Below are 72,089 nucleotides of genomic sequence, written 5' to 3'. Positions count from 1 at the left end.
CTCATACACCCCTTATCACATCCTAACTCATCTTATCACATACTAAATCATCCCATAAGTACTTTATCCCGTCACATACACTTCTTACCTCATCCCATACACATCTTACTCATCTTTTATGCATACCTCTATGCAAGAATTTCAATTGTGATAAAAGTAACACTTTTACAATAAAATAATCGTTTTTTTTCTGTAATATTTTTATAATAAAATAATAATTTATTTATTTATTTTCATTTCTATGCACGAAATTCAATATGATAAAAATAACATTTTTATAATAAAATAATCATTTTTTTCTATAATATTTTTAAAATAAAATAATAAAATATTCGTCTTTTATGCATAGCTCTATGCATGAATTTTAATTATGCTAAAAGTAATACTTTTTTAAAAAATATTTATCTTTTATGCATACCTCTATGCATGAAATCCAATTATGCTAAAAGTAATACTTTTATAATAAAATATTCATCTTTTATGTATACCTCTATTCATGAAATTCAATTATGTTAAAAGTAACACTTTTATAATAAAATATTTATCTTTTATGCATACCTCTATGCATGAAATTCAATTATGCTAAAAGTAATACTTTTATAATAAAATATTCATCTTTTATGCATACCTCTATTCATGAAATTCAATTATGTTAAAAGTAACACTTTTATAATAAAATATTTATCTTTTATGCATAATATAAAAATTCAATTTTTTCCATGATTACTATGAAATTCTTTCAATTAATCTAGGATGATAATTTCTAGAATATAGTAGGAAATCCTCTTTTCATGCTTTGAATGAAATTATTTTATGTGTATATTTTTATAAAATTTTGCCATAGCTCCGCTACTATAACTAATAGATCTCAATTATTTTTAAAAGATAGGTTATCTTTAAGGGAATGATTAGAATGATCTCTAATTGGATCATTAACCCTTAAAGGATTAAATCAAAAATAATTATAAACTAAAAGCATAAAAAAACTATTAATTTATTCTCAAGCAAAGATTAATCTTGGATTAAGGAAAAGCTTTATGAAAAGCTTCATTTGGATTGAGAATGGATCATGAGTATGACCATTTCTTAAGTGAGAGAGAGAGAGAGAGAGAGAGAGAGAGAGAAACCATTAGAATTAAACATAAATGGAAATTTATGTAATTCTTTACTATCATTAATTAATTAACTTCAATAGCATTTCAGAAACCATACCAATTAAGCTTCTCAAGCTTGAGAGGGGTTGAGAAGAGAGAATCATTGAGAAATTATAGAAAAGATCAAAATTCACTATACTTATCTTATAATTTGCTTGATTTTTTGTTCACGGTAGAGGTCCCCAACCAATCAATTGGTTTAGTATGTTGATGGAGCCACCAATGGGAATTGAAGAAAGAGAGAAGTGTCAAAAACTAGTGAATTATTAAAGAATTCACAGTTCTTGGCTTAGGTGGAGTAGAGTAACAATGTGTAAATACTATATATTTTTTAACAAGGGGAGGCTTCTATTTATAGGAAAATTTGAGCTCCTAACCAAACAAACTGATTCTAGAATTTTCCAAGTCAGTTTGGTCACTTTTTGACCATTTTTAGGTCAGTTAAGCTAACTTTTTGGAACTAGACTTGAATGAGAAGAGAGGAGAGATGAAATATCTCAATTTTTATGAGTTTAAAACTCATTCAAGCATGTGAAATATGCACCTCCTTTAAAGAACTCCCCTTCCTTACATATGTGTCAAAATGGAATCATTATACCCAAAATATCTCATTTTTTTTTAATATTGCTCATAGTTTTTTACTAATAAACCTTGTACATTTTCAACTCTTCATCTTATGTGAAATATGCACCTCCTTTAAAGAACTCCCCTTCCTTACATATGTGTCAAAATGGAATCATTATACCCAAAATATCTCATATTTTTAATATTGCTCATAGTTTTTTACTAATAAACCTTGTACATTTTCAACTCTTCATCTTATGTGAGCATTTACTCATTTTTGGATACCCAAAATATCTCATATTTTTAATATTGCTCATAGTTTTTTACTAATAAACCTTGTACATTTTCAACTCTTCATCTTATGTGAAATATGCACCTCCTTTAAAGAACTCCCCTTCCTTATATATGTGTCAAAATAGAATTATTATACCCAAAATATCTCATATTTTTAATATTGCTCATAGTTTTTTACTAATAAACCTTGTACATTTTCAACTCTTCATCTTATATGAGCATTTACTCATTTTTGGATACCCAAAATATCTCATATTTTTAATATTACTCATAGTTTTTTACTAATAAACCTTGTACATTTTCAACTCTTCATCTTATGTGAGCATTTACTCATTTTTTGGTATCTTCTTTTACAAATTATATTTATCTCCTCCCTACACATGGATTGATGCTATTGGCCCATAGGAACCTTAATTGGACCATAGTCTAAAGATTTCTGAAAATCTAGACCCTTAGACTAAGGTTCTTTATACCTATTTCCAATTAATTCCAATTGCACATTTGAAAATTCTTTTTGAATTTCTGTTTCAGGGGAATTCATCTTAATTATATGAGATATTTTTCTATCCAAAAATATTCAAAATCTGAATATTCTCTCTCTAGAATATTTTCTCTCTCTAGGTTAAAACAGTTAGAAACAGGGTCTTTATATTTCTAAGAGGAAATTAATTACAGGGAAATATGCTGGACATTTTGAGAGGCTGGGGAGGAATCTTACATGCAAGGTAATGACTCTACCTCCGTGCTCAAAACATAGCGTATTATGTAAGTAATTCCGAGCTAGACTAGGGCCCAAGCCATACAGCCATTCCCTGCCTAGATATACGTCTGCTCTGGCTAAGTGCATGACCTGAAAGTCAAGCGGAGCCTCGTAGTCCTGCATAGATAATGGGACCCCCAATACTACGGTATTCCATACCGTTTTGTCATATCCGTTGGCTAGGCCAACAGTATACTCATGATCACTCCGGGTCTCAGTCAACCCCAACTTTTTGACTAACGAGTAGTTCAAGAAGTTGTGGCTAGCTCCATCATCAATAAAAACTGTGACTCTACGGCCACCTATGGTGCCATACATGCGCACCATGTCATGCGGACCTACAGTAGGCTGCCACATCGCTGGTGTCACTGAACAAGCGTGATGCTCATCACAATGACACACTGTCACCTCTCTGAACTCTGCGGAACTGAGAGGGAGTCTCTGCACTGTATGCAACTGCCTAGAAGATTTACCATCTTTTTTGGGCTCGTTGCCACTCGTGCTGGCTTTAGGCTTTGGACACTCAGCCTTCGTGTGCCCTATCATTGCAATTAAAGCAGCGATTTTCCTTTCGCGCTTTAATATACTGCTCTTTCTTTTGGATTTCGCTGTCTCTTTTCTTCTTGGATGGTCACGGTTTTTTAGACCAATGACCACCCTATCCTTCCTGGTCCGTCCTATCCCCTTGTTTATCACTGCGGAACCCTTTTCTTTTGAGGCATGACCTCCTCTTTTCACTACCCTCGGCCCTGCTAGAACCACCACGCGCACTACGGCGCTTGATGTCATCAAATATCTGTGCATATTTAATTGTCTCTGCTAAGTCTTTAGGCTGTAAGGGCTCTACGTACTCAAGGTAATCATCTTTGAGGCCTCTCTTAAAGCCTCGCAATGTCTGGAATGCATCGATTCCCTTTAGCTTGAGTACTATCTCCCTATAGTCTAAGATGTACTGAGTTAGGGATTTGTTCTCCATCGAGCACTTGTCCCATAACTCCCAGCTTCTCTCTGCCTCATTAACAGGCAAAAATTCTTTTCGAAACATCGTTTCAAATTTCGTCCAAGTGGCAGGACGAGTTGTCAAACTGATCCACACCACTTGTACGCTTTGCTGGTTAATGAGAGGCTAGCCTCTACGGGTTGTATACGGCTAGGCTACTGTCGCAGCGCGTGCAAATCTGACCACTTCACTAGAAACATATTGACCGAGTCCTTGTTTCTCTCCTTCTCCTCGCCACCAAAACTAGGTGGCTTTAAGTCTTTTAATAACGACGAAGCTGTCGCTACGGACGCCCCGCAGCGCATCGGCCTGTACTCCTGCAACCACTGGCGAGGCTATGCTCACCCGTGCTGTAGGAGCTCGGCTACCACGAGGAGTCAGAGTACTAGCCGAGGCGGCTGTCAATGCATCTAACCATGTGGAGATGCTCTGTAGCATCGTGACTAAATCAGCCTGGACTTTACCCATATTGTTTAGTTTGGCATTAAGATATTTAAACAGTCCACTAGAGAGCTCCGTCTCTGTCAAGACATCAGCAGGGTCCAATAGGTCATAGTCGTCGTCGTCATAATCCAAGAGGTCCTCCTCGGTCCCCTCGGCGACGTCGGTGTTCATGTCCTCTGGCTCGTCGGCCAGAAAGGGATCATCTGCCAATGCGGCCACTGCAAGCTCGCTGGGTCCTAAGGAGGGGTCAATAGACGAGGAGGGCGTTGGCAGATCACGCGTGATCGACGAGCGCACTCCGGACCGAACAACGGTCGGGCGTGTACGGCCTGACAATTCGGTCGGGGTCAAACCCGCGACCGAGGACAAGAGACCTGAAAAACCTAGAGAAGTAGAAGGCGGTGGGGACACACTACGCCTAGCAGACATCTTTAATTCTTGCAAAAAATAATGCGAGAACTCGAAAATTACTAAAAAAAAACGCTAATAAAATGAGCAGTGGTGGAGCGAAAATAGTCACCCCCCTTTACGGTCGCCTGTCGATTTGTGTTGCACTGCGAGCCTCTACAAGGACGCTACTTCGAGATGCTCCGATCCGAGAGAAAAAAATCATGCCTGCAACTCATAACAAAAATAAAAATGATCGAGAGGCTGTGCCTTGCCAGGATTATCCCTTGCGGGGATTATCCCTCCTCCCCAGCCGAGAGAGAGGATTTGTTTGAATTTAATTCATTTTTAATTTCATTAAAAATGAATAATGAAATATATATTTAAAAAAATAAATTTTTTTTCTTCTTCTTCTCCTCTCGCTGGTGGCCGTCGCCGCCCCCGGCCGCCCGTCGCTGGCTGGCCGACCGCCCCTGGCCGCCGCCGCCGCCTGGCTGGCCACGCAGGCTGGGTAGGGGGGCCGCCGCCGCAGTCATGTCTCAGTACGCCGCCGCAGCCATGTCTCAGTACAACATAGGTCTGGCGCACATAATGGCTCTTCGCCCCCCTCAAACGACGACCTTCCTTCAACGCAAGTCGCCCCACCTCTTTTGCATTACCACTGACTGTCGTGGGGCTGGCTGGTCTTCGCCCCCCCACCCCCACATACAGTATTGCGTTTCAGCATCTTTCGTGGGGCTGGCTGGTCTTCGCCCCCCCACCCCCACACACAGTATTGCATTTCAGCATCTTTCGTGGGGCTGGTCTTCGCCCCCCCCCCTTACACACAGTATAGAGGCGGCTGTTCTCTCTACAAAACGAATTTGATTCGCAGACAATTTCAACGCAAAGAAAAAAAATAAAAATTGCTTGCTTACCTGCGTTTCGCTTGCTGTGTGTGACGGGGGGGAGAGAGAGAGAGAGAGAGAGAGAGAGAGAGAGAGAGAGAGAGAGAGAGAGAGTTCTTCCCTTCCAAATGTCTTGGCCGCCTCCCTCCACACATACCCTTGTGGAGATAAGGATGAGGAGATGAATGGTCGAAAACCATTGAGTGGGCTCCGGTCCCCCGGTCACGCGCGGACCCTGACGACCCCATCGAACCACGCTCTGATACCAGTGTTAGATATCCGTAACACCGCTACGGGCGTTACCACAAGAGGGGACGGCCTCTGGCTCACCACCCAGCCATAGAGGAAGAATGAGGATTGCCCCTCATCCCCCAGGCTATATAGTGTGTGGCCTGCCGTCCACACTAGCCTGGCCGCCCATGACTCCGCATGGGCGTCCTCTCCCACTGAACCCCGGACATGGCCATCCGCCGGTCTGCCATCGGTCATCACAGGCATTACAGCCTACGTGACAGTGTAAGAGCTCAAGCAACAATTTGGCAAGAGTTTGGCTAGAAGAGATTAATAACCTTGTGTTGTGAGAAGCTTTTTAGGTACCCGATGGCGAGATGTCAAACCTTGTGGAGTTTTTTTAGTGATGTTAGCAATGTTAGTTTGGTTAGTGTGGGTTGGTGTGTGGGGCAGCAGCGTGTGAGGTGGCAATGTGAGAGTGGGTTGCTACCAAGCATGGTGGTGGGGAGGGTGTGAGAGGCATAGATGTGGTGGTGGGAAGTGTGTGAGAGTGGGTTGTTGCCGAGCGTGGTGGTGGGGAGATTATGAGAGGCACATATGTGGTCAGAATGATGAGCAGCCTCTTTTTTAGGGGGATGGATTTGTGGGGGTGTGGTGGTGGAATAATGGTGGATGGTGAAGGAAATTCTTGGCATAGAGGAGTAGTGGGGATTGGCTCCTCATCTGTCATAAGGACAGTAGCTTGGCCAGAGGCCAGCTGTAAGGTCGTCGTCCGTGCATCCCAGTCGATGTTGCACCTATTATGTCCCATCCAACCCTTCCAAGGAGTATATCTTCACAAATAGTTCCTACAGGCATCACATAGAACTTCCCTTCCAAGGGATTATTTCCAATGTGGAATAAAAGCATGACTGTGACGTTACAGTGGTAACAATGGCAAGGGTGTCTTTTAGTGAGGGTCCCCAAAAATGCCAGGTTTCATCAGGCATCAAATTGTAACTAGCCCGTGTATTGACAAGAGCTAATTTTTGGACAAATCTCATTGGGGTGGTCATTCCTAACCACAACCGAGCTGACTTTACCTCTCATTCTTCTTCTTCAAGGTCATCACTTGGGCCATATTGACCATGATGTGTCTCCGCCCGAAGCTTGGCTTACCTTGGTTTAGCCTCTTGCTGTGTAAATTTTTTCATATCCTCATGGTCTTTCTTGCGCTGTTTTTTATCGTGGCTCTTAGTGGAGTCTTAGTGTAGCCTCAGTGAGAGGGCCATAGTAGCGTTTAAGTTTACTACCATTGAAATAACCAGCCATTTCTACACCATCAAGCATTTCAATACGCACAATGCCTTGTGGTGTTATCTCAATGACTAGGAAAGGTCCTAAGCCTCTGAGCTTGAGCTTGTTTTTATGTGTCTTGGTATTGAATAAGAGGACCATATCGCCCTCTTCTCAATTGCATGAATGCAATGGCAATTTCTAGCTCACTTACATGAAGTTTATGGCATAAAACAGATCGATTCATGTGATTTTGAGTATGTAGAATGATCCCCCCTTGATTAGATAAGTGTATGCAAAGTGGATTTTGAGATGAGTACATTACACGGATTTGAACAATACCACGACTTCTTCATATCCACTATGTGACAACAATAGACATAGGATGTCTCATCAATGTTGAAATTCCAAGCATTGGTTGAGTCAATGCTTAATGGCATACACTCTATCAAGTGTCCTTCACAGTTGAAGATACATTCCTTCATGAAGCTCTCAGAAGTACTAGCACAAAGCTAGCTAGTGGATAAGTCCACTTTTGTGATGATAATGTCCTCATGTAGACACTTTAAGCTCTTGGTTTCGAAATCTTAATGATGTTGCTTGAAAAACTCAAAACCCTAATTACCTCAAAAATGAGCTTGTGTAAATTGGTGTGCCTTTGAGTAGCAAAATCTCAATGTTTTCAAGGAGATCTACCAATGTGGTGAAAGGGCATGCAATAGCAATGGATAGAGTTCACTTTGATCACCATAAACCTTTATTAAAACACAGTAATCACTACTTAATCACATATTTACCAAAACTGCTATCTGTGGAGTGCCCAAGGCTGGAATCAATAGCTGGCACCATTTTCTACCGATTCTGAGACCATAGCCGTGTTCGTGGTGCTGGAAAACCCCCGAGGATAGCTTCTCAAGGTTTTATTCAGTCGAAATGGAGCGATTGAGTCGATTGAAGCATGAGATGCTTGATTAGGGGGAAACGATGATAATGACGCGCTGCGTGCGTTTCGGCACCTAGGAGCTACTATAGAGGGTCGCCTTGAGCTGGAGGAGGTGCCCTTCAAAGGGTTTTGGCAATGATTAAGAGAGAATGAGGAGCAATCAGTGCATCTTTAACTGGGGGTGCAGAGGAAGCAAGGTGAAGAGAGGTGATAATGGGATTATGATGGACTAAAGCAAGGCTGGGCATGGATCTAGAGCTCTCATACCAAGTTAGAAATGGGGTTGTTGGCTAATCAAGGTGGATAATCGTGGATTAGATACATGCTTAAGCATAATGGGGGGAGATTAGTGGATTAAAGCTAATCACATGAGCATAATGACAATATACTGATGGGAATAATAGATGCGCCATTACATTAGAGAATGCCTCTTATATAGGCTGAAGTACAATGGATTAGCTCTAGGCTAATCATGTAGGTGCTAAAAAAGTAGCCCCTATATTCTCTCCCTCGATTTGTGGATCTTGGTTGACCTTTCCCATTTGGCCTTTGGTGGAGATTCCCAGTAACTTGGCTCTTGGAGATTCACATGCACTCTTTTACATGGCTGAGTAACCTTTGAATATCACCTTTGGATTTATACCCCATATAACTCCTAAAGCTAATGGCACATGGCCATGGATGAAGTTGCTATTACTAACAATGTGGTCCTTGAAGCAGGGAATTGCTATACGCTGGCACTCATCACACTGCTTAACATATTATACTGTGTCAGGATTTAGAGTGGGCCACCATAACCCTGCCGTGAGAACCTTACAAGCAGTGATATATGCTGCAAAGTGCCCCTTAGCACAGGTAGAGTGAGTCTATTCGAGGAGGAAGCTCTTCCCGGACACAGCAGCATAGAATTTTATCTTTTCCCTGCTTATAAAGTTGGTGTGCAAATGAGTTGGTAGGGGGCTACCTGTTTTATTAGACGGAGGGCTATTAAGGAGGGGATCTACAAGTAATCCATTGGCTAAGAAGTGTGCCACCTCCTCACCCCATTCAGGAATCATGCATAGTTGGAATAGGGTGCCATCTGGTAATTCATCATCTACTCCCACTAGTGGTTCACCGTTAGGGATCCTTGACATGTCGTTTGCTAGAACATGCTTAGAGTCTTTTCTTACCATGACAGTGAAGTCAAACTCAAGCAATAGAAGCAGCCACACCTGGTGATTCTGCAGGTCAAACAACGGGCCTATCTGATGAATTCCATGGGAGCGCATACCCCTTGATGGCTTTGTTCTAATAACTTGTTCAGGTTCTTGGGTGTGGTGAGATTGGGTAGGTATGCTAAACTAAGCATACATAGAGATGTAATCTCCCGTCCATCTGTTGTGGCAAACCTTGTGCCAATGCGTCTAGGCAAAATGTCCAAGGTACCAAGGGTATGCATCCAGTTCTCAGAGTCTTCTAGCTCCGGGAGAGGCACACACTTCTCACTATCCTTCTCATCTTCTAGTGTCTTGTGGCACATCTGACACACAGATGGACTGCAGTAGAAGGCATTGTTTTGACAGAGTCCTCTACAAATGGTCTTCCACTCATAGGGTGTACCTTTCACCTGCATATATTGATCTTGAATGTTTGGTCCTTTCTCTGAATGTATATGTGGTCGATATCCCAGTCATGAATCATTTTTTAGCAGATGATCACAGAACGTCTTGTCTTCAGCGTCTTTCATGAGATGCACACAGTCATCTAATGTCAGGCTACTTCTGATTGAGAGTAAAGCTGATGGAAGAGCTCGATGTAAGGTAGACCTTAGAACACTTCTACTATTGCATTATCATCGGTAGTGGTATTACTACAACCCTTTTTGTGTGCAATATTATCTTAATTAATATCACTAGCAAGCTCTTCTAGCTACGGAAGCATTTTTGTGATATAGCATGGACCTTTCTCACCACTTGCAGCAGCTTTCCATTGGACGGTATGAGGTGAGATGAAGGGGAGTTGATATGGGCTGTTGTTGAGGTCGAAAGAAGTATTAGCAAAAGCAGAAGCATGTAACACATCAATGCATAAGCTGTAAGGTGATGCGATGGAGGCAATCAACTGATGGAACGATGGCGCGATAGAGCAAAACCATGTGCATAATCCACGCCACTCTTCTATGTGGAAGAGTGAAGATCTCTTTATATGGAGGAAGTGCGGGGGGCACTGACAGTGGGATCGAAGTTTTCTCTTTGTATGAAGGAGGTGAGGGGGTGTAGTGACAACAGTGGTGACAGAAGGCGCTGCACAGGCTGCGAGCTCTTCTCATGCCTCTCATTGCTTATTCTATCGGTGTTGTTCTCATTGAGTAATTCAGTGAGCAATGGCATCTGCTGAGAAAAAAGCCATCTTCCCGGAGCACAGCTGTGAGAAATCCGCACTGTTCACGAAACCCTAACTGTAGAGAGGATGCAACGTCTGTGTCTGTGAAGCCTTCCAATGCTATATTATACAAAGAGCCACATACCTGGCCAAGAAAGCTTGTAAGATGGCCACAGTTTGAGACATCGAGAGATCTTAGATGCAAAGGGATCAGCTGATCAACGTTGCGTTGAGCTTGGTCAGTTTGTTGTATTTGTGGACTGCAGTGCCTCACGTGTTTTTATTTACTAATTGGGCCTTTTGTTGCTTAATCAAATTTGACAAGATTCTTAGAAAGGATCGTTTGAGCTGAGACTTTTGGCGTTTCATGACTAGATCACGCTGTGCAGCATCACAATATACCCAAAAAAAAAAAAGGTGCATTGCGTTAGATTACACAGAGTGTCTTTTTGTCATTCCTTAGGCCTAACCTAGGTGGGAATTAATTAGTATATGATCCCGATTCAACATATATATAGTTGGTATTTCCACGTGTGCCCTACAGACATACTGCTACATGTATATGATTCACGTGATGTCGTACTACCACGTGTATACGGTTCACGTGATGTCGTAATACCACGTGTCACTGCAACAGTTAATACTATAACATATCTACGTACTGACATATATGCGTCGAAATACTAACTTATACATGTCGACATACTACCATGTGTCAAACTATCAACGAATAGTCGTACTGACATGTGTGGTCCTACTACCACGTTTCACTCGTATATAGTTGCCAAGAGTAGAATAAAAAAGGGTTACCCAACATTTTTCAAAGTTCCTTACCACATGAGACTGAACTCAATTACACAACAAAACCCATTTGTCCCAACCAAGTCCAACCTCACAATTCACCCTATAAGTTGTGTTTTTTACACTTAACCAATGCAAGACTAAGAATTTTACACCTAACCAAGAACAAAGTAAACCTTTTTACAATTTTAATTGCAAACTTTCAACAATTAGTTTACCATGGAAAGACAACGACGTGATATGAAGAATCCATCAATAATAGATTGCACATATCGCGCCACCGACTTTCCATGTGGTATATTTGCATAAAATCTTCACATGCCTTACCTTTTTAATATCTGTTTGTTTGTATAGGTGTATACATGATGGATTTAGATGAAGAGATTCTAGTAATAGAACAAACAAATGTAGAAAGACTTTTTGCCTTTTTACAAGCAACAGCCTGCAGAAAGTAAATTTGTTTCATATAGGTCTTCATTCAATGTGCCTTTTGACTTGGACTCACTTTTAATGCATTTTAAGGAGTACTATGAGGAAGAAATGAGATATTTTTTGCTATTACAAATAATGATGGAATCGATATTGAGGGTTCAAGGTTGATATGGAATTGATATTGAGAGAATTTTGATAAAATAATGAGTTGGGCAAAGACACCATTAGAGAAGGCCAGGTTACAAAATAAATATGATGCCATGCCTGGGAAGGTGAAAGTAACTGTTAAACATTGCAGGTTCCACAGTAGTAAATGTATGGTTCTTCAACACCATGTAGCATTGCTTTTCTATCTCCATATCCCTATTGCACCACGTTCCAAAGTGATGTATAATACATTCACTAATATGGAGCATATGGAGGATGTAACAAGCCGCAATGAAGATGATGTCGAACATGCCAATGAAGATGTTGTGATCGATGATCAAGAAATAAGAGATGATCATGATAATGAGGATGAGCATGCCATTTCTCATGATCATGAGAATGACCCTACCATTGAGGATGATGGTGATGTTGATGAGGATGATCAGGACATCGATACCATTATCAATGGACAGAATATCGATAGTGGAATAAATTTAATCATAGCCTTACAAATTGATCAAATGGATATTGATGTTGATCGTTTGGCAAGGATGGATCTTATTGTCACTTGTTTTCTTAAAGGATATTGAAAGTTAAGAAGAACTTAATGATGTGGAGGAGTTTTTGAAAAAAGAGGAGAAAGAAACCTTGAGCAGGGATTTCGATGTTGTTGATTTCAAGGCAAGATCAATTGTACAAGTGGAGAAATATATTACCATAGAGGTATCTGAGAAGGAGATGAGAATCCCATGCCTACCATCCTTTCCACTCAAGGAGAATTAGCAATTTATACTCATCATAGATATCCAAAGCTGATGAACTGAAGAGAATACTATTGCCTTGGGTTGATAGCATATGCTTGTGAAGCTGCTTTAGACTTCATTGATCCAAATGAGATTGATGAATTTTCAGTCCTTGATATATAATTTTCTAGGGATCAAGAGCAGGGTATTTTTTATGTAATGCAACTTATGCTAAGCAATTCTTGATTTAAATATACATGCCCGTGGAGACTGCCAACGCTAAAAGTTGCTTTGACATAGAGGCAAGCTACCAAAGGAAGATAGCCCCAAAGAGTAGAGTGTGCCACCCGCGGAAGACAATCTCAGAGATGAGGGAAAACAGCTACATGAGGAACAAAAATAGGATAAAAAGGGAAAATAGGAGAAGAAGAGGAAAAGCAAAAAACTTTTTAAAGAAGCATGAGAATTTATACTAGCAAAACTTGTACTACTTGTATTCATAATTTTTTACTTGACTACATAGTGTGAGATATCATTTGGCACTCCAAGCCTAATTTTAAAATTTTATAAGATGTGCAGCACCGTGACTATTGCTCCATCTTTACTCCCCATCCTACAAAAAGATACACTTTATTTAGCATGATGACTGTTTATAATAAATTGATGTTGATAATAGTGACAATATTTTTGTTAGGTTTAAACTAACCTGGTCTTTAAGAATTGCACTGTATCATTGCATTTGCCTCCAATAGAATGTGTTGAAAGAGCTCTCATAATGTGTTTGTTTTTATTTTCCCACCATCGTGTCGAATTGTACAAAATTAGTTATAGGTAGGCTTTGAGATTCGGTCTCATCATGTAGAGCTTTATGTTGACTACTTCTCCATGTACAGTAGTCTTTGTCGAGCACCAAGTTGATATGGTACCTTTGATGTTGGAAGATACATTAGTAATGCCTATTGGGAAGAGAACCACAGAGGATAAAGAAGGAAGAAATGAAGGTCAACGCTTTGAGTCGCCATAGCAAGAAAGCACTATTAAATTAAAAATGATATAGATTCAAAGAGAAAGCACGAGATGTCGGTTTGGTTCAAAAGAAGGATGGATCTTTTCGTATGTGTGTGGATTATAGAGCTTTGAATAAGCTCACCATCAAGAATCAGTATTTGATTCCACGCATAGACGATATCCTAGACAAGTTAAATGGATCGACATGCTTTATCCGAATTGATCTCAAGAGTGAGTATCCATCAAGTGCGTTCAGTGCCTGAGGATGTACATAAAATTGCTTTCACGAGACAGAAGTACTTTATGAATTCAAATTTTCAAATAAGTTTATTTTAAAAAAACATTCAAAAAGTGTACTAAAGTAGGTAAGACGGCTACCAAGAATAGATAGGTGATAGCTAGCTTATTAAAGACACCACCCCTAAATATAGGTGAAAAAGAGGCATTTAATGTAGCTTTTTGTCTCTACTATTTTAGTTAAATCACTTTGATTAAAAAACTTAATCAAATCCTTACGCGGCCCTTTTTTTTCATTTTTGGCCCTAATGAAAGAAATAATCAATTAATATACATTCTTCTTCCTAAGTGCTTGTGATTACTACTCTACATTTGAGGCACCCATCTGATTGTTTGATTTAGCCTATACATTCTTCTTTCTTTTAGGATCCAACTTACTTCTCACCTCATGTGGTGCATGTACATAAGCAATGCACTGAAATACTTTCAAGTGTGCCAAATCTGGTATTTCTAAACGGGAGCGTTAGAGACCAATTCTCATGTGAGAGAAACTCTTTAATGTGAACTGATCCAGGCTAATTATTGGAAACGATAATCCAATCAACTATAGTACATCAAACCATTCTTCCTCAAACCTACCTAGCCCTCGGTCCCATCAAACAACTAGTTACCAATAGATTGCTTCCCTTTTTCATAGTTGTACCTTAGGATATGAATAGTATTCTGTGTTAAGATTCTTCCTCAAACCTACCTAGCCCTCGGTCCCATCAAACAACTAGTTACCAATAGATTGCTTCCCTTTTTCATAGTTGTACCTTAGGATATGAATAGTATTCTGTGTTAAGATTCCAAACATCATCAAAGTAGAGATGTCTCTTTGATTCACATTCTAAGCACCTATTTATACCTCTATACTAAGCATTTATGATGGATTATTATCTTTGTAGTTTGTAGCTGGATATGCACTTTGATGATAGAGGACTTACAATATCAAGACATGATGTTCTTTCTTTTTGTTCTGTTCAAATGTTGATTTGTTAACTAATGAATAATACTTCATAATGTTTTCGGTTAGTAACACTTTTGGGGCGATCCAGTGCTTAATCATATCTTCGGTTTTGTTTTGATTTCTCTGATTGTGTGGTTGCCTGCATGGATTTGGCATGGTGGGTAAATCCCCTTCCCCAATCCAGTGGGCATGACATTATTTTAAGTCCTCTTGTTATGTCATTACATTTCGGATGGCATCGGTATTTTTGTTTTACGTGTTAATGCTCATGCTATCTGTGGTTTATCTGTGTCCATTGTTCCTCGTGTCGCCATCCTAATAGCATGTTTTTGGCGTCTATTTGATAGCATGGCAATGGCTGCGCTATTAAGCTCCGAAACCTTGGCAGTGCCTCTCCTACAATCAATGGAACGACGTTCAGCAGGAGCACCATCACCTTGCTGCACTAGTGCCGTGATCTGGATCTGGAAGATTTTCATAATTTTCATAATCCATAACATTTTAGTATAGGAGTAGTATTCTCTGTTAGGATTCCAAATGTCAGAGGTATCTCTTTGATTCCCATTCTAATTCTGATGCAATCAGGTGATGGAATTACAATATCAAGACATGATGTTCTTTCTTTCTGTTATGTTTATTTGTTTATTTGGAACTTATGAATACTTCATAACAGTAAATTTGCCAACACAGTTCCATCATGCCCCTTGCCGCAATCGGTACATGTCTCTTTTATAACACCATCAAGGATAGGCAACCTGCAACCCATCATTCCTCCCCAAACCGGTCCGCAAAAGCACACAGTGCAAGCAAGATACCACCTCCTAAAAGAGCCCATTTCTGCACCCCCCAGAACCAAGTTCCAGTTCCTCTCCATTCAGACAAGGAAGAAGTAATGCGAGGAAAGGTAAACAACCAGTTTAGGGATAAATTCTAAACTCAACATTACAATAGATTAAGCACCAAATGGATCCTCAGGCATCGCAACCCCACTACTCAATATTTATAAAGCAAGCAATTGCTATAAACCAGTTCACAAAGCAATTAAAAAAATGTTACTAATGACTAATTTTTATAGCATACATAAACAGTTATAATTTCTACACATCAGTATTGTAGGTAGCATGACTTATTAATAGTAGCTTTAGACTATGATGATTTTGGTACATAAGTCATGCATATTGTGCTACCACATACATAGTAATAATGTAGCAAGCATGACTGCTTAATACAAGACTCAGAAATGTGGGCCTTAGACTGCTATGTTATAATGCAAGGTTTGGACTACTATATGGAGTGTAGTGTGTGATTTGTATACACAGCAGTCATATGCACAAATCACATTAGTCATATATATGGACTGCAGTGTGTCATTTGTATATAGCAGTGATATAACATTGCATTTATAGCCATATAGCAGACATGATTGTAGGTGTCATTTGTATATAACAACCATATACACAAATCACACTAGCAATTATATAGCAACGTTGTGGAATTTGCATTAGTGCATTCATATAACGAGCATGACTAAACCATTTAGAAGTCTTTAAAAATAATTTAGACTACTATAATATGAAAGCAATGTATGCATTTAACTTGGTAAAGAGTGTCGTAGTTTGGATTGAGTTTTGACTACCTAATAGTTGATCCACATGACCATTGTGCTTATTTGACTTGACCATTAGGCTTTAATGTATATAGCAATCATAAAGCATACTAAGATAGCTATATTCAACTAATAGATGGTAATATTAAGATATTCAGCTAAAAGATAGTAATAATTCAAGGAAATTTGTACATATCTTTGATCCTTGAACCATCTTCAGGTTACTGGGTTGCAATGGTTTGAGAATGTTAAGAGGTGGCTTTTTGGAGGCATTTGGATTGTTTAAATCTAGGTGAAGGCTAGAATTTATTGCTCTTTTTTCTTTATTTATGGTTGTCCAAAAAAAAAACCAAATTATATAATCCATCACCCAGTTTGTTATCATCCAAGTGATTTAGCTCGCTTCCCTCTACCCTACCTACCCAAGCGAGGTAGCGAATGATGTTAAAGAAGTCTAATATTAGTATGCTTTGGTTATTATAGATTCAAGACCTAGACATAAACAAGTGTAAGAAGTACCATTATGTTGTCAATGAAATCAAGAGCCTTAAAGTCAATTGTGGGGGTTTTGTAATGATATAATATAATTTCATGTAAACTAGTTTGTGCGCCACTTATTATGTGCATGTTTATGTTTGTAAATGTTAGTGTGTGGCATGTTTATGTTTGTAAATGTAAATGTGTTTTTCCAAGTTTTTTCCATGTGTGGCATGCTTATTCATGGGTGCATTTGTCATCATACACGTGTTATGTGACATTAGCATATTGTCGTATTTCTAACCAACAGATGTGGCTAATGATTTGTCCAAAAAGTTTGCATCACGGTAAATAACAATATTAAGATGACCTTGAGGACCCACTGCCATTGACAACTTATCCAAAGTGACCAAGGTTTTCTTAGAGAGAGAATAATAGCCTCTATCTGTTCACAACATTTAGATATGCACAATGGTGATGTGATTACAAAGAGTGGACAATTGCCTAATAAACATTTGAAGACCTGTCTACCCTAATAAACTCTTTACAAATGCCTTGTAAGTGGAACTGGTTTTACAATTCTTCCCCTCCAAAACTCAATTTGGGGAATATGGGTTGTAGGGGTATGGGAATTTATTCATGTGTTTTCACTCATTTCTTCTCTTGGATTTTGTGTGTGCGCTCTAGGACCTCTAGAACTATGGGGAGGGGCAAAAGTGGCCTTGTTTGGTACAAGATAACCACAATTACTATTGATGTCTTATGCATGTAAGTAATTAACATGTGTAGTTAGGTCAATCTAGAACTGATAAATTAGGGACTATATATGAGAATGAGGGAGGGCTTGATTGGATGCTGCTAGTAGGCTGAGGACCATCTTGAGGCCTTCTGATGGGGGTAAACATTTAACATTGGAAAAGAAGCCTCAAAAGGGGTCATGAAGGACGTCCACAATATGCCCCCCAGAAGAGCAATAGTAATGGAAAATACACCAACAATCAGCAAAGCTCAACTTGTAGCTGCAGTTGACCTTGTCTCTGAGGATTATGTTAGAATGCACCCAACTGATCTCCTTCTCCTGCCAGCCCTGAAAATCCATGAGGCCATCAACAAAATCTGGGTTGTGCTTTGGTTAATAGTTTCTCAACCGTACACAAAGTAGTTTTGCAAGTTATACATTTTGAAGGTTGCAAAATCTCTACCCGCTTCCTTCATAAGAATTCAGCCACTAAATTTGACATTCTTACTTTTAAATACACTAATGCAGGAAATTTTGTAAGCACTGGAAGTCAGGCAGGAAAATTTAATAAGGACAAGAATAAGTAAACTTCAAAAACTTCGTTTTGAATGAAGTTTTCTCAGCAGTCCAACAAGGCATCACAAAAGCTTGCTGAGGATGGGATTAAAAAAGGGTGGCCATGGTATAGTTGGCATTGTTACAAATAACGCAGTATAGAAATCACAAGGTTTCTTTTCTTGTCTATTTCCTTCCACTTGTTGAGGTCACGACTAAGAAAGAGATGTCCTGCAAATGATGTCGCTTGTTAAATGCTGCATACAAGGGAGATGAAAGCTTCTTTTCTAACGCATTTCCTTACTTCCATTAGGTGCTTAGCAGGTAAGGGTACGAGGACGAGTGCAGAATTGAGGACCGCAAACCATGATGAAGTAAAAGTTTGTCCGTGTTACCTAGTGTTCGAAGGAGAGGATGAAAGATGAAGCTGGAGCAGCAGTCTCACTAACTCCCACTCATCCCCCTTCTTGTCACACAGACACACCACACGATAGCCCGACTTGAGCTCACTCACAGGCAAGCAAATCTGCCCTGCAAACTCATCCCGACCTGTCTTTTGGGCCTCATGCACTTCAATCCTCAACACCGCCAGCTCAGGCACTCGCAGTGCAAACTCAAACTCCTCATTCCAAACTGGCTCCCAATTGTCATCCATTGTGGCTGTCTTCTTCATCACGGAATCAGCTTTCACCCCTGCGATTCCAACCTGCACAATCACTCCCCCATTTCATAAAATTAACGACATTTTCTCACCTTCTATTATACAATTGTGTCCAACTTGGGACGCCACACATATACACACACATGTACATACATGTGCACATGCAGGTATAGTAAAATTGTGTAAAGTCTTTACCCTTGTGTAAAAGTCTGGTGGAGAAAATCTGTCAAATTTTCTTTCGCCCAATTGTTCACGCCATCCATAGCCCATACACACCTTAACCTGCAAGAAGGCTTTGGTTTCTAAGAGCTAAAACTCATTTAATTATCGAAAAGGAAGTTTTCAAAAGCACCAGATGTTTCTGCACTTCTATCCAAACAACACTCAATTCATACGTAATCCTACCAGAGACAACTCAATAGTTTTACTTGACAATGCACAATCAGCTCCCCTTGGGAGCTTTTCCTGCATGCAGCTATTTTATGGGTACCAGTGGCAATTTTAAGTCTGTGACACACCCCCCAGGGTCCTTTTTCTCTTTTTGCTTGTTTTTTTCTGACTGGGGGGGGGGGTACGTCTTTGTTGTGATGTTTGTGTGGATGAATCTTTGAAATTTGAATTATCAAATTGCTGTCTACAACGATTCAGACTTCAAATGCCTATTATATAATAATCGCTTTGACTCTTCTCTTTGTATGCACCTTCCAGCTATCACCTAGGCTAGCTCTTCTCTTTATTCACCTCACAGCCATTACCTATCTAGCATGATGAGTATCCTTTCTTGCCTCTTTAGTATTTATTCTTAAAGGCCTTTAAATCACATGCATAAACAAAGACCCCTGCAGACCTACTGGTTTCACAGAGAAAGAAGTATAGCCAAGACTTGCAATGGCAAAACCACACACAAGTAATCTACTCTAACTTGTATAAGTGATTCAATAAAGTAAAGCAGAATTCAGATGGGTCTGTGAGCAAGTACAAGGCAAGATTGGTAGCCAAAGGATATGCACAGACCTATGGCATTGACTATGAGGAGACTTTCAACCCGGTTGCTAGGATGGCAACCATGAGAGCAGTCATTGCTATGGTTAAAGAATGATCTTTACATCAAATGGATGTAAAGAATGCATTTTTACATGGTGATTTACAAGAGGTGGTTTACATGGCATAGCCACTAAGATATAAGGACCATGCGCACCCAGATTTTGTTTGCAGGTTGCGTAAAGCCTTGTATGGCTTAAAGCAGGCATCTAGAGCATGGTCAAACAAGATAACAAGATAGGAGAGTATATTATCACTATTGGGTTTCAAATATCTATAGCAGATTATTCACTTTATGTGAAAGATTGACAGGGGCATTGTGCTAGTAGTCATCTATGTTAATGACTTGATTGTCATAGGGGACACTGATATTTACATTCATGAGGTAAAGATGCTCCTTGAGAAAAAGTTTGAAATAAAAGATTTGGGTGAGCTGCGATACTTCCTAGGTATAGAGGTGATCAAATCACATGATGGGATTTGGCTTTTGCAGACGCAATATGCTTTTGACATGTTGTCCAAGTATGAGATAACATATTGTAAGCCAATCTCAGTGCCATTGGAGCATATCTACAGATACAGGTGATCTTTTGGAGGACCCTAGTAAGTAGGGGTGCGTTGTAGGAAGTTTGATTTACATGACTATCACCAGGCCAGATTTGAGCTATGTTGTTGGATTGGTGAGTTAGTTTATGCAGACCCCAAGGAAGCCAAACTTAGATGTAGCTAGGAGGATACTCAAGTACATAAAGTCCACAGTACACTATGGACTTTTCTATGAGGCTGGAGTATAAGTACAGGTATATGGGTATCCGGATACAAATTGGGTTGGTAGTTGTTAGACAGGAGATCTGGCAGTTTTATGTTTCTTCTGGGAAGAGTTGGAGCAAAAAGAAGTTACCAACGATTACTTTGACGAGTACAGAGACCGAGTACAGGGACGCTGCTATAGGAGCATGTGAGGTAGCTTGGTTATAGAAGCTATTTGCAAATATGGGTGAGCGCATGGATAGGTAACTTCAATGCTCAGAATGTAGCAATCGTTCATGACGAAGATAACGCAAAACATAGAAAAAGATGTGCAAAATAGAGAGAGAGAGAGAGAGAGAGAGAGAGAGAGAGAGAGGAGGGAGGGAGAAGAGGACACAATATTGGGTCCCGAATACCTTCTGTAGGGCCCCCACCACGAATGGTGTTTTTACTTTATTAGAATGATGTAAATCTGAAAATAAAGACTTGTTCTTGACCTGCACTCTTCACCTTGGCTGGAACACTTCCCCTTGGCTGTCCTGCCCCTTGGAACACACCTGCCCTTTGTGAATTATGAGATAAAGGGACTTAATTCTGGTCTGGGTATTTATACCCCTAAACGCTGCTTGTCGGTTGACTGAACAGGGGTCGGCCAGTTCAGAAACCCCACGACCAACTCGTATGCAATAAAATGCCTTTTTATTCTATCGTTTTCACACCATGCTGTGGCTGGCTACCTTGCGCAGGATTCTGGCTGCTAGGCAGCCCTGCGCAGACTGCATGGGCAGCCTCTAGGCTTGGCCTGTTGGAATACATATCATCTCCAGAGGGTCTACATGTACCTTTTCATGCTTGTAGTGGTCATTTTTATGAGGCCTTGCATTGGCATATTTAGTAGATATTATTTAGGTTTTTTCTACCATTTTTTAGGCTTTTTATAGCATATTTATGCTACATGACAGCTATCGGCCTGCTACAGCTAGCCAACTAGCTCATTTGAGGGATATATAAGAGAGCACACCCTTCCCCTCATTTTTCTCATTCTTGCATATTTGCTGGAGGTCATTGGCTGTTGCAACAGTCTCTTATGCTTGTATCTACGGGCTTCCCTCGTGCTCATTTTCAACAATAATCAATTGTTCCCAGCCTTCTACAGTTTGTGCTTTGGGCCTACAACCTATGTTTGCTCTTTCTTTCATGGTATCAAAGCCAAACGCTGATCTATAGGCGGGTTTTTTCTGATTGGTCATCAACTTTGCTGCGTTTTCTGCATCCAGACTCTAGGACTGCTGTGTTTTTGCTGTTGGAGGCTGAAGCTCTCTACTAGGTGCTAAGGACAAGGTTCCTGAGAGATTTGCTTTCTCTATTTCCCCTTTCCCACCCTCCCTCCCTTTCTTCTTTCTCTCCTCTTGCTGTGCATAGCTTAAGAGGAGGCTATTTGCTGTTTTTTTTACAGCCCTCTTTATTTGAGAAGGTTTCTTGTCATAGGACATGGCTTCAAGAGATTTCTCTATTGCTGCTCCTCCTCCAGTTGATACTCCAGCACCTTCATTGCCTAGATCCCCTGCTCCCGCTCCCCAAGTGGTTCCTCTTCCCAATCTTTCTTCTCTGAGTTTCTCTCATCGAGGTCTTGCTCATACCCCTACCCATATACCATCCTACAATCCTCCCCGAGCCAATGACTCGATGAAGCTTACAGCAACCAACTATCATACTTGATCTTTCTAAACTCAGTTATTGCTTGAAGGAGCCGGTGTGTGGATGTCCATCTCCACCCCTCACTCGGTGGACCTTGCTTTGAGAAGCATATTGGATGCTCGGGCCTGTCTTACCATCATCCATTGCATGACTCCGTCTATATAGGCACAGTTTATCTCTACTCGGAGTAATGCTCATCAGATGTGGACGAAGATCCAAAGGAGGTATGAGAGAGTTTCAACAGTGAAGATTGCCAAACTCGAGCCAGATTTGGAGAAGCTTACAATCAATGAGTCCGATAACATGGCTAAGAAGATTGGAGAGTTCACCCATATCAAGCTGTAGCTTGAGGAGTATGGGAGCACAATCAACAATCCTATCCATAAACTTCTTGGTAAATTGCATGCTTCCTTTGGTTCTTTTAGGGATAATAATTACTTCCGTGATGATCTTCCCCCTATTGAGGAAGTCGTGAGTTATCTCCACGACGAGTGCATGCTTCGTGGAAAAGTCAAGTCAGAGTCTACTTTTGTTGCCTCTGACAAGGGCAAAGGAAATGGTGGAAAAGGAAACTCCAACAACAACAACAACAAAAACAAAGGCAAAGGCAAGGGTAAACAAGATTCAAAGGAATCCAAGGACAAAAGCAATGAATGTGATTACTGTGGCGAGACATGTCATACTGGGGCTTGCTACTTTGCTCATCGCAATAGCTCTCGAACAGCCAAAGCCAAGTATGAAGCCCAAGATGCTTCCAAAGCATCTAACAAGGACAACACCAAAGACAAGGGCAAGGACAAAGTTTCAGAGGAGGGATCTGCCAAAGTCGCATACATGGCGGTCACAGATTCATCCACTTCTTCTTCAGAAGATACACATGGGTGTCCTATCCCTGAATCTCAAGACTAGGAGGCTGCTCAACATAAACTTCCTCCTCTAAATCTCCATTTAGAAAAGCGGATTTGACATCCATTTGGAACATGGGCCATCTGAAGTTTGCAGCGAGAGCCAAAACAATCCTGATGGTAGTATACCTGGCTGTAGAAGCAAATGTTTCATCAAAGTCTTCACTTGCCTTCTGAGCATATATCCTTGAGCAACAAGACAAGCTTTGTACTTGTCCAAAGTACCATCTGCATGAAACTTGACTTTGAAAATCCATTTCACACCAATCACATGATGATGTAAAAGCCGTGGCACCAAAGACCAAGTGTGATTCCTCTCAATAGAGGACATCTTTGCTTCCATGGCTTGCCGCCACTGCAGCTGTGAAAGAGCCTCCTCTAGACTCTTAGGGTCATTGATCTCTTGGAGAGAACTCATGAGAGCATAATTCACTTTGTGATGTGGAAGCCCGAGATGAACGGCGAAGTCTAGGGATGGTGGTAGAGATCTGGTTATGGAGCTGTGCATCAGTGAGACCAGAATCTCTAAAGAGTTGCTGAACTCACCGAGGTAGGTCAGCCTTCCTCTCAAAGCATGAAGAAGAAGATCTCGTTGCAGTAGAGGACTCATCCGATGCTGTTGGGAGAGGTGATGAAGTAAGCACTAGTGGGGGTAATCCCAGAGTCAAAGCAGGACTGGGAGTTGCAAAAGCTGGTGCAACAGGAATTGGTCGGCTGTAAAGTAGAGCAACTTGCACCGGAGTTGGAGGAGGAGGAGGAGGAGGGGGAGTTGGACGTGGAAGAGGTAGAAGATCACTAACATCGGCCGGGAACGAATTATCCAAAAAGTCGGAAGTTGCATCAGGTGGAGAGGAGTCGATGCTAAACAAGCTCTCATCAAACCGAGCATCACGAGAAATGATGATGTCATCAACCTCCAGATCCGAGGAGCGGTACCCTTTGGATCTCAGTGAAGATCATCCTCTTTGATTTCAATGCGAGTGTGGTCCTCTTCTGATCTGGGACATGCACATAAGTAACACAACCGAAAACACGTAGATGAGAAACAGAAGGCTTGTGTCCTGTAAAAGCCTCCTCCGGAGTCATCCCTCAATTGCTTTTGTGAGAGAGCGGTTAATGAGATAAATTGAGGTAGCCACAGTTTCACCCTAGAAAGCAGGAGGGAGACCTGCATGATGCAACAAAGAATGAGCCATCTCTTTTACGGTCGGGTTCTTTCGTTCCACAACTCCAGTTTGCCGAGGAGTGTAAGTCTGTTGGTGAATGCCCTTCGATGCAAGGAAGTCATCAAACGGTACAAACTCGCCACCATTATTAGTCCGGAGGAATGAAACCGTACCGTAGACTGATTTTCCACCATCGCGATCCAAGTCCTAAAACTGATTTTCCACCATCGCGATCCAAGTCCTAAAACTGGCAAAAGTATCCGACTTGCAAGCCAAAAAACATACCCAGACTTTGTGAGTGAAATCATCCACAAGAAGAAGAAAATATGGAGTCCCTCCAAGAGACTCAACCTCCATAGGTCTAGCAAGATTTGCATGTATAAGCTCTAGTCTTTGGGTTGCTCGACGAGTGGCATTTTCTCTGGAAATGCATCTCGATGATGCTTGCCCATCATGCAAGATGAGCAACTGTGTGAAAGAGAGGTAGTCAACTGCAACTTGCTGAGAATGGAACTTCTATAAGGCAACAATGGGTACATGACCGATGCGAGAGTGCCACAGAGATATATCTGCCTCAGAAACCAAAGCCATTAAGGGGGATAAAAGTTGATGAATGTGAGTCAGTATTCGTCCCATGGATCCCAATGCCAAGTTATCCAAGGAGGATGATACACCCTTGGTGGATTCCACAGAATACCGGCAAATTGTTGGCTCATAGTTTTACCTAGAAAATACCCGTCCAAATATCTCCTATGCTATGAGTGTTCTCTCAGCTAGTTCTCATCAGCCGCTCGAAGGTCTCATTGGCAAGCAGCTTTGAGAGTTCTTTGTTATCTTCGAGGTACTTCAGATTATGGCATCACCTATTCTAGTGGTGTTGATTTGGTTGGTTTCACAGATTCTAATTGGGCAGGTGCTCGGAGGCCTACATCTAGATATTGCTTCATGCTTGGTACAGGATTGGTTTCTTGGAAGTCTCAGAAGCAGAGGACTATTTCTGCTTCTTCCACCAAGGCTAAGTATAAATCCTACCTTCTCTCCTCCACTAAGGCACTTTGGATTCATTAGATTCTGGAGCATTTGTGCTGTGACGACACTTCCCCGGTTACCATCTACTCGGATTCTCAAAGTGCTATTGCTCTAGCTCAAAATCCTATGAAGCGGAGACGATCCAAACATAAAGGTGCATTATCATTTTGTACGCGACTGAATCGAGTTGGGACTTCTTCGGCTAGCCTACTGTTCTACCAAGCACAATGTGGCTGATCTCTTCACCAAACCACTTCCAAGAGCTACTTTGGAGACGTTACTTCAGCGTGCTAGTATTGGACCGGCCCTCTAGCGCTGAAGAGGAGATGTTGGAATACATATCATCTCCAGAGGGTCTACATGTACCTTTTCATGCTTGTACTGGTCATTTTTATGAGGCCCTGCATTGGCATATTAAGCAGATATTATTTAGGTTTTTTCTACCATTTTTTAGGCTTTTTATAGAATATTTATGCTACATGATAACTGTTGGCCTGCTACAATTGGCCGACCAACTCATACAGACTGGCACTGCTTCATGTGCAAGACAATGCACACTACGCGTAGAGTGGAACCCTGGCTAACTCGTCCTGGATTGGGCTCACATAGGACCAGTTTCCACTCCAAGTCCTAGGTCTTGCACCTTGTTCAGATATGTCCACATGGCATCCAAGTGTGGGATGCACGTGACATCCTCTTTTGCTTAACTTGACAGAAGTTGCATAGCCTCCAAATAGTCCATCAATAAAGCTTGAAGAGGTGCAAACGGATCTGTTCTGGAACCATCACTTCAGCTTCATCCACTATTTCTAGTTCCTTTTCGTCTTTCACTTCTGAAGGGATCGAACCTGCATATGGTTTCAGCCAACTAACATGGAACACACAGTGCGTAGCCCAACTCGGAGGTAGCTTCAACTTCATTGACACGTCGTTGATCTTTCTCTGGATAGGAAACAGACCGAAGCGCCTGAACGATAACTTGGGACATCACTTACCCACCTGTTTCAGTCTTTTCTTCATAATCCAAAGATAAACTCAATCTCCTTCCGGGAACTTCATATCCCTTCACTCTTTGTTGACCTGTCGAGTGTAGGCCTCCTACGCTTTAGCCAATCTATCTTTAACTGATTCCAAAATCTCCTGGTAAGACTCCGTAATTCTATTGGCTTCAGGTACTAAAAACGAGGTTCTAGTCAATAGCGACTAGAATGGTCTTCCAAACGCTGCTTCATATGGAGTCTTGCCAATAGCTAAGAAAAATGAATCATTCAAAATAGCTTGAACTAAAGGCAAATACGATTCCCACTTACCTTGCTGATTGTGGACATAAAACTTCAGAACATCAAAGGCCAACTGGTTGAGATTTTTGTCTCGCCATCACTCTATGGGTGAAATGCCCTAGAAAAATTCAGTTTCGTACCCAAATTATCAAACAATGCCCTCTGGTAAACTTGGCATCTCAGTCTCATACTATGGTCCTAGGCATCTTGCCAATCGGGTACCAATGCCAAATAAACAAATGGGCAACATCTTCAGCCGTCACATTGGCCCTTCATGGAACAAGCATTACAAATTGCTAAATCTATCAATAATAGTTAAGCACTGCATATTACGCTTACCCGAACTAGGAGGTAGATTTGTGACAAAGTCCAACGATATATCTTGGAAAGGTCCCATGAGGCAAGCGCTAGACAAGGCGCTTCTAACAAAGCCACCTTGAGGTTCTTGAATGCCTCCAACACTCGTGGAGTCATTCACATCTGCTGCCCTTTGGTCTCGACACCCTTTAGCAAATCGATGAGATCCGCCAAGAGGACAAAGAATCTGTCTATGTAGCTAGAGTATGCCTAGCATATACCCACAAAGGATCTAATGTCGTATGCAGTTTGTGGTATCTCTCAATTGACAATCTCGGCCACCTTAGCCGGATCAAGTCGGATGCTCTCAGCACTGATTATGTATCCAAGGTAATGAACCTCAAACAAATAAAATTCCGACACCCTTCTGCTTATCTTCGAGCTCCTAATTAACGATTGCACCAACCAAAGAACTAGGATCCGAAGAACTAGGTACAGCCGGGCTCACCACGGAGGCCGTGGACGCTGGGGTGGTCGTCTATGGATGAAGGGAGAGAGTTAGGGTTTCATGTGGGAGAGATACACAGAGAAGAAGAAGGGAGAGAGAGAGAGAGAGAGACATGTGGGGATAAGTCAACTCACAGTATGAGTGTGTGACTCCCCTATCACACATGTATATTTGCTCTAGTACACATAGTGCACTTAGTACATTAAAAGTACTAAGTGTACTATGTACTATAAAACTTATGGGCTAGTACACACTATAAGGGTGGGCATAATGCCTTTACCCCAACAACCTCCCACTTAAAGGCAAAGTGCCCTTAAATGAAGGAAAAGAAAAATCAGCATATACATGATAATATACAAGGCCATATCAAGGCTGAAACTGGCCTCATCCAATGACCATCAAGTGTCTGCAGTGAGCAAAACGCTCTGGAGGCAAACTCTTTGTCAACAGATCAGCCGGGTTGTCATCCGTATGAATCTTGACAAGCTGAATCAGCTTGTTCTCTATCACCTCTCTGATGAAGTGATACTTCACATCCACATGCTTCGTCTTTGCATGAAAGACAGGATTCTTTGCCAACTGGATGGCACTCTGACTGTCACAATGCAACAATGGAATATCCCCTATATAACCCAAATCAACCACTAACCGAGATAGCCATAATGCCTCCTTGCAAGCCTCTGTGGCGGCAATATACTCGGCCTCTGTAGTAGATAAGACAGTGCACTTCTGCATCCTGGATATCCATGACACAGCACCTCCTGTGAATGTAAACACATAACCGGTAGTAGACTTCCGGTTATCTGGATGACCGGCATAATCCGAATCCGTGTAACCATGCACTAATGCATCCTGTTTGCCAAAGCAAATGCACATATCCTGTGTACCCTTCAGGTATCTCATGATACCTTTCATTGCTTCCCAATGCTTCTTGCCAGGTTTGGCCATGTATCTAGTAACCACTCCCACTGCAAATGCAATGTCCGGCCTAGTAGCTACTAGCAACCATGGCATACATGAGACTGCCACAAGCTGAAGCATACGGAATCTTGGCCATATCAACCCTATCACTATCCGACTGTGGGCTGTCCATAGCACTGAGTTTCACATATGGAGGAGGCAAAGGAGTACTAGTCTTCTTCCCCCCATCCATATTGAACCTCTGCAAAACTTTGCCAATGTATTCCTTCTGAGACAAATACAACACATGCTGATTTCTGTCCCGAAGTATCCGCATACCCAAAATGTGATTTGCATCACCCAAATCCTTCATATCAAAGGTTTGATGCAGCCTCTGCTTCAAGGCATCCATCTCTTTACGAGATTTCCCGGCAATCAACATATCATCAACATACAAGATGAGGAACAATAGACTGCCATCCAAAGCTTTCTTGGTGTATAAGCAGTGATCTATGTCACTCCTCCTGAAATCCTGGGATTTCATGAATGTATCAAATTTATGATACCATTCCCTTGGTGCCTGTTTGAGCCCATAAAGACTCTTTTTCAGCTTGCATACAAGCTTCTCCTTTCCATTCACTGCATAACCCTCTGGCTGTTGCATATATATCTCCTCATGGAGATCACCGTGAAGAAAAGCAGTCTTCACATCCATCTGAATCAAATCCAGATCATCATGAGCAACCAAAGCTAATACAGCTCTAAGTGTGGTCATTTTGACCACTGGAGAGAAGATCTCATCAAAGTCCACACCATAATCCTGCTTGAAGCCCTTAGCCACTAACCTGGCTTTGTATCTTGGCTTTGCATCAGGTGCAACTTTGAGCCTGTAAACCCACTTGCATGGCAAAACCTTCTTGCCTGTAGGCAAATGCACCAACTTCCATGTTCCATTTTTGTGCAGAGAATCCATCTCTGACTTCATAGCACGCTCCCAAAGAGCCTTGTCTACCCTCTGTAAAGCCTCCTTATAACATGAGGGCTCCCCACAGTCAGTGAGCATCAAGTAGTCAACCCCTGGAACAAACCTGTCAAGGGGTCTGGAGGATCTTGTGGACCTCCGTACCCAATGACCATCATTTGCAAGTTGCTGTCCAGCCTGCATATCACCTATTGGTGACTCCTGTTCCATGCCATAAGGTTGAAAGATCATGCCCGGTATCTCCTCTAACTATGGGATATCCATAGGGATATCTTCTGCCATTTCTGGCTGTCCATTTGGACCATTTTCAGCACCATTTAAGGGCTGGTTTTGTTGCTGTAATGGCTGATTTACAGCCCTTGGTTGTTGTCCATGATGTCCATCATCATCAAAGATGACTCTGCCAGGCTCCTGTTGCCTTGCAGGCTCCTTATACATGCATGTTTCATCAAAAATGACATCGTTGCTGCGTATAATCTTTCTATTCACTGGATCCCAAAGTCTATACCCCATTTCACCTCTGTCACCATATCCTAGGAATATGCATTTGTGAGACTTAGGATCAAGTTTGGTGCGTATTCCCCTGCGTATGTGCACGTACGCAACACAACCAAACACTCTCAAGTGCTTGTAGGACGGAGGCTTCCCTGTCCATACTTCCTCTGGCACTTTCCCACCAAGCCTCGTGTTAGGTGACCTGTTTATAAGATGAACGGCTGTCATAACAGCTTCAGCCCAAAAACCATGAGGTAATGCAGCATGTGACAACATAGAACGGACCTTCTCCTGAACGGTCCTGTTCATCCTCTCTGCTGTCCCGTTTTGTGGAGGATCATAAGGAGTAGAGAGCTCCCTCTTGATGCCTTTAGCATCACAAAAGTCCTGAAACTGTTTGGACATATACTCTCCACCATTGTCGGAACGCAAAGCCTTTAGTGTTTTGCCAGTTTGATTCTCAGCATGAGCAACAAACTTCTCAAACACTGAGAATGTATCACTCTTCAAACGAAGAGGATAAACCCACACCTTGCGTGTGGCATCATCAATAAAAGACACAAAATATTTTGCCCCTCCCAAAGAAAGCTGAGGCATCTCACATACATCTGTATGCACAAGCTCTAACTGAGCATCTTTCTGTCCAAGAGCTTTCTTGTGGGGGCACTGGAGTTGCCTGCCATATATACAATGCTCACAAAACTGAAAACTTGAGAACTTTAGAGAAGGCGAGTAACTAAAACGAGACAATTGCTCCATTCCTTTGACACTCATGTGTCCCAACCGGCTATGCCACATAGAGATTTCCGGCAGCTCGGTTGCATTTACATTAGCATGGTGACAAACATTAGCATGCATCAAGTAAAGAGTGTCCACCTTAGAGCCTCTGGCAACAACCAGTGAGCCCTTACTAATCTTCCACTTTCCACCACCAAATGTGGTAACATAACCAGCATCATCAAGCTGTCCAGTAGAAAACAGGTTCTTCTTGATCTCAGGCACATGCCTGACATCATGGAGCATAAGCTGTGAGCCATCTGAAAACACAAGCCTCACATCACCTCTGCCAAGAATCTGGCATGCATGGTTGTCACCCAAATAAACTACTCCTTCATTGCCAGCAGTATACCTGACAAACAAGTCTCTGCAACCTGTGACATGAAATGAGGCACCTGAATCAATGATCCATGAGTGCATACCATGACCATCTCCTGCATGAAGTGAATAGGCATCAAGTGAAGACATGAATAGGACTTCATCCTCACTGTCACAGGTGCATGTGACACATTGACTTCTTCAATCTTGACTCCACTTTTGCCCTTTGGCTTTGCATCTTTGGCTTCATCTTTGTCTTTGTCTTTGCCTTTGCCCTTTTCCTTTTGATCATTCTTCCATTTGTAGCATTGCTTTTTCAATAATGGCACAATAATGGCATTCCAAGTCCTTTTTGGAGCGGGACTTGCTCCTTCCCCGTTCTTGGCTTTTACCCCTTTGCTGGGATCTCCCACATGCATTCATTGCATTGGACTTTCCAACAGAGTTGTTCTTCCTATTCATCTCCTCTTGAAGGAGAGCACCCTCCACATCTGCATATGACAGCATAGCATTTGAATTGCTAGTGGCTGTCTTGAATGTGTCCCAACTCTCTAGCAAAGTGCATAAGAGAAAGGTGGCTTTGAACTCATCGTCCATTGCCAACTTTTGATTGATGACCTGGCTGACAACACCATTAAACTCATTTAGATGGGCTGTCATAGACGCCCCTTCCTTCATTTGAAGACCTATGAGTTTCTTCAACCAATACACTTTGCTTGAGGCACTTTGCTGGGCGTACAAGTCCTGCAATCTTTGCCACATTCCCCAAGCTGTCTTCTCTTCACGTACGCTGAGAAGTAAAGTGTCTGTCACAGACAACATGATGGTGGATCTTGCCAGCTCATCCATATCTTCCCATTCTTCAGCAGTAAGAGAAGGGGGCATTACACCCCTTTCTTTGATGGGCTTGTGCTGCTTCTTCTGGAGCAACACATTATAGCACTGGGTTTGCCAAATGTCATAATTATGTGAGCCTTCAAGCTTTTTGATGTGAAGCAATGAAGAGCTCTCACCTGTGGTTGCCATAGCAATATGCAACCTTTGACACAGTCAATGCCTGACTCCCTGCTGCAAGATGTGCAAACACTGCACCAAAGCACACAAAGTGCTCACAGTTGTTCTCCCAAAGTTATCTCCCACTGCGGAAGCACGAATGCAACTCTACTCCCACTGAATGTGATAAAATCACCAAAATCTGGTTGCTGCAGATTTATGACAGCACCTTAGATGTGCTCTGTTCCCCTTCCAAAATACTGTACAACAGTACTAAGTGCTCACCAATGATGTACCAAATCTGTACCGGCAAGTACAGCAGCTGAAAATGAGCCTTTTCCTCACTCAAATCAATGTACAGCCATGCCAAAACTTGTACAAAGTTGTACCAAATCTGTACCAGCAAGTACAGTAGCAATAAATGCTCTCCTGGCTGTCCAAATGAGTGAAAATCAGACCTTGACAGTCTCACCACTGCATACAACAGTCCCGGACAGAAATTGAGCAAAAGCCCCTTGACTGCAAGTGGATTTCTGAGGGTTCAAGGCATAAAAGTCTTCCCTGCTGCTTTGCCAAGCTCAACAAGCACAAAATCTTGAAAAGCCCCTTGATTCAAGATCAATTTCTGATCATGAATGGTACATTAATGCACATGAAGGCATCCAGAGTTTTCACAATGCTTCCCCCTGGCCACATATACATCCAATACATAAAAGCCCCTTGATTTAATGACACATTGAGTGCTTGACAGGCATCAACACATTGCCCAAAGCATCAAATGCCAGTGCCAAATCGCAAATCAACCCAATTGGCACAAAAGGCCTTTGATTTACACTCCAATTTCCTGCAATTTTGGCCCGAATGTGAGATTGCTCACATCATGCAGCATGTATGAATGCCCAATGGCACAATTACATCAAAAGCCCCAAATGTTGACACCCAGTTTCCTGCAAAGTGACCCGGAATGTGACCAATGTCACCCAATTGTTGCCAATTGTGCTCAAATCTGAGCCATTAGGACCTGTACCTGCTCAATTGATGATAATGGACATGCAAATCCCAAAAAAAATTTGAAGCGAATACCTCAGACAATTTTTGATTTCTGTTGCAGGAAAGGGGGTGCGTCGTATTTGCTGACTCGTGTGCTGCTGCTGCTGCGCAGGTATTGAGAGGGCAGACGACAATGCAATGTAGCTGGGCAATTGGCGATGTCTACTGTGGTGGCGGGATGGCGAAGCGTCGAGCAGGGCAGATGGCGCACATGCACGCACATGAACTGGCGGACGAGCAGAATGGCATGACAAGCGTCGAAGGTGCCCGACGAATAGGTGGCAAAGAGCAACAGCCACAAACGTTGTGACAAGGGCAACGGCGCCGGACGGCGACGGAGGCTGGCGGAGGTTCGCTCTAGGCGCCTCACCTGCTGCTGCGAGCAGGAAAGGTAGTGGGCGACGGGACCTCCACAGGTGCAGAAGACGTCGGGTCCAAAGGCTTACGGCACGCTGGTGGGTCACCAGCCCCAACCCCTCCACTCCGCACTCCTCCGGCCTCACCACGTTGCTGCTGCGCACTCAGGTGTCGCAGTGCTGTGCCTTGTAAATGAAGCGTTGGAATCCGCGTTCGTCTGAAGGGTTCCCTTCTCCGCCATAACTGCACCTTGTCTAGACTCCTGCGAACAGGTGCAGTGCTGAAAAGCTAGGGTTCCCACAACCAGGGCTCTGCGCAAGACACGAGGGGGAGAGGGGGCGAGTAGCAAAAAACACACAGAAGAGCAAGCCGAGTTTCAAGACAGGGCGCCTTCACAGGTGGACACGGACACGAAAAATAGTAGGCTCTGATACCAATTGAAGGGAGAGAGTTAAGGTTTCATGTGGGAGACATACACAGAGAAGAAGAAGGGAGAGAGAGAGAGAGAGACATGTGGGGATAAGTCAACTCACAGTATGAGTGTGTGACTCCCCTATCACATGTATATTTGCTCTAGTACACATAGTGCACTTGGTACATTAAAAGTACTAAGTGTACTATGTACTATAAAACTTATGGGCTAGTACACACTATAAGGGTGGGCATAATGCCTTTACCCCAACAATGGAGTGGTAGTCTTCTTTGGTCAATCCTTAGAAGTGTACCCTTTCGTGTGACAAAAGAAACACCTACCCTCCTTGTACTGAGCTATCTCCTCAACACTCAGTTTCTCACCGGTCTTGCCTACCTGAGCTTTCTGGTCTGGAGTAATCTTGGGCGCGTTCGTCTAGTTCTTGGAGCCAGATGCTCCTGTGCTCTATTCCTTTGGACGACCCCGTCTAGTTCTGGCCTTTTCCCCTCGCGGCAGTTGCCTTGGGAGTGGAAGGCTAGGAAGTCTTGGGCTTTCTGCCATTGTACTTCATTTTAGCACTCTCCGCAAGCAAGAGTGCATGCTCGAAGGTGGTTGGCCTAAACATGCACAGTTCCCATTGGATTTGCGTGTCAAGGCCATAAAGGAACTCCAATTGCAAACATAAGTTTGAAATCTTATTGGCAAACTGTAGAACTAGTTACACGTTTTGACGCGCCTCCCTAAACTCATCTTCGAGAGTCAAGGTAATGGGGCGGTAGAAACTCCCACTTAAGATCGAGGACAAACTCGTCCCAGACATAAGCCACCATACCTAATCTGGTGTGGGCAGCATGAGCCCATTGGGTCCACCAAGGAATGGCCTCACCTTCCATATACCAACTGGCCAAGATCACTCTAACAGTATCATTCTTTCTAACTGCAACAAAATAAGCTTCAAATTGATGCAACCAGGAATAAAGGGTTGTGGAATCGAGTTTACCATTATACTCACTGAAGTTCATCCTCTCGGGAGAATGACTCCAAGAAGCCACTGGTGTCGCTCTTGTGTCTAAAGCCGCAAGGAATCTTTCGTGCTCCACGCGTCGCCTAGCGTCGTCTTGTGCAGCAACACGGGATGCTACCGCACGGTCTTCTATCAATCGAATCTCCATTGCTCGCATCTACAACTCGAGGGTCAACCTCGACTGTGGTCATGACCCATCAAAAGGGTCATTCGGTAGAGGATCTACTATCGGGATATGGGAAACAAAAGGAGAGGGAGGAGATAAGGAGATTGAATTTTGGTCTGGGTATTTACACCCCTAAAAGGGACTGGTTGGTTGACTGAAAAGGGGTCGGCCAGTTTAGAAAAGCCCACGACCAGGTCATATGCAATAAAATGCCTTTTTATTCCATTGTTTTCACACCATGCTATGATTGGCCACCTTGCACAAGATTTTGACTGCCAGGCGGACCTGCGCAGACTGCATGGGTAGCCTCCAGGCTTGGCCGCTTGGCTGGGCAAGGCCCCTAGGGACTGTCAGCTGCCTGGCCAAGTCACTTGAGCTGGCCGATAGCCTGCCCAGCCCCTCCAAAGGCTAGTGAGCAAGGCATGGGCCTTCCTGGTGTCAAAATGCACAGTGAAAATGAAAGACAACTGCTATAGAGAGCAAAACGTAGAATAGAGAGAGAGAGAGAGAGAGAGAGAGAGAGAGAGAGAGAAACTGTATAAAGTCTGCTAATACAATAGATCCGATACACAATACAAAAGGTGTGGGGGGAAGGGCCATCTATATATATGGACCTAGGCTTCTGGTCGGCCAGCCCAAAACAAGCCGACAGCAGCCCCAACTGCTCACGACCAAAAAAAACACCAGTCGGCCAGATAAAACACAGTCGGCCAGCACTGAATGAAGTCGGGTAGCAACACGTCCAGTCGGCCAGCAGCAGCAGATAGAGTCGACCAGCACATGACAACCCCCCACGACCCAAAAAAGTGGAAAAAATACATGGAAAAATATGGAGAAATGGAGAAACACCTAAATAGGCGGGCACACCCACAACAATGGCCCTGGTGTGTAATGTACACACAAGAGATGACTACTAACACCCCCTCTTAGCTCCTGGATGTGGAACCAACCCCAATGAACTGGAGTGTTACAGAGCATAGCCAAAGGTAGAGACTTCTTGAAGAGGTCCGCTGCATTGTCCTCCGTCGAACAATAAACAAGCAAGATATCACCAACCAAAATCTTCTCACGAACAAAGTGATATTGTATCTCTATGTGCTTGGTCCGGGCATGGAAGAGCAGGTTCCAAGAATAGCGATACAGCTCTGGTTATCGCACTGGATAACCGTGGACTCCTTCTGTGGAAACCCAATCTCGCCAAGCAACCTCCGCAGCCACACAACCTCGCAAGCAACACCACAAGCAACCTAGTGCTCTGCCTCTGTAGACAACAAGGCAATTGTTGGCTCTCTCTTGCTACTCCATGAAATAGCTCCTAAGCCGAGAGTAAAACCATAGCCTAATGTAGATCTTCTCGTATCTGGATCTCCTCCCCAATCTGAGTCACTCTAGCCTTGGAGTCAGACTCCATCCGTCGTCCCCCCTCTAGTATCATAGAAGAGTCCAAGATCCTTCGTACCCTGCAAATACCGCAAGATCCACAATCCTGTGTCCCAATGAGTCTTCAAAGGCGTCTGCATGAATGAGCTCAACAGTCCCACAGGAAAGCTCAAGTCCAATCTGGTGTTCAACAACCAAATCAATGATCCAACAAGCTTCCGATACAGAGAGGCATCAACCGGCTCACAAGGATCATTCACTTGTAAGCTTAGTGTTCGGGTCCATCGGTAAAGTGATAGGCTTGCAATTCTCCATCCCAAAGGCCTCAAGCAACTCATGAACATACCGCTGCTGAGAGACAAAGAACCCCCTCTGGGTCTGCCAAATCTCCAATCCCAAGAAGAAGTAGAGTAAGCCTAAGTTGGTCATCTCAAACTCCTTTGAGAAGGCAGCCTTTGTCACTGCTATGTGCTCCACATGACCGCCAGTAAGAATGAGATCATCCACATAAAGGATAATCAACGTGACCAAACCGCGTTCCCGAAAGAGATACAAGTTAGGATCTCCAACTGATCTCTGAAATCCAATCCGTACAAAGAAGGAATCAATATTCTGATTCCAAGCCCTGGGAGCCTGCTTAAGACCATACAAGACCTTCTACAACCTATAATGTTGACCACTTGACCTTGGTATGCCTTGTAGGCTAGTTAGACTAGTAGTTTTTAGTCTTTTGGCCATTTTATGGCAGTTAGGACAGTTAGTCCACCTAAGTCATTTATTGGGTTGGACACTTAGGACTCCTAGTACACCTAGTCCTAGGGTTGTACCTTATCTTTGTGTCTCGTGTCACATCACTTCATTCTGTGACACTCATTCCATCATTATCATTACATATCTTTCCTCTCCCGTGTGTTCCATCTTGACCTTCCACCCAACAGTGGTATCAAAGCAAGTTCCCACACCTCCACTTGCCCCGGATCTGCCCCCCCGCACCTCTCTCTTGCTGGTTGACCACTCCTAGAGGCTTTCCATCGCCATTTTCTGGAGTTTTCAGCCCCTGCAAGGATTTTTATCGCAGGAAATCACTTCAGATCAGGTCGCCCTTCTTCCCTCCTGCTGCCCCAGCCTTGGGAGACTCCATTCCAGCTGATTCAGCCTTTGTTTGGGCCAAAACCGCCTGTTTACTGTCAAAACCACCTGCTGCATCGGAAAACCGCTTCTTGTGCACAACACCAGTTTTGGCAAACAGGAAATTTTTTTGCATGTTCTTGGTCTATGGAACAGGGCGTCTCACTCTAGTGCAAAAACCACTTCAAAGTCTGCTGTTTTTCCAAAACCACTTCCGGTTTTGGAGTTTCAGCCACTTTCTTGACTGGTTTTTGTTCCAGAACTGGTCACCCAGCTTTTGCTTCCATATCTGGCCTGTTCCTGCTCGATCCCGGTTTTGGTCAAAACAGCTACTGTTTGATGTGGTTTTGCTGGTACTGCTATTGTGCTTGCTGGTACAGTCATAGATCTGCTGGTACAGATTTGGTACATGCTGTTTTTTTGGAGTCTTTGACCAAATTTGACTTTCCGGTGGGCTGGTCAACTGGTTGACTGAGAATTTCTGCACATTCAGTCTGAATTTCACTTGGTAAGCTATCTATTTGACTTTTCCCCTTGCTTTGGCACATTTGCCCCTTGAAAATTTGGGGCTTTTGCTTGCATTTGGCCCTCGTGCCTTGGAGATTCGTCATTTCAGGTACAATCAGATTCAGGGGGCAGATTTCAGTCCTCGGAGCAATGGTTTATGCAGTGATAGCCTTGAGGCATGGGCAGTGACATTTGGGCTTCTATTTTGTGGATTTGTGCATTTGCCTTGTTGCAATGGCTGGGAATGATCGTGATCTGTTTTCCATGCTTGGATCAGAGGATAAGCTTGATGGGACCAACCATAGTTGCCAGGCGTTTCAGAAACGGCAGGTATGAAACGGGTTTCATACGTTTTGAAACGTTTCATAAAAGGTAAGAAACGGGTACAAAAAAGGTTTCATACAAAATAGAAAAAACATGTATATTTTTTACTTGAAATATAGAAAAGAAAAAACTGTTGACATAACTTATAAGAGACCACATTGAATTCATTTCAATAAAAACAAAATGCATGTAAGATATGATGATATCACAAATCACGTGGGTGATCACTGATGACTAAACAGAAATCAAAAGGATCACCACGTGGGTGATGAGTCATGACTCAAAATCCAAGATCAAAATAAATAGCATGTCCACAGTTCAAACTAAAATGATACTGGCAGCAGCTGCTAGCTACTATCTGCATCCTCATCTGCATCCTCATGCTCATCCTCATCTGCATCTTCTGCCTTTGCAGCCTCACTCTCAAGGTCACTGCCGGTAGCCGAGTCCTCAAATGCCTCATCCTCTAGAGGTGCAGGTGCACCACTAGTACTAGCCTCTCGAGAAGATCGTGTAGTGCGAGCCGGAGCCATGATCTCCTCATAGAGCATAGAATAGATGTCTCTCTCCTCCTGAGGAATGTCGGGAATCTCCTTGCACTTCATGATATCAATCTTATCTGGATTCACTTGGCGAGGCTCAATGGGATGACCCTTTTGTTCTAGCAATCAGAGATTGCAATGACAAAAGACAAGCCTCTCCAATTGTGCTGAGGAGAGTCTATTTCTCTTTTTCGTGTGAAAAAGAGCCCATGTACTCCAGTTTCTCTCACAAGGCCCTGAACTGCAATCCTGGGAGAGAACTCTCAATGCAATCCGTCTCTACATTGTACACACACACACACACACACACACACACACACACACACACACACACACAAAAAAAAAAAAAATTGGATGATGAAAAAAACGCGTTTCATACAGGACGAAACGTTTCGAAACGTTTCGTACGTTTCGAACCTGTATGAAACGCGTTTCTATGCAACTGTGGGACCAACTACCCCATGTGGTCTTACATGATGTGACATGTACTTGTTGCAAAGAATCTGTGGAGTACTGTTGCAGGTATCGAGGTTAGACCTCCATCTGCTGCTCCTCCAGTACCTGCAGCTACTATTGGAGGCGGGAATGCAATTGATTTTGTTGGAAATTATTTCATCCCCAGATGGACTTTCCCATGCATATTCATGCTTGTATCTGGCTCCATATGAAGCCCTGCATTGGCACATCTTAGCAGAGATTATTCAGCATTTTTTCTACCATTTTTTGGTATTTTGTAGGCACTTTATAGCATTTTTGCTAGGCAATGCTGTCGGCCTACAGCTGGCCGACCAGCATACTAAGGTAGTATAAAAGGGCTGGCTCCCTTTTCCCTCAGATCATCTCACTTTTCAGCTTCTGCAGTGATAGGCAGCATCTACGGGACCTCCCTCATGCTGCTCCACATGATGTACTACCTTTTCTGGTGATATTCAGCAGTGATCTTCTTTTCTCCTTTATGCTTGCTGTCCATATACAGTGTTGTACAGTTCTTGCAGCATTTCTGAGTGGGTATCTCAACATAGTACCCATTCTTTCATGGTATCAGAGCGGGAAACATGTACATTGTACAGGGACCTGCGTTTTCTATTCCCATGCTGCTGTTGACCTGTTTACAGCATATAGAAGCTGTTTACTGCTGCGTTTCTTCATCAGTAACCTGCATTTTACTGTGGAGCTGCGAGACTACCTCAAGTACTGCGTTTTTCTTCCTACAGAGCTGCTTTACAACCTTTACCACTGGAGAGTCATTCTATTCTCTTCTCTTTCTCGTTCCCTCTCACCCACCCTCTCTTCTAGTCTTTCTAAAGGAAGCTTGGGCTCTTGGAGGTGATGGCTTCTGGAGATCACCATTCTCCCCTCTTGGGGATTCTCTTCTCTTCCCCTCTCATCCCTTTGGATGAGTATCTTCCTTCTCTTGTGCTGTTCCATGCTGATGATATTATTGCAGATTTTCTCTCCTCTCTTTCAGAGGAGGATAAATGGTTCTTCTACAAAGCAGGTGGATGATTTTGTTGAGATATCCTCACATATTCTGGAGCTTCCTACTTTGGCGGCTTCACTCCTGGCAGTTGCTTCTCCTTCTTATGTTTCAGAGGAGGCATCTTCCACTATCTTGGAGCCTGTTCCTACTTCGAACCTGGCAAATTCAACTATCACTGATGATCAGTTTGTTCCAGTGTGGTTGTTTCATTTCCTTCTTCTTCAAAGGAGGATTCTACTTCGGTCTCGATACTTGTTGCAGATGCAAAGGAGGTACCACATTTTTCGAAGCCATCTATGGTTCCATCTCCTAAGGGCTTCTCTCTCCAAATTAATCCTCTTGTTTCGTCTTCGATATCTTCTCGATCTTCTCATGGCTTCTTCCGGAGACCACCTCGATATTCAGATGTACCATATCTTCACGAGATTTGTGCCTTTTATAATGAGGTTGTTCCTTCAAACTCTTTGGAGGATTTTTTGCAACGTATCGGACCTGGTCCACCCATCTAGCGCTGAAGAGGAGGTGTTGGAAATTATTTCATCCCCAGATGGACTTTCCCATGCATATTCATGCTTGTATCTAGCTCCATATGAAGCCCTGCATTGGCACATCTTAGCAGAGATTATTCAGTATTTTTTCTACCATTTTTTGGTATTTTTTAGTAACTTTATAGCATTTTTGCTACAACCATGATGTCCGCCTGCTATAGCTGAGCTGGCCGACCGACATACTAAGGTAGTATAAAAGGGCTGGCTCCCTTTTCCCTCATATCATCTCACTTTTCAGCTTGTGCAATGGTAGGCAACATCTAGGGGACCTCCCTCATGCCGCTCCACATGATGTACTACCTTTTCTGGTGATATTCACCAGTGATCTTCTTTTCTCCTTTATGCTTGTTGTCCATATACAGTGTTGTACAGTTCTTGCAGCATTTCTGAGTGGGTATCTCAGCATAGTACCCATTCTTTCAGATTCTTCATCTTCTAGCACTGTTGTTGTGCCTCCTCCTACACCTGATCAGATTAGGTGGGATGCCAAAGATGCCCGGGCACATGCTTTGGTTGCCTTGTCAGCGAAGAGGGGGATAATTCCGCAAATTAGGTCTTGCCAGACTGCTAAGGATGCATGGGATAAGTTAGCTTCTCTCTATCAGATGAGAAATGAGGCCAGAGTTGCCTACTTGAGGAAGCAACTTGATGGTGTGCATATGGAAGATGGTGAATCCATGGATGCCTATTTGACTAAAGTCAAGGATTACAAAGAACAATTGGCAAACATTGATGAATTTGTGCCTAATAATCAACTTGTGTCCACCACATTGGATGGGCTGCCTGAACTATATCAAGGGTTTGCTACTACTCTTCGATTGGTGGCTAATGGAAACCCCAATCATTACACTTTTGACCAGCTGGTCACTTTGCTTTTGCAGGAGGAGCAAAGCCGGTATAACCGGAATGCTTCATTGAATGCAGATCAGGCATTTACAGCACCTCATAGAGGCAAGCAAGGCTGGAAAGGGTAAAAATCAGTCAAAGGGCAATGCAGGTACTTCATCTGAGTCTAAATGGCAAGAAGAAAAAGAGGTGTAATTATTGCAGAGAGCCAGGCCATGACATTTCAGAGCGTTGGAAGTGGATTGCTTCTTAAAAGAAAAAGAGGGAAGCTGATCTTGCAGTTACAAATGCATCTACTACAAAGGACAAGGCTGAATCAGCCAATATTGCTCACAATGATTGGGCCTTTGTTCTTACATGCCACTATAATCCTTCTCTTGATGACTCATGCCTGTCAGTTTCTGATTCTACTAGTACTTGGTATTTTGACAGTGGTGCTTCAAAGCACATAACCTCATGCAAAAGGTTGTTTATTTCCTTGTGGGATGCACCTACGGGGGGCACTGTCACATGTGCCAATGATTCCTCATATACTGTGAGAGGTATTGGGCAAGTTGAGCTTACATCTGTTTCTGGTGATCCTGTCACTCTTCGGGATGTTTTGTATGTTCCAGGAATCAAAAAGAATCTTATCTCTACTTCATCCATTGCTCTTGCTGGATATAGAGTTACTTTTGATGGCTACCGTTGTGTAGTTTATGATTGCAGGCATGGTAGTACCATTGTCATTTCTGGGACATTGATGAGGGGTTTGTATACCCTTGATCTCTTTGATAGACAGGTTGTCACACAGGCTCACATGGTAGATGCTTCAGCTCTTGATGACACCCACTTGTGGCATGAGAGGTTAGGACACCTCAATTATGGCAGTCGTGTCAAACTTCATTCACAGGAGATGGTAATTGATCCTCCTTAGATGCATATGCCAAAGAAGCATGTTTGTGAGGGATGCCTTCTTGGAAAGATGCACACACCTTCTTTTCCAAAAGATGGGATACTTGGTACTCCCAAGAAATTGCATTTACTTCACAGTGATGTATGTGGGCCAATGAAGTCTCTTGGAGGATTTTACTATTTTGTCACCTTTGTGGATGACTTCACCCGCTTTACATGGGTATGTGCATTGAAGACCAAGTCACAGGTCTTCACAAACTTCAAGCAGGTGCTTGCACTTATTGAAAATGAAAGTGGGCACAAGCTGGTCACCCTGTGGACAGACAGGGGGCGTGAGTATATGTCTCATGAATTTGCTGATTTTTTGGCATCCCAAGGCATTATGCATCAGTGTACTATTCCTTAAACTCCACAACAGAATGGGGTTGCAGAACGGAAGAACCGGACATTAATGGAGATGTCTAGACTCTAGGTGCATGTTGAGGCCTGGACAGGTTGGAAGCCTACTATCTCTCACATGCGGGTCTTTGGTTCTCTTGCATATGCACATGTACCACCTCAGCTTCGACACAAGCTTGCAGACAAGGCAGTGAAGTGCATCTTTCTTGGGTACAATTCTGAAAGTAAAGGTTACAGATTATACCAACCAAGCACTGGAAAGATTCTTGTCAGTCGAGATGTTATCTTTGATGAGAATAAAGTAATGCCTTTGCTGGACTGTCGCAAACAGCCCACTGTTGGAGTGGCATATGTCTTTGATTCATTGCTGCCCTTGTTTAGAAATGCTCCTGAATCTCTTGAGTCTATTGTGACTCACCCTCAGCCTTCAATTCCGTCCCATCCACCTGCTGTACAGCCCACAGTACCTGCTGATTTGCAGCCTGATATGTTCCCTGATGCTCAGGTTGACACAGATGATGTAGTGGACCGTGAAAGGACTGTTATACACAGAGAAAGAGCAGTCCCGAGAAGGCTGATTGACACTTTAAGGGACAGCAAACAGGCTGAACCCTTACCTGCCCGCACAAGGTTAGCTCACCGTCACATGCAGGGACACTTGGTGGATACTAATGTTGCTTTGGTTGCCACTGCCTGCAATGAGGAGCCACTGTGTCATAAGGATGCCTTTGATAGCCCAGATTGGATGGATGCTATGCAGTCTGACTTGGACTCTATTCACAAGAATGGCACCTGGGAATTATGTGCTTTGCCTCCTGGCAAACGGGCTTAGGAACAAGATGGGTCTATAAACTCAAAAGGAGGACTGATGGCAATGTTGACTATTACAAAGCCCACCTTGTTGCCAAGGGATATGCTCAGCAGCAGGGGATTGATTTTGAGGAGACTTTTGCTCCTACTTCCCGCATCACTACTATCGGGTGTGTCTTGGCCATTGCAGCCCATCATCATTGGCAGGTGCATCAATTGGACATTAAGACAGCCTTCCTGCATGGTGATTTACTTGAGGAGGTGTATGTTACTCAGCCTCCTGGATTTGAAGGGTTCTGAAAATAAGGTATGCCGGCTGCGTAAAGCCCTTTATGGTTTGACGCAGGCACCCAGGGCTTGGTATGCTAAAATTCATGCACATCTTCTCAGCCTTGGCTTTCAGAACAATTCCACAGAGAGTACTCTCTACATCCGGAAATGTGGGGCAGATTTATTAATTCTGATTTTATATGTTGATGACATGCTGTTAATTGGGCCAGATGTTGAGCATATTGCAGCCTTTAAGGCTGATTTGAAAAAGACCTTTGAGATGTCAGATCTGGGTCTTCTACACTACTACTTGGGCATCATCCAGTTTGCACATGTTAAGGGGGGCATCATGATGAGCCAATCCAAATATGTTGGACAGCTCCTTTAGAGGTTTGATTTGGAGGATTGTAAGCCGGTATCTACTAGGCTGGCTTCCATTTCTCGTTGAATGATGACACTAATGCCTTTGATGTTACACTCTATCAGAAGGCTGTTGGATGTTTGATATATTTGTGCCATACTAGGCCTGATTTGCAGTATGCAGTATCTCAATTGAGCAAAGTCATGCATAGTCCCAGTACACAGCATTGGCAGGCACTGAAGCGTGTCTTTCGCTACTTGAAAGGCACTCAGCATTTAGGCCTTTTCTACAGGGCTGATATTTCACTTACCATGCATGCTTTTACAGATAGTGACTGGGCTGGTTGTTCTGACATGAGAGTGTCTCACAGTGGCAATTGTTTCCTGCTTGGGACTTCATGCATATCATGGTTCAGCAAAAAGCAGCCTACAGTTGCTACTTCTAGTTGTGAGGCCGAGTACACGGCCTTGATGTGAGTCAAGCTTCTCCTACCATCATCTACACTGACAATCAGAGTGCTTTAGCTGTTGCACGTAACCCAATGTTCCATGCCTGCACTAAGCACATTGAGGTCCATTATCACTATGTTCGAGAGAGGCTGTCAGTAGGTGATATACAGTTGTCTTACATTCCGACTGAAGACAACTTGGCAAATATCTTTACCAAAGCTTTACCGAGGCGCAAGTTTGAGTCTTTTCAGCGGGCTCTTCACTTGGTTCCATTTGTTACTTGATTCTGCCTAGCCTTGTACATTCATAGGTCACTATATCCATTATGGATGAACATGTGCAACCATGATCTAGTTTCCAGGTAGCTCTGAGACGTTTCCAGGATACTTCTACCATACCATGGAGGGGGGTTTGTTGACCACTTAACCTTGGTATGCCTTGTAGGTGAGTTAGACTAGTAGTTTTTAGTCTTTTGGCCATTTTATGGCAGTTAGTCTACCTAAGTCATTTATTGGGTTGGACACTTACGACTCCTGGTACACCTAGTCCTAGGGTTGTACCTTATCTTTGTATCTCGTGTCACATCACTTCATTCTGTGACACTCATTCCATCATTATCATTACATATCTTTCCTCTCCCGTGTGTTCCATCTTGAGCTTCCATCCAACATGTAAACCATCCCCTTTGACCCTGGAACCTCAAAGCCTGGAGGCTGCTCAACATACACCTCCTCCTGCGAGTCACCATTAAGAAACGCGGATTTTACATCCATCTGATATGCGGGCCACCACTGAGAAGAGACAAGGGCAAGAACAGTGCGAATCGTGGTCATCCTCGCTCTCGGTGCAAAGGTATCCTCATAGTCGATGCCAGGCCGTTGTGTGAGGATTATGTTATTAATCCTGCATATTGTGTACTAATTACTGCTCAAGTAATTAACTTAGAACAAGAACCTTCAGGAGAACACTTGAGACAAGATTGAATTGACTTGTTGTTATTAAACTGAGTACAATGGGTCTCTTATATAGGAGATGAAGAGACACATTTGAAGAGGCATGTCCTTTGATGAAAGGACATGACCTTAGACGAAAGGGTACAACTTTTAGGCTAAGGGATGTGTCCAGTCGATGAAGGATTGTGGCTCTTGATGAAGAGGCATGTCTCTTGAGTGAACAGTCGTGACCATCCAAGTGTAGGGGTCCTCTGTAATCATGTCACTTCAGTATCTATAATCATAAGGAGACTGTATAATGAACTAAGTCACAATCGTGACATTCCCTCCCATTTAAAATAAAACCCAGGGGTAGTTGTTGAGACTCTGGAAGAAGGGAAATGATTGAATTGCTTCTGCATCCAAAGCTCTAGCTGCTAGATCCCATGTCATGGCATTATTGTTGACCATAACAATCTTGCATATACCAAACTGAATATTAACTGCATCTGCAACTTGTCTCATCTTTACCGAAAGTATGAGAATCATATCTGGAACTCTTTTGTTAACATCATTGGTAACTTCGAGCTTTGTCCAAGAAAAGACTGAATCTTCATCTGCCTTTAGAGAAACCATGAGCAAACTGTCTTGAATCTCCAATATCAAGGATTGTGTCACCAAACTTTGCATTTGGTTAGTGACCATCATTTGGAAATCTGAAAGGGATTCCATTGGCTTGTCTGGAACACGGATGTCTTCAAGGGTTGTCGTAGATGAAGAAGAGGTATTGTTTAAAGGCTCTTTCATATGCAAAGATAGTGCATCGAGACTAGGACAAGTATTGTCCAAAGAGTCATGTGCAATGACTGAAGTCATACTGCAAGAGTCTATATGAGAATTATCCTTTGTACCATTCAAGGTAAGAACTGGAGCCTTCAAACTTGAAGAATCTTCATTCACCATTGCAACTGCATCGGTTATTGTGTAAGAGACAAAGACTTCATTCTGCAGGGGCGGTGACAAGGCTTTTGTTTTTGCCTGGACCACAGCCAAAGAAGTTGTGCGCATTTGGGATGCCACACATGAACCAGAACCTCTTGAATCTTCAGCTTTTTCAGCGGGTATTAAGGCTTCCAGAGTAGGAGGAGCATGGCATGGCTCGCAAGGGGGAACTTGTCCAGCGTTGCGGCATTCACGACCGAGTACTCGACTAGGGTCGGAAATATGTGCCACTATGTGAGCCCACTTCGAAGAGATTGATGACTCTTCAAGGGGAGATCTTCTGAAAGCTTCATATTGCTGCTTTGGCTTCTGCTGATAGTGATTCAAAGATGGATCTTTCTCATAACTGTTGTAATGTTGAGAATGTTTGCGATGAGCATGCAGAGGCTCGAACAAAGGTATTTCATGTCTGGTGGTCTCTACAGAATTGTGCTGATGAGGACACGAAACCTGTTGTGGGTGTTGTACGCCGAGAAGTTGCTTGCCGGGAGCTTGAGAAGGCTTTGGCTCACCATGGATCAAGTGTGACGAACAGGTTGCCAAAGAAGGCTTCAAGAGTAGTTGAAATGTCTTCATTTTGATTGCGCTAGTAAGAACCATTCAATGGAACATGTGCTACCACGAGCATAAGCGCCAAAGAAACCTTGGAAATAGACAAGGTAGCCGGAGACGTGTGAAAGGTAGTCAAAATGCATGCCAAGAAAGCCATTGCCGGAGACAAGAGAGGCGTACATGAAGAGGGCTGCATCCTGGGGGGTCTGGTTGCCGAATCGCCAACGGAAAGGGGGGGTGCCGGTTCACATTAGCGCACGCCTGTTGGTTTTTTTTTTTTTTAAACATTCGCTGGTCGGGGGCTGGCCGTTGGGTTCTCCCTTTTTTTTAAAAAAAAATGTGCCCTGGTCGGCGGCTGGTTTCCTTGCCCTTCGCTGGCGGGTGGCCGTTGGGTGCTGGCTGCCGGCTGCTCACGTGGCTGGTGGAAGCCACGTGTATAGAGGCTTAAGTATAAGCCTTAGTTTAGGTGTAAGGTGACGGCCAGCAAGGGGTGCGCCGCTTCGTAGGGGCGCCGTCAGCAAAGCGAAAAGGTGGCGAATCGGCGATGAGGCGCTTGGTCGGCAGCCTGCATGTATCAACTAGGCTCACGACCGGCAGCTGCTTCCAGCAAGCAAGGGCTCACGCTGGCAGAGGCGAAGAGAGGGGGGGGCTTGGTCCTTGATGAGGCGCACCCAAACGGGGGAAGGGGGCTGATTTCGTGCGCGCGGAAAGGAGGCTGATATGCTCGCGCGTCAAAGAGGGGGGCTGAAATTTTATTTTTATTTTTTTTCGTTTTTTTTTGAAGAGGAGAGGGCGCCCAATGGTCAAGTTTTTTTTAAAAAAAGTCCAAGGTCACTTTTTTTCTTTTATAAAACATGCCGTTTTAATGTGAAAGGGCATGTTTTAAAAGATGTGTCCTTTCGAAGGGATGCATCACTTGGAGAGGCTCCGAGAGGGTAAAAGGAACATGGAGGGGACTAATTTGAGCACTTCCACACGCCACGCGGGACAGGGCACTACCTACACTGCCACGTCGAACCTTCCAGGACATTAAGTGAGCGCCCGTAGGTGTACCGCCAGGGGTGGAACTAGCCTGCAAGGCGGCCAGGCACGAAGGCCAAAGGGCAGCAAGGACCTGTCTAGGTACGAGGCGCGAGGGCGGTGACTCCGGGTGCGCGAGGCGCGTTCACGGGACCGCCGAGGGCGCGGGCAGATCTGTCCTCCGCCTCCATGCAACACCGAGAAGAGGGGTGGACGAGGGAGTGCCGCGGAGAGGGTGAGGGCTTCACAACCCACGGGTAGGAAAAAATTTGCTCTGATACCACTGTGAGGATTATGTTATTAATCCTGCATATTGTGTACTAATTACTACTCAAGTAATTAACTTAGAACAAGAACCTTCAGGAGAACACTTGAGACAAGATTGAATTGACTTGTTGTTATTAAACTGAGTACAATGGGTCTCTTATATAGGAGATGAAGAGACACATTTGAAGAGGCATGTCCTTTGATGAAAGGACATGACCTTAGACGAAAGGGTACAACTTTTAGGCTAAGGGATGTGTCCAGTCGATGAAGGATTGTGGCTCTTGATGAAGAGGCATGTCTCGAGTGAATAGTCGTGACCATCCAAGTGTAGGGGTCCTCTGTAATCATGTCACTTCAGTATCTGTAATCATAAGGAGACTGTATAATGAACTAAGTCACAATCGTGACACGTTGAGCATAACCCTTAGCCACAAGTCTGGCTTTGTGCTTGTCCACCGACCCATCAGACGCATACTTGGTCTTAAAGACCCACTTGACACCAATGACTGACCGTTTTGACGGCCTCGGTGTTGGATAGGTGTCATCTCCAGATGGTGTCACGCTAGTGGCACACTCTTTAGCCTCTAGGCATTTTTGGGATTTATAGCATTCATTTCCATTTTTTCCTATTTACACATTTTTGGGTGGAGGAAAGGGTAGAGGAACTTTTCTAGAGATCCGTTCATCTTGTGCCTATATATATGAGGCATTGTAGTTCATTTCTAATCAAGTTGGCTAGTGAAGGGTGGAAATTTCATAATTTCACATCATTCTTGCCACTTTTTGGCTCATGGGTTCAACTCACATGCTAAACACCGTTCTTGAGTACATTGTCTCTTCTCTGATCTCTTCTTTCTCACATGGTATCAGAGCAAGGTGGTGGCGCACATAGAGCCTCCTAATCCTTCTTCCTCTCTACCTCTAGTCCTTTTCAACAACCCCGCTTTCAATGGCGTTTTTCATTTTTTGATTTTCTGCTAAACGAATGCGTTTTTGAGGATTGTGCCCGCGGGACCTACTGGAATCATCGTGGTCTACAACTTTGCAGAAGAAAGTTTTCGCAAATTCCTCACCGTTTCTGAGTTATTCTTCGCAGACTGCTTGCATGCAGAATTTCTGCTTGCATTTTTTGCAGAAGCTCTTACTCATCATCCTTGCACTCATTTAATGATGCAAAAGGCTTCAAACCAGCCCCTTACCATCCTCTACAAGTGTGTTTTTAAAGCACTTTAACCCGAGTCCTTGTGTCTTCATCAACTTCAGCCCTCTTCATGGTGTTTTGAGGTACATATTCATCCTCTTTTCTACACCTTTCTACCGGTTGAAAATTCCACTTTGCTACACTTTGTGTTTGCATTTTTGTGGACAATCAACTCCTCCATACTCCTTCTACCTAAGGCTAAATTCTCAGCCCTCTTTTGGTGGTTTCTACGGAGTCTATTGGTTCATATATCAGCTGCGTTTTGTGGCTGCGTTTTCGCACTATCTTTGTGCATATTTTGGAGATACTTCCTTGGTGGACAGCCCATCTATTGGCTGCGGTTTTTGGAGGTACGACACTTCTTCCCTTGTGTTTTCCCACCCTCCTCTCCCTATAGGATCTCGGAAGTCCTCTACTCCAAAAGACAAAGGCAAACTTGAAGATACTATGGATCCTACATCTCCTACAACGGTTGGACCAGCAACTACTACAATGGAAGTTGGTGCAATTCCTTCTTCGGTAGGTGCTTCTACTTTCTCTTTTCCGTCATATCCATTACCTTCTACGGATCCTTTCTCTCTTTCTTCTTTGTCCTTTATGCCTTCCTATCCACATACTTCTATGCCCTCTATGGTATATCCCCCTACATCATCTATGTCTTTTATGGCAACTTCATCTACTATGATTCCTCCTTCTACTACTTCCACTACTACTCCTCTCCCCACTTAATCATATCAGCCCTTTAACCCATTCACTCAATCTTTGAGCCTTCCAAGTCTTTCCCATTCACAAAAGCTTACCCCAAACAACTACCACACTTGGTCCTTGTTTATGCAACTTCTTTTGGAAAGCGCCGGGGTGTGGTCTATAATCACTTCTCCTCATATGGTGCCTTCTCAATATCAAACCTATATGGATGCACGGCCAAAGCTTTACTTGTGCATGGCATGTCTACATCGGTTGTGTCTCAATTTCTTTCTACAAGGAGTACGGCTCAACAATTATGGCACGCTATACAAATGCAATATGGAAGACTTTCAACGGTTAAGATGGCTAAGTTGGAAGAAGATTTGGATAAGCTTTCTATCTCCGAATCCGACAACATAGTGGAGAAGCTTGGAGAATTCAATCGAATCAAGCGGCAACTTGAAGAGTATGGTACATTGGTAAGCAATCCGGTCCACAAGCTACTTGGTAAATTGCCTTCTTCTTTTGAATCGTTCAAAGATAACATCTTTCTTCGAGTTCCTTTCCCTTCCTTTGAAGAGACTATGCGTCTTCTTCATGATGATAAGTGCCTTACTCGCAAGCAAAACAAAAAGGACTCGGCTTTTGTAACCCAAGGCAAGGGCAAAGGCAAAGGCAAGGGGAATGATCAACGCAAAGGCTCTAATTCCAATGCTAAAGATTCTTCATCCAAAGGCGACAAGGACAAATCAAAGCATTCTTCCAAGGAGTGCACTTTCTGTGGTCGTAGTGGCCATACGGAGGATCGTTGTTTTGCTAAGAAGGCGGCATCCAAGAAGGTAAAAGCTGAACTTGAATCCAAATCTAAGGGTTCTTCTACATCAACATCTTCTCACGACAAAGACAAAGACAAGAAGGAAGACGGTAACGCCAAGGTTGCATATGTTGCTATGTCTTCTACTTCTTCATGTGACACATCACTTGTGGTAATCAAAGATCTTGATACGCATACTGCGGATGAGTGGATTGCCGACAATGGTGGCCGACAATGGTGCTACCTCTCACATGACGAATAGTTCTTCCTTATTGGAAAACCATAAGTCTATCTCTTCATCAGTACACATTGGTGATGCTTCGTCTCTCCCTGTGATTGATATTGGTGATGTTTCTTTTGGAGATGTTATCTTACATGATGTTTTGCATGTGCCTAAGATGTCTGCCAACTTATTTTCTATCTCTAAGGCTACTTCTAAAGGTCTTGGGGTTTACTTTGATGATGAAGTGATTGAAATCATTGATAGACAGTCACTTTCTTGTGTGGCACATGGTTATCAAAATGCTGGGCTTTATCATATAAGCTCTTTTACAGCACAGTTGCCACCACATGAGTCTCATCTTCATCAATTATTTGCTTCTCCTAAAGCACTTGTTTCTAATGAAGATAGTGATCTATGGCATTTCCGATTTGGCCATGTTCCTCTTGCTATTTTGCAACATCTTGTCTCACATGACATGGTTTCAGGTCTACCAAAGCTTCAGAAACCTCGCCAGCACATTTGTTCTTCTTGTGCTCAAGGAAAGCAACATCGGGCTTCTTTTCCAAAGGAGGCTACTCATAAGGCCACACGCATACTTGAGCTTATTCATGCTGATCTTGCAGGACCTATGGAAGTACAATCGCTTGGTGGATCCAAGTATTATATGCTTCTTGTGGATGACTTCTCTCGCAAATCATGGGTTTATTTCTTACCTAAGAAGTCTGATGCTCTTTCTCATTTCAAGGTTGGCTTGCCCAAATGGAGAATCAAGCAAGTCAAAAGGTATCTTTTCTCAAGACTGACAATGGAGGTGAGTTTACAGCATTTGAGAATTTTCTAGCTTCAAAGGGCATACAACGACAAACCACCATACCCTACACTCCTCAGCAGATTGGTGTGGTTGAAAGAAAGAATAGAATGGTGAACGAAATGGCCCGCTCCCTCTTACATCATGCGAAGCTACCTTCCTCCTTTTGGAGTGAGGCTATAGCTACTTCAGTTTATCTTCTCAATCGCTCTCTTACGAAAGCAATGGAAGGCATGACTCCAGAGGAGGCTTTCACAGGCCACAAGTCTACTGTTTCTCATTTTCATGTCTTTGGTTGTGTTGCTCATGTGCATGTGCCTTCTTCTAAGAGGAGGACTCTTGATGCTAAGTCCAAACCTATGATATTCACAGGATATGCTTCTCACTCCAAAGGGTTCCGTTTTTGGGATCCTTCTCGTGAGGATATTGTTCTTTCACGTGATGCCATCTTTGATGAGCATGTTTTTGGTCTTGATGAGTTACCACCTTCTACATCTCTCTCAGATCCATTTCCATCTCTTGAGCTTGAGCCTCTCTCATTCCCTACAGTCTCATCCTCATCTACACCATCAGTTCCTACTTCATCCCCTCCATCCATTTCGATTGCGACACCTACTACTTCATTGGATTCTACACGGACTTCTGGTCCTCCAAAATGGGTTCGCTCTCTACTTCAGGATTCAAGTATATCACTTTCATATGCTCAACAATCTACTACACGTGTCTTACGTACATGCCCTTCAGTAAATATTGCCTTGATGTCTCATATTGGTGATGTGTTTGAGCCTGAAACGGTTAAGGAAGCTCTTTCCTTACCACATTGGTGTGAAGCAATGCAAGCAGAGATTTCTTCTATTGAATCTAATAACACATGGCAGTTAGTTCCACGACCTTCACATAAAAAGGTCATTGGTGTTAAATGGATTTTCAAAGTCAAGTTTCATTCTGATAGTACTCTTGATAAGTACAAGGCACGACTTGTTGCTAAAGATTATGCTCAAAAAGAAGGTGAAGACTTTGATGAAACTTTTGCTGCTACTGCCAGATATTCTACTATTCGTGTTGTTTTTGCTCTTGCTGCACACTATGCCTGGCCTATATATCAAATGGATGTTAAATCTGCCTTCTTGAATGGAGATTTAGAGGAGGAAGTTTATGTGGCTCAACCTGAAGGTTTTATTGCACAGGGTCATAAACATGATATGTATTTATTACAGAAAGCTCTTTATGGTCTTAAGCAAGCTCCTCGAGCTTGGTATCAGAAGATTGACAGTTTTCTCCTTTCTCTACATTTTGAGAGGACTCATGCAGATCCTAATCTTTATGTGCTTATTGTGGATGATGATATATGCATTCTTGTGCTTTATGTGGATGATTTGACACTCACTGGCTCTAATTTGGACCTACTCAAATGGGTTCAAACTCAACTCACAACATCATTTGCCATGACTGATCTTGGACGACTACACTATTTTCTTGGTTTAGAAGTGTGGCAATTTGCTTCTGGCATCTCTCTTTGTCAAAAGAAGTATACTTTAAGGTTGCTTGAGAAATATGGCATGCATGATTGTGCATCACTCACTTGTCCCATGGATCCTAATTCAAAATTATCCAAAGATGATGATTCCCCTGAGGTTGATTCTACAGAGTATCGCCAACTTATTGGTTCTCTACTTTATTTGGTTAACACTCGGCCAGATCTCTCCTATGCTATGAGTATTCTCAGCCAATTCTCTTCACAGCCTCGTCGATCTCATTGGCAGGCAGCTTTGAGGGTTCTTCGATATCTTCATGGAACTCTTGAGTATGGCATTTCTTATGCAAGTGGAGATACACTTATTGGTTACTCAGATTCTGATTGGGCAGGGTGTATTGATACTAGGCGTTCCATGTCAGGCTATTGTTTTATGCTTGGTAAAGGACTTGTTTCTTGGAAATGTCAAAAGCAGCGAATTACTTCTTCTTCATCGACAGAAGCGGAGTTCAAGTCATATCTTGATGCCACTTCTAAAGCACTTTGGCTTCAGCAAATTCTGAATCACCTTGGATGTTCATCTACTCCGACACTCATCTACTCATATTCACAGAGTGCTATTGCTTTAGCCAAAAATCCAGTTATTCGAGGACGATCCAAACACATTGATGTTCATTTTCATTTTGTTCGTGATTGGATTTCTAAAGGTCGCATTCAGCTTGAGTATTGTCCAAAAAAAGATAATGTTGCTGATTTGTTTACTAAGTCTCTTCCTCGACCTACCTTGGATTATCTTCTTCAGCGCGTTGGCGTTGGTCCTCCCATCTGGACCTGAAGAGGAGGTGTTGGATAGGTGTCATCTCCAGATGGTGTCACACTAGTGGCACACTCTTTAGCCTCTAGGCATTTTTGGGATTTATAGCATTTATTTTCATTTTTTCCTATTTACACATTTTTGGGTGGAGGAAAGGGTAGAGGAACTTTTCTAGAGATCCGTTCATCTTGTGCCTATATATATGAGGCATTGTAGTTCATTTCTAATCAAGTTGGCTAGTGGTTCATTGATGAGTTCTTGAGTACATTGTCTCTTCTCTCATCTCTTCTTTCTCACACTCGGAACCAACTCCCAAGTTTTATTCTTCTCTATGGCATCCACTTCCACTTGCATGGCTTTCCTCCAAGTATCCTGAGAAAGAGCTTCTTTCACGGAAGTGGGCTCTTTGTCCCGCATGATACGAGACATCAAAGCATAGTTTACCTATAAGAGCTCCGCCGAATGGCTTTTGTCACGGATGTGGGCTCTTTGTCCCGCATGATACGAGACATCAAAGCATAGTTTACCTGTAAGAGCTCCGCTGAATGGCTTTTGTCATGAACTCTGTGCAATCTTCGAGGTGGTTCACTCGAAGGGAAGCTCCGTAACACCCGACTCCCGAAGGGTGTCTAACAACCACCTTGGTACTCGAACAGAACACGGAGCCTCCTGCTACTGCTGGGGCTCATCTCCAGCCTCGGGCTCAACCTCTACAACTGATTGAGGCTGTCTAGTTGGAACAATAGACTGGGAATCATCCTCAGACTCATCTCGGTCTCCAAGAGGTGGCGGCTCATCAACAGTGGAAGCTGGACCATGCTCATCAAAGACAACATCTCTGCTGACAACAACCTTGTTCCGCTCCAGGTCATACGACCTGTATCCTTTGGAAAGAGAGTTATATCCCACAAATACAAGCTTCTGGGACTTCGAGTCAAGCTTCCCCCTCTGCTTCTTTGGAATGTGAACATAGGCATCACTCCCAAACACACGGAAACGGGAGACATCTAGTTTCTTGCCAAAATAAGCCTCAAATGGAGTCATCTTGGGTACTGAAGTCGTCAAAGATCGGTTGAGGATATGGACAACCGTAACCCCACAACCTCTCCCCAAAATGGATGAGGAAGATCACGATACTCCAACATTGTCCTCGCCATCTCCATCACAATCCGGTTCTTTCGCTCAACCACTCCATTCTCTGAAGGCGAACCTGTATTGGCCAGCTCTCGCTTGATGCCATGTTCCGCACAAAACCGCACAAACGCATTAGAAGAGAACTCTCCTCCTTTGTCAGCCCGAAGTCTGCAATCCAGACTCTTTCTCCACCATAACATGCCACTCCTTGAACCGAGCAAAGGCTTGGTCCTTCTGGGAAAGGAAATAAACCCATGTGAATCTCCTACAATCATCAATAAGCAACATAAAGTACAAAGAACCTCCCAAGAATGGGGTCTACATAGGACCACATAAGTTAGTGTGTACCAACTCCAAAGGTTTCGAAGCTTGCCTAGAAGCCTGCTTCAGAAAAGATTCCCTGTGCTGCTTACCGCGAATGCAAGAACTACAGTGTCCCTACCTACTGCCAACATCTAGCAAGCCATCCACTAACTGGTCCCGGAAAGCCCGCCGCAGCACATCCATATTCAAGTGGCCAAAACGGAAGTGCCACAAGTCACCAATCTGAGTGCCTGTCAAAGAAGAGAGTGCTGAGAGTTTGTAGATACCATTCTCCACTCTGCCTTCCCATACAACCTGGCCTGTTTCTTTGTCCCGTAGAGCAACAGATTGCTCCTCAAACTCCACCCGGAAGCCAATCTTGCAAATCTCATGTACTAACAATAGATGAAAACCAAGTGTTGGGACGTAAAGAACACAAGAGGAATGCTTCCTCCCTTTGCCAAAACGCAGCCTGGGGACTGGCCGACAGCAGTTGGAGAGCTTGTAGAGCAATAACGCAGCTAAGATAGAGAAACGCAGCCACTGTTTTGAAGGATCTACAGCCTGGAGAATCTAGGGAAGCAGAAAACGTAGAGGAACACATTGTGTAGCAGCCATATCCTAGGCGAATGATACCATGAAAGAATGTGCACAAGCGGAAGCAATGAACATGAGAGAGAGAGAGAAAAATTGCAAGCAAGAACTAAGCTTTATTAGCTTGAGTTTACAGAGTACAAGAGCCAGCAAATAGGGCAGGAAATGATATGTTGGAATGAATAAGGGAGCAACTCTTATATACTAGTACATGAAGCAGTCGGCTGTAGGAAAATAGGCTGACAGCTCCACGACAGCATAAAAGAAAAGATGCAATATTTTAACAACACCTCCACCCCAAGGGTCCCGACTCCCTAATATTAGGACACATACATCAACCTAATGTTACTTTACATTTTAACAAATGAATAATCAGTACCTTTAGCTTTTTCTTCACTTCTAGCATTGTATTCTTCAACTTGAATATATCCAAACAAGTTCCAGAATTTTCCGAAATAAGAAAGCTTGGTTTCCTCACATAGCCGCAACCACCGTTTGCTCTAAAAAAGCCTTGCGCTACCCACAAGTGTTTTCCATAACCCTACACAAGTAGATAAGTCAGATGATGGGACACTTCCAAACTTCTCTTTCATTAGTCTGCATTTTCTAAAGGCATTTAACCTGCATGTTCACTGCCACCATTTGGGCTCCGTATAACCAAGCCTTGACTGGATTGTAGTTTGAAGAGTTAATGCGCAATCCTTTAGGATAAATCCTAAGAAAATTATTACGAGTGAACCTGGAAAGAACCACACAGACATATATAAGGTTTGAATAGTAGTCCGTGTGTGTGTGTGTGTGTGTGTGTGTGTGTGTAGCCTGGTGGTGAAGGGTTCCCCCTCCCAAGGCAAGGACCTCGGTTCAATACCCACCAGCCTACACCTGCTAGACACACTAGAATATATAATATATAACCCCTCCACCCCCTCCCAAAAAAAAAGAAGTTTTGAATAGTAAATTCAAGGCCTTAACCACAATATGGCACGGCAATCACACAAATAATCTTACTGAATAATGGTAGAAGGATGTGATGCTGCAATCTTGGCGAGTTGAGGCTCACTCAAGCTGACTCTCTTTGCATTCTCCTCTACTTTGAGAGCATCCATCAACGACTTTCCTTTTGGCTTTCCTGCACGTATTGCAATGATCCGCTTGTACTCTGGGGACACAAGACTCCCGTTCCGTCGCTCTGGAGATTTACTTGCCTCATCAGTGCATTCCCCTTCATGAATTCCTGTGGATGCTTCAACATCCTGAGAATCCTGAAAATCATACAATTTAATGGGTCTCAGCCACCTTATCATCAAGAGAGCTTTCACCGGCAAACAAAACATCCTACCTCTTCATCTGAAGATGAATCATGACTTTCTGACCTCCAAGTTGAGTTCTCTTCTTCTTTTGCCTCCTCGACTGCCGCCTCTCGTTCAATGCGCTTTGGACTATTGGTACTGCCAGCCTCAAGATACTCCTTGGGTGGTTTTGTTGAGATCAGGATCCTTCCTTTCAGACTCTCTGGTGAAGGGAATTGCTTCAGTTCCTCTGCGGGGTGTGGATAGTACAGGGCCGATCCAAATGTTTCTACAATTGCCTATGTTGAAGCAACCAATGTATTTGAACAGCATATATATTGAAAAAAAAAAGGCCAAATCTCCTAAAAAGATTAAATATATTCAACCACAAACAGAGCAACATATGAATTGAGGATCTTTACAGACAGGTCCCCAGCCCACCAGATAGGAAAGGCTTGGAAGGGGGAGATCCCCACCGCGTGCGGGTGAGATCTCCCCTCTTTATGGGCAGGGTTTATGTCTATAAAGCCCCTGAATTACAATTCTAAACTCATATACCTTGGCTGCTTTGTCTTGTAAATCCAGAGGCAAGTGGTCTTCCAACGTGACAACTACAGGATACTGGGACTTAAAAAACGCACTTTCCTTTATGGCCGCTAGGCATTTCTTAAAGTCCACAGGAGAAGTAAATGTCCTGTTAAAGATAGCATGGAGGGCATAAGCAAAGACTACTCTTGACTAAAGCAATCCTACGGTTCTTATTTGTGTCCAGGCCTTACTATGCATACCATAAAGTGAAACAAAAAGGAGTAACTATAGACATGCCATGGAGTAAAGCCAAAGGAAAAAAGAAAAGTACCTTCCATGCAAGACAGAAACTTGGTCTTCTTGCGAATTAGGCCACAGGTCGAGTTCAACTACACGGACTCCTCTAAAAAGTGCCTCAGCAATGGGCCTCTCACTGCATGCACTGCTCAATTGGTTGCCGGTTAGGTAGGAGTTGTGACCCGTGAAGATGAAGTAGTGGGACAATGGGAGAGTCATGTCATGATGTATCTGGATATAAATCATAAAATCTTCACAACAAGAGGCAAAATTGTGGCTATTTAAGGGTGATAATATATTGATGCACCTGTTAACCTCCACACCTACACTGAGAGATCTATCACAAACTAGAACTCTATTTGCAAGACACTTACAAGACCATTGATGGCAAAGTTGTGCTGCGTGTCGAAGAGGTAGCTGAAGAAGAGCTGTTCATTTAACTGAGGGCCTGGGAGAGCTCCCGGTTGAGCTTCCATGATGTTGATGGCAAGGGCCTCAGATACATGGGCCTCATACTGAACTTCAGACAGGAACCTGCAGAAGTGGGTTACATGCATGACCCCATTGGAAGAGTATGTCTCAAACATTTTATGGATCTCATCAGATGGTGATGCAGGGGGCCGGGCACCATTGTGCGGACCAATGGACAGTGTGGGGTGAAGGCAGCCATGGAGGGAGAACCTGGGCATAGTGTGGAAAGACCAGACTCAGCTCAGTTTCTCAAACGCCCACTTGTCTGCCCACAACAAATGCAGTTGGAGGAGGGTGTTTGGGCTTGAAGAGCACCCGAAGTCGTCCTTTAAAAAACCCAACTCTGCCTTTGGAAGGATCCTGAGTTTGCTTCGCCTGTGCGCAACGGCTTAGGAGCTTTTGTGGTGATTAATAGGCACGTTATTCCTGTACTGCTCTCTCTGGTGGGTGCTGCTCGCCTTTGCAAACATGAGTCAATATAGTGCTAATAACCTTTGCATAGATCCCCTCCCTTTTCTTTTCTTTTTTTAACATAATTATTTATAAACTGCCACATACAATTTTTTTTGTTGGGGTTACTCAATAGTGAAAAGTACTAGATCTTTTGATAGAACCCCTCCTAATTTTTCTTTCTTTCTTCTTGGGAAATAAATATATATATAATATTATCATTGAAGTATCTTTACGAAAAAGTTCAGAAAGGCCCTAGGCCAAAGCTTATTCTAGATCATTTACATTGCAATTGAGAACCTTACATAAAAGATCCCATCTCTCATCTTCCCAAACAAAGGAAGACTGGCCTCCAAGAATCATAGTACCCTAGCTCCATGCATACCATCATCATTGCTTGTTGGCCTTGATTATTTTGTGCCTCCCTTTGCAAAAAGGAAATCCATAGTGCGCTTATGACTATTTGGCTTGCCTTTGGAAAAAATATACTTTAGTGCCTTCCAATTTTTCCCTAGCTGAAAATGAAGAAACTTCAAAAATGATCTTGGAATATCTTTTTTGTATGATTGTCAATTGAAGAGTTTTGGATGGAATCTCTTCTTGATATTTTTATCCCCTACATATGTCGTTATCACCATGTAAATTATTTATACACCTAAAAATTATCATTAATAGTAATCCTTGCATATTTAGTTCTATGTTTTCCACGTCTTCAAGCAGTGCATTTTGTTGTAAAAATCTACAATTCATTGTGATCATTGAAACAATTATCAGGAAAAAGTTAACAAGTCAACATTATGGCTTTCTTATTCTATTACTATTACTTTGCTTAGGTACAAAGCTAAAGCCTTCTTTATTCTCTTCAAGTCAACATTATGGCTTTCTTATTCTATTACTATTACTTTGCTTAGGTACAAAGCTAAAGCCCTCTTTATTCTCTTCAGTGGGTGGCAGGTGCATTGTTTCTAATATCTATATCTATATTATTACTTTGCCTAGGTACGCAGCTAAAGCCTTCTTTATTCTCTTGAGTGGGTGCATTGTTTCTAATATCTATATGATTCCATATTTATCTATATCTATATTATTACTTTGCCTAGGTACGCAGCTAAAGCCTTCTTTATTCTCTTGAGTGGGTGCATTGTTTCTAATATCTATATTATTCCATATTTATATTTGATATTTTGTGTGTACATGTGCATGTGCGTATGTTTGTGTGATGCAGGGGAGAGGATGAGCTATATCTATATTATTCCATATTTATATTTGATATTTTGTGTGTACATGTGCATGTGCGTATGTTTGTGTGATGCAGGGGAGAGGATGAGCTTGAACTTCTTGAAGCAAACACAGACACACAAGAGAGATGGATCGATCTCTTCTCTTCTTTATAACCATAACATAAAAGAGATAAGAGTACATTCTATAAGGGAAAGTACTCTAATACTATAACACACAAAGGTCAGTCCATAGTGTGAGAACCTAACTACATGAGCTAGTGCTATAACTACGCCATAACTCTAGTACACCATAGTGTGAGAACCTAACTACATGAGCTAGTGCTATAACTACGCCATAACTCTAGTACACCAAAGTGGCTATAGCATAGTCACTTATGGTATATCGCCCATAATTTTACCAACCTGGCCAGTGGCATAAGGGCGGAAACGATCACCCAATTAGGTCAGCACTAGTTGAGCTTGGTATCTCAATATTCCCTCTCAAGCGCAACTTCACACACCACTTCAAGTAAGCTCCTAAACTTACAGAGCTTCTCTGTATCTAATGCCTTCAGCCACCTGAATTGACATATGTCCCGCAGGTGGGTCATCAATGTCCACAGCATTAGTTGAGCTTAATATCTTAACACTCCCTCATGAGCTTAGCTCCACACACCACTTCAAGTAAGCTCCTAAAATTACAGAGCTTCTCTGTACCTAATGCCTTCGTGAAGATGTCAGCCACTTAGACTAACATATACCAAATCCACATCACCTACTAGAACCTTCTCCCTCACAAAATGAACCTTAATGCACTTCGTCCTAGATTAATAAACTTGGTTACTTGCCAACTGTATGCTTCTCATGTCATCAATAAATGGTAAAAGTCCTATCCATGGGCTCACTCGTATCACCAAGTAGCTTCTAAAACCATTTATGCCCAAATATATGACAATATAAAGAAATAAGGGTTGGATGGGGTGGATTGTATCCCTTGAATAAGAGTAGTGGAACATGATAATCTCTATTCTATTTATAAGGTCTTAGAAATATAATATAAAACTAACTTTTGAAAGCATATAAAAATATCGAATGTCTATGCATGTGACTTGCAGAATACAAAGACAACAACACAATCTCCCTCTCACTCAAACTTTCTGTCTTTCACTTAATCTCTCTCTCTCCCTCTCCATCTCTCTCCATCTTGCTCCATCTCTCTCTATTCAATTATCTAAAATGTTACAGCAATACCCAAAAAAAAATGTCATAACACCAATTTAAGTGTACAAAATTGCACCAAAATAATGTGAAAATCAATAATTTTTTGTCATTACAAGAGATGAATTACATCAAAGAGGGCGCCGTAAGCTGATGATGGAAAGAAGATGGCTGCATATGGGGAGCTCTACCAAATAATGCAGGTGGGAATAGCGGCCTTGCAAGTTCGAGACGTTGTGCCCATGATGAGGGTCATAAGAGGAACCATGGGAGACATGCGGCATAACAGGTCGATATGGGGCCTCTAATGGAACACCGGGTTCCATCCGCATCCAACATGTATGGGTGGGTTCTCTCTCCCGATGATTTAGGCACTATGAAGACACCATTATCCACCTCAAAACTTGGATGATCAGTAGCTACCTCACCTCCCCTCCTATCATACTTCGATCGACTAGATATAGTATGATGGAGGTGCATAAAGATGGCAATGACCAAAATAGTGACCTACGTGCACATACATGTAACTACGTTAGGGAAATCATGGTGGTTCACTTAAAATATAAAATGAGTACAATCCACTCTTTCACTCATCTCTTATCATCCATCTTTTGACATGAGGTACATGTATTGCAGGAGGCGCATGAACAAAGTCCTACACAATGTTAAGTTGCAAGTTTCTGCCTCTCACACTACAATCCCCAAGTGTTTTGTATGTAGAGTACAAACCATAGTGCCATTGGCATGTAGAAACTCTGTAGCGAGTACAAAGGTTAACTGCACACACTTAGTGTGGGTAGATTTTTTGATAAATATTGCTTTCTCCAAGACCGAGCATGTGGTTCCCCGATGGAATGTATTTAGGCTATCATAAGCATCCGTGGTTCCCAACCCTTTCAACAATCCCATGAATTGTTGCAATAGTGCAAGATTCTTGGAACACCACAATATATAAGTTCTTTACAAACTATATGACCACGACGAATGGAGAGAGTGACTGGCATGGGTGAGAGAACATAGATGTGTTTTCGCTTTCCCAAAACCACGAGACGAAGGTGATCAATGTTGGAATTGAGGCCTAAGTGGAGAGGGTCCACCATTTCTAAATTAAAGTCTTCATTTTGACAAGACCAATCACATGTTATTCCTAATGTTCAAATAATAAACTTATGCTAAAACACAAAGATGCTAACTACACTTATTGAATCACAATAGGTCTATGTCATCTTCCTTTGAACTCTCTGTCCCATGCTCTTCTCTCTCACCACTCCAGATCATCTAATCATCACCCCCTACATGGGACTCCTACCAACCAACGCTCTCATCTTCCTTAGGGGCACTCTCCTCAGCATCCTCATCCTCATCATCGTCTTCCCCTTCGCACTCTGGCCGTGACCTCTTTTTGGGCATTGTTGTCATGGTTGCGGATGATGGAGACGCGTCTACAGTCAGCTTCTTGACCTTTTCCTTGGGTTGCTGCTCGATGGCCGGCTTTTTGTCCTTCTTCTCTCATGCATCCAACCCATATAGCAACAATAAACTCCCTATACGAACTTCAAAGTTCATACAAACATGCTACCCTACACAATGATGCTTACTTTGAGACTGCTTAGCCTCGCTAAGAGGAAACTCTCCCTTGGGGTAGTCTATCTACCATGGGTAAGATATCCATATCTCTTTGCCCCATAGCTCATCGATCCACTCCTCAGGGTGGTACAATCATGTCTCCTCTCTCTCGGACTGCACCCATGCGTCTGAAGGATGCTCGAGAATATATACCCAATTATTACACAATTTCTCCACCACCTAATACATAAACATTTAGAATACTCTTTCAATGCAATAGACTAACAAATAAAATGAGACACGCAGTATTGACGTGCCGTCCATGGCAAGTGAGTTCTCCTCCAACTTCACATAGAGCTATTGCATGTACTTGGTCAATTGAAACCAATACACATGGCAATGTATCCACATGCAGAATGCTCTATCCGAAGAAGGAATCTGGGCATCTCTCATTGGGAACTCGCCACTTGCCAATATGTCCAGGAGCCTACATTTCCTGCATTATGAACCAACTTTATGTGTCTTGCTACATATCAAAAAAAGTTTAATGCATCGAGAGAAAATGTGTGATCTTACTTTGCATTTGGAATATGCACACGAGCGATCTCTGCTAGCTTGGGGGTAGTGAATTTACTTGCCTTTTTACCCCAACCTTAGTAAGAGATCACCTTCTTGAAGAACTCTTTACCGTAGTCGCGGTTGGCTATTTGTGCCAGCTCATGTCCTTTGTTTGTAAATAGCACCTCCATCTCCTCGAGGCATCTTTGTAATTCTTATCGAGCATGTCTGCATTCTGATTTTACTCTCTACTCCCTCGTTCATCAGTCAAGCCACTGACCTTCTTTTGATATGTGGCATCAAACTCAACTTGCAATGCATTTCTATTTCAGAAACAACATCTATGGAAATCAAAATATTACTTTATTGTAGTGCGTTTATGGGGTGTGCACATACCTTGAACACCAATTGAGAGAGGAGTGCCATGGGAAGCTTCAGCCACTTAGATTTGTTAGGTCCTATATGCCTAAGAGCTTTCTCGACCCACGTATGATCCTCGTCTCGCTAAACTTTGATAACAACGACTGTGGATCGACAAGCCCCACACGTTGCATCATACAATTCATCTTTGGAACCTTCTCTCTATCAGCTCGTGTGGTTCTTGCCCAAAATTGCCAAGCTTTGAGACAATTGTTGCCATCCCCGACAACAAATATCATCTCGACCATGTGTTGCCACCTTCCATCTGCTCTAGTACCATGTCAAACTCTCCGGTCGAGGCCAATTGAACTTCGATGTGATCGGATGGAATAAACTCTTGGCCTGGGAAACTCTCTGAGACAATTAACACTGCCATTCTTCTATGGTAGGTGCTCTCTTTCATGCTTTTAATCAAGCCTTCAATGTAATCCTCATTTGTGCAGATTGCAGGGTTTGCAAGGAGGTGCAATTTTGATCTTGGTCAAAACTCTCCTTTATGGAATTTTGTTGTAGGAGGGTTGTGGTCCTCATGCACAAATTCAATAAAATAATGGACAAAGCTCACTCGACCTCTCTCAAAACACCATATCTTATTGAGAAATAAACTAGTAGGAACATGAAAGAAGAGAAGATGCACTACACACACATTGGGTACAATCTCCCCCCACTTGCTTGATGGCTCACACTTTTCAAGCAAGTGTATTTAGATATCTTTTATTATTATTTTGTGAGCTAAAAATGATTTTTACGCTCCACTTTGGGCCTTGCCCCTAAACTTTAGGAAAGTGTCATGCATGAAGTAATGTGAACCATATTTGGGTCTTGACTTTAGCAAAGTGTCATGCATGAAATAATATGAACCATCTACTAATGGTAAACAAACCATTTGAATAAATATGTCCCTATAACAAATGTACATAATAAATATGTGTGCCACCATTTTATGTACAAGATAATCACAGCCACCAAGCCACTACATAAAATATCGCATAAATATAATGTTGCCAAAAATATAATATCGCCATGAATATAGTGATACTAAAATGTGCATCCAATATGCATGCCAAAAATGTGTAACCATCATCATGCCACCTGCACTAGCCCTACCCACTGATCTGCTATCAAAAACACATGCACAAGATTATATCTAGTGACTATCTCCCTAACATGGTGCGACCAATACCTGGTGGTAAGTCACTAACCATGTGGCAAATAATAAAAAATAAATATCGACAAAAAATATTTCAATACTTTCAATAATCCATAACATGCCTTGGGGTTGGAAAGCAATTGATCTCAGTTGGTCATGAAGCTAGGAAGATGCCTTAATCGACGAGTCTTCTTCCTCTACTCATGTTACCTCAGTCGGTGAGTTTACACAAAATCATGCTACCTCAATCGGTGAATTTGCATATAAAGAGTGTGCTACCTCAATCGGCAAGTCTTTGAGTCACTTCAACCAAAATCTGGGTATGGTCATCATGGGCAAAATGGTCTGTGGCGGTTTGAACTTGTGTTCTAATTCTAGAAGTCGGAGTAGGTAACTTTTAACCATAGACAACTTTGAAGGGTGCCTTTCATGTGTCAGAGTGGGTGTATTATAAGCAAATTACAAATTGTGTAAATTTTCATCCCAATTAGAAGGTTAGAGTGGGTGCTAGTGTTATAAGCAAATTACAAAATGTGCAAATTCTCATCCCAATTAGAAGGTTTGTCAATGGTATAGGCCCTCAAAAGGTCCATGATAGTGCTATTAGTAGCTTTAGTCAAGCTTTGGTCTGGCCATTGCTTTCTCCGACGGGTGACACGATTAGTTTTCTCCCCAATGGGTGACACGATTATCGAGGAGTGGTGGCAGCACTTCTAGATATGGACCTAGCTCTGGTACCACTGTTGCAAGAGGGTTGTGGTCCTCATGAACAAATTCAATAAAATAATGGACAAAGCTCAATCTACCTCTCTCAAAACACCATAGCATATTGAGAAATAAACTTGTAGGAACATGAAAGAAGAGAAGATGCACTACACACACATTGGGTACAATCTCCCCCCACTTGCTTGATGGCCCATGCTTTCAAGCAAGTGTATTTAGACATCTTTTATTATTATTTTGTGAGCCAAAAATGACTTTTACATTCCACTTTGGGCCTTGCCCCTAAACTTTATTAAAGTGTCATGCATGAAGTAATGTGAACCATCTTTGGGCCCTGACTTTAGCAAAATGTCATGCATGAATTAATATGAACCATTTACTAAGGGTACACAAACCATTTGAATAAATATGTCCCTATAACAAATGTGCATAATAAATACGTGTGCCATCATTTTATGTACAAGATAATGATGGCCACCAAGCCACTACATAAAATGTCACATAAATATAATGTCACCAAAAATATAATATCGCCATGAACATAGTGATGCCAAAATGTGCATCTAATATGCAAGCCAAAAATGTGTAACCATCATCAAGCCGCCCACACTAGCCCTCCCACTGATCTGCTATAAAAAACACATACACGAGTGGTAAGTCACTAACCATGTGTCAAATAATCAAAATAAATATCCACAAAAATATTTCAATAATTTTCATAATCCATAACAACTTCTCTTCTTCGACAATCATGGCACCACTACTGGCGATAAGATTATTGTGCGTGTTGTAGGAGCATGAAAATTTGTAATCCAGATGTATTGGTCATGTCGCTTGATGTGACAACTTGCAACATGCCCACATCCTGAGATAGTGCAATCTTATTTGGATTTTTGGTGAAGCCCTTGTGTTGTAAACGAGTTTGAGGAGACATTATGTTACTTTCTTACTATGCCGCCGGGAGAGGTTGTGAGTGAAATAGAACCTGTACGGGAGATGGATTGGGAGTATGTGTTAGAAGGGGGGAGGAGAGGGTTTGAGATGAAGAGATTGAGGGGATGTAGAGTATTTGAGAGGGTGAGAGGAAGACATTGGGAAGAGTTTGAGGAAAAGATGGTGAGAAGGTGGGAGAGAGGGAGACAATTGGGTGGGAGGGAGAGGGTGAGAGGGGGGGGGGAGATTAGTGGGAGGGAGAGTGTGAGAGAAGGGCGATTAGGGTTTGAGAGGGTGAGAGGGGAGACGAGGGTGGCTCGGCGTAGGAGGGTGAGTGGTTGGATGTTGGAGGGGGGGTGATGTCTTGGCGGTGTTGAGATGTTAAGCTCAACACAAGCTGACACTTGTGATATGCTTGGGTGACCATTTCCTCCACTTACATCACTGGCATGTTTGGTAAGATGTTGACATGATGGATCTTTGCCAGTGATTCTACATATGGACTATACTATCTACTAGTCCACCATTGAGCCATGGCATACTTATCTTGCCAGCTCACTCACTTAGGTGTTCACATTGTGGACCACATGTACATAGTACTTTAGTACTTATGTTGTATTTTCCTTATCTCTTTGGTAGACCTCTTTTTGTTGAGAAGAAGAAGAAGAATTTAATTTTCAACCTCTCATCTTGTGTGTCATCTTCTAGGGTTTGTGTGAGTATGTGTGTGCTTGCAAGAGTTCAAGCTCTCTTGCTCCTTGCATCTTTTCATGGTATTAGAGTCTTGTTCATGATGCTAAGGAGCTGAGCAGCATGTAGGAGAAGCATAGGAAGTAGTACGAGGGTAAGAGCTTCACCTACTCTTCCCCCTTTGTGTTGGCTACTACACCCTTGTTGGGAGCTCTTTAAGAGGTACTGACAACGAACTCCGATTGAGGAGCTATCTTAGCAGGAGTAGAGTTGTAGGGAGACTATGTTTTTGAGGCTAAAATCGTGTTTCAGGCGTGTCTTGACCTTCGTTTTTGAGTTAGCATGCGTTGGTGTGCAGTACAGGTAAGTTTCGATATTCTGCAAAACTCTATTTTTTGAACGACGGGAAGGGAATTTGGTTGTGTAAACACTGTGTGTACTACAAAGAGGTATTACAGGTGTTATTGGGTGTATGTATGCAAATTGAGGTCACTGGTTGGTTGTGATAGTTTGGGTGCAGTGTATGGTATCGCTGTAGAGAATACAAAAGTTTGTGCAGGTCAAATAAGAGTGCTATTTTTGGTGAATTTGTGTTGTAGACAAGATGTCAAATGATGGAATTAACCAGATTGTTACAGAGAAGCTTGACAAGAATAACTTCCATGCTTGGAGGTTTAGATTGACAAATTTTCTGATGGAAAAAGCTATCAGGACTACATTGAAGGTGAATATGAGGAGGTACCATAGATACCTGAAATTAATCCAACTGTTGGATGTAAAAGAATACAAGGATTGGAATTAAGGAGCAAGGAAAGTCATGTATTGGCTTTCTATTAGTATACAGGACACCATGATTGGGTATATATAGGATTCCAAGTCACCCAAGGAGGAATGGGACACCTTGGTGAAGTCGTTATATGGAACTAACACCAAGGCACAAAAGGTTCAGTTAAAGAATGAGCTTCATACAATGGAGAAGAAAAACATGCCTATGAATGATTATGCCTTGAAGATCAAGGGCATTGTGCAATCCCTTGCATCTATTGGTGTTTGTGTTGATGATGATGATAAGGTGGAAGTATGTCTACATGGTCTCAGGCCACAATACAAGGCATTCAAGACATCTATTCAGACTCAGGAGAACATTCCCAACTTTACAGATTTGGTGCCAATGCGGATCATCATTGAAGAAAAGAGTATGGGTGAAGATCAATCTTCACACAAAACAAAGGCAGTTTGGAACAACATGTCTTATACACAAGTGCAGGTAGAGGACGAGGTAGAGGTCGAGACCATGGCCAAGGTGGTGGTCGAACAGGTAATTAAAATTATGGTTAGTAACAATAATCCCATGAATGACAACAACAACAACAACAACAACACACAGGTGAAAGAGGCTAGTTTAGAGGCAGGGGGAGTCAAAGAGGTCGTGGAAATTAGCAAAGGCAACAAAGTAATACACGAGGCTATTTTTATTGTGGCAAAGCCGAGCATTTGCAGGCAGATTGCTATAAGAAGCAAAATGATATGAGAAATGAAAAAGTACAACAAAATAATTATGTGTCCTCTAGTAGAAGTAATGAGGACAATGAAAGACTGTTTGTTATGCGGAATGTGCTTAATGTTGTGTCAGGACATGATTTATCCACATGCAATTATGATTTATGGTATGTGGATTCAGGTGCTTAATGTTGTGTTGAGAAATGATATATCCACATGCAATTATGATTTATGGTATGTGGATTCAGGTGCTTAATGTTGTGTTGAGAAATGATATATCCACATGCAATGATGATGTATGGTATGTGGATTCAAGTGCTTAATGTTGTGTTGAGAAATGATGTATCCGCATGCAACGATGATGTATGGTATGTGGATTCAGGTGCTTTGAACCACATGAATAATCATGGAGTGGTTCAAGGATATGAAAAATACTGAAAAGCCAGGTTTTATTGAAACATGGGATAATATTGCTCATCCAATCGCCCATGTTGGAAATGTGTCATTGTCTATGCAGGATGGTAAGGTGAAGTACCTTATACATATACTTCACATTCCAAATATTACAAAGAATTGGGTTTCTGTTGGCCAGATGATTGAGCAGGGTTTGGAAGTGCACTCTAACACTAGTCTTGTAAAAAAAGCCACTTTTGTGGCTTTTTTAGGGTTTTTTTAAAATTCAAATCTCTCAAGTTATTGAGTTTCAAATAAAATCCTCTTAGGAAACTCTTCTTAACACATATATGGAGTTGAGAAAAAATAGAGCCACAAAGAATGAATTAAAAATACTATTTTTCAATAGTTCTAAACTATGTGGAACCTGCGAAGTAGTGCTAAATGTTTTTATATCTTATTAAAACCCAATCAAATAATTTATACATGCCAAAAATCCCATGAAAAATATATCAACATGTACACAATGTATGTATTCACCAAAAATGATGATACAATCAAAGTTAACATTTTTTGACCCTCTAATTCGAGTGTGCTGCTGAATATTTTAGCCACTTTTGTGCCTTTTACTATTTTTAATAAAGTATTAGTTTTAAATTTTCACTTTTTTGGGTAAAACAAAATTCCCATATGATGCACTTTGTTAGGGGAACTCATCTGTGTGCTACTTGCCAAGTTTTAATATAGTTACCCATTCCTACTTTTGATAACCTAAATGAGACCTTGAGCCACTTTTGTGTCTATAGTCAGTTTAGTGGCTCAATTACAATGCTATTATTAACCTTGATAGTTGTTATGTTGAATACTTTAAAGATAAGTGAAGGTTGGTTGCAAAAGGCAATAGAGTGGGCAGAATGTTTACACTAGATGTAAATATGCTTAAAGTGAAAGCTGCAATGTTTACACTAGATGTAAATATGCTTGAAGTGAAAGCTGCAATGTTTGCACAGGGATCAGGAGTTGTTGTAGATACATACATTTGTAATAAGAGAATTGGGCATGTAAATGTGCAAAGAATGAAGTCTATGTAGACTAAAGAAATTGTGATAGGGTTGCCTAAGTTTAAGGTTAATGGTATGTAGAACGTATGTGAAGCAGACACCAAAGCATGTATGGGTTGTGCATGATAGAAATGTGAGCAAGAATGCACTAGATGTTGTGCATTCATATGTATGGGTTCATGCAAAAACTACGTCTATAGGTGGCTGTAAGTATTATGTAACATTCATTGATGACCACATGAGGAAAGTGTGGGTGTATTTCATGAAGGAGAAGAGTGAAGTTTTCACTCATTTTCAAACTTTTAGAGGGATGGCTGAAAAGTAGACAGGAAAGCATGTGAAGTGCCTAAGGTCAGATGGAGGGGGAGAGTACTTCTCCAACGAGTTCAATGATTTTTTGTGAAAGAATGGCATTTAGAGGTAGTTTACATGTAGATACACTTTGTAGCAAAATGGGTTGCTGAGCGGAAAAATAGGCACATTGTAGAGATCGTGCGTGAGCATTGATGTGACAGATAAGAATATGCCGCCGCATAGCTATTGGGCTGAAGCTATTTCTACAGCAGTCTATATCATAAATAGGACTTCTATTACAACCATATATGATGTAATGCTAGAGGAGAAATTCACTAGTAAGAAACGTGATTTGTCTCACTTGAAAGTTTTTGGATGCATTGTCTATGTGCATGTGCCAGATGAGTTGTGTATAACTCTAGATCCAAAAGTATAAAAATGTGTGTTTATTGGATATTCCCTTGAGAAAAAGGGATATAGATTCTATAACCTGACTACACATGAGTTAAGGATAAGTAAAGATGTTGTGTTGATGAAATGAGTAGCTAGTATGCTGCTGAAAAAGATGTTGGGGCTGATGTAACTGGAAATATGATTGCACAAAATGCAAGTTAGCAATCATAGTCATTGAGTGAATGTGGAGAGTCCTCTTGTGTTGGGTATATTGATAGACCATGGAGTGGCAGGCTATGTCAAAAC

At 42.5% G+C, this 72,089-nt stretch overlaps 1 protein-coding gene across 3 annotated transcripts; it reads right to left on the bottom strand.

Annotated features, from left to right (window-relative positions):
• Positions 1 to 17,159: 17,159 nt before the first annotated feature.
• On the bottom strand, positions 17,160 to 60,070 carry LOC147610771 (phosphoinositide phospholipase C 2-like). 3 transcript variants are annotated; one of them, XM_086785252.1, is made up of 10 exons: positions 59,118 to 60,070; positions 58,778 to 58,974; positions 58,477 to 58,612; positions 57,969 to 58,217; positions 57,638 to 57,891; positions 57,251 to 57,368; positions 57,009 to 57,170; positions 18,914 to 19,000; positions 18,453 to 18,763; positions 17,160 to 18,288 (listed from the first exon to the last, which is right to left on the bottom strand). In XM_086785252.1, exons 1-10 carry the CDS (start codon positions 59,430 to 59,432, stop codon positions 18,273 to 18,275), a joined length of 1,845 nt encoding a protein of 614 aa, XP_086641378.1. In that variant the 5' UTR covers positions 59,433 to 60,070; the 3' UTR covers positions 17,160 to 18,272. The 3 variants fall into 3 exon arrangements, with proteins under 3 accessions (XP_086641378.1, XP_086641376.1, XP_086641377.1); XM_086785250.1 differs by having other exon boundaries at positions 17,160 to 17,850; XM_086785251.1 differs by having other exon boundaries at positions 17,160 to 17,841.
• Between the last annotated feature and the right edge of the window lie 12,019 nt (positions 60,071 to 72,089).

The sequence above is a fragment of the Cibotium barometz genome, chromosome 48 (genome assembly GCF_041138505.1).
Source record: "Cibotium barometz isolate CiBa-2024 chromosome 48, ASM4113850v1, whole genome shotgun sequence".
In the NCBI taxonomy this organism is placed as follows: Eukaryota; Viridiplantae; Streptophyta; class Polypodiopsida; order Cyatheales; family Cibotiaceae; genus Cibotium; species Cibotium barometz.
This window is presented reverse-complemented; position numbering and strand designations above follow the sequence as displayed.

What these genes read in the sequence shown, in the direction of transcription:
- LOC147610771 (XM_086785250.1), bottom strand. Translation starts at nt 59,432, where the DNA reads ATGCCCAGGTTCTCCCTCCATGGCTGCCTTCACCCCACACTGTCCATT. An exon ending in CATCCTTCTACCATTATTCA is followed by an intron (nt 57,369 to 57,637) that starts GTAAGATTATTT and finishes GGTTCTTTCCAG; the next exon opens with GTTCACTCGTAATAATTTTC. An exon ending in AAGTGAAGAAAAAGCTAAAG is followed by an intron (nt 19,001 to 57,008) that starts GTACTGATTATT and finishes GCCTTCTTGCAG; the next exon opens with GTTAAGGTGTGTATGGGCTA.